Here is a 72,089-nt window from a genome sequence, read left to right on the forward strand (position 1 = left end):
CAACACCAGCTCTGAGCTCGTCGGATGTGGCAGGGCTTGCAAACTCACGGATTACAAAGGGAAACCCAGCCACGAGCTGGCCAGTGACATGAGCTAAATGCCTTCTAGGCTCACTTCGAGGCAAGCAACACTGAACCATGCATGAGAGAACCAGCTGTTCCAAACGACTGTGTGATCACGCTCTCCGTAGCTGATGTGAGGAAGACCTTTAACCAGGTTAACATTCCCAAGGCCCCAGGGCCAGACGGATTAGCAGGACGCGTACTCAGAGTATGCGCTGACTAGTTGGCAAGTGTCTTCACTGACATTTTCAACCTCTCCCTGACCCAGTCTGTAAAACTGTACCTACATGTTTCAAGCAGACCACCATAGTCTCTATGCCCAAGAACGGCAAGGTAAACTGTCTAAATGACTATAGCCATGTAGCACTCACATCTGTAACCATGAAATGCTTTGAAAGTCTTGTCAAGGCTCACATCACCACCATCATCCCAGACACCCTAGACCCAATCCATTTCGCATACGGTCCAACAGATCCACAGATGATGTACTTTCCATTGGACACCCCACTGCTTTTCCCAAAAGGAACACCAATGTGAGAATGCTGTTAATTGACTACAGCTCAGCGGTCAACACCATAGCGCCCTTGAAGCTCATCACTAAGCTAAGGTCCCTGGGACTGAACACCTCCCTCTGCAACTGGATCCTGGACTTCCTGATGCTAGGCAACAACACATCCGCCATGCTGACCCTCAACACGGGGGCCCCTCAGGGGTGCATGCTTAGTCTCCTCCTGTACTTCATGTTCACCCATGACTACGTGGTTACACACGATTCCAACGCCATCATTAAGTTTGCAGACGACTCGCCGATGGTAGGACCTGATCACCGACGAGGATGAGACAGCCTACAAGGAGGAAGTCAGAGACCTGGCAGTGTGGTGCCAGGACAACAGCTTCTCCTTCAACATAAGCAAGACAAAGGAGCTGATCGTGGACTACAGGAAACGGAGGGCCGAGGATGCCCCAATTCACACGAGGGGGCTGTAGTGGAGCGGGTTGAGAGCTTCAAGTTCACATCACTAAGGATCAATCATGGTCCAAACACACAACGCCTCTTCCCCCTCAGGAGGCTGAAAGGATTTGGCATGGGGCATCAGATCCTCAAAAAGTTATACAGCTGCACCATTGAGAGCATCTTGATTGGCTGCATCACCGCTTGGTATGCAACTGCTTGGCATCCGACCGCAAGGCGCTATAGGGTAGTGCGTATGGCCCAGTACATCACTGGGGCCGAGCTCCGGAGCCATCCATGACCTCTATACCAGGCAGTGTCAGAGGAAGGCCCCAAAAATTGTCAGACTCCAGCCACCCAAGCCACAGACTATGCTCTCTGCTGTCACATGGCAAGTGTACCAATGCAGCAAGTCTAGAACCAACAGGACCTTGAACAGCAAGACTGCTAAATAGCTAATTAAATGGATACCCAAACAACCTGCATTGACCCTTTCTTGCACTAACTCTTTTGCAACGACTAATCACACACACACACACACACACACACACACACACACACACACACACACACACACACACACACACACACACACACACACACACACTCACAACAGTACCAGTCAAAAATGTAGACACACCTACTCATTCAAGGGTTTTTATTTCTTTTCACTATTTCCTACATTATAGAAAAACAGTCAAGACAGTATTCTGCAGCAATACGTCATCCCATCTGGTTTGCGCTTAGTGGGACTATCATTTGTTTTTCAACACGTCAATGACCCAACACACCTCCAGGCTGTGTAAAGGATATTTGACCAAGAAGGAGAGTGATGGAGTGCTGCATCAGATGACCTGGCCTCCACAATCACCCGCCCTCAACTCAATTGAGATGGTTTGGGATGAGTTGGACCGCAGAGTGAAGGAAAAGTAGCCAACAAGTGCTCACCATATGTGAGAACTCCTTCAAGTCTGTTGGAAAAGCATTCAAGGTGAAGCTGGTTGAGAGAATTCCAAGAGTGTGCCAAGCTGTCATCAAGGCAAAGGGCGGCAACTCAGTTGCCGGAGATGTGGGAAAATGCTCAGGGATTTCACCATGAGGCCAATGGTGACTGTAAAACAGTTACAGAGTTTAATTGCCATGATATGAGAGAACTGAGGATGGATCAACAACATTGTAGATATTCAACAATACTAACCTAATTAAAAGAGGGAAAAGATGGAAGCCTGTAAAGAATACAAATATTCCAAAACATGCATCCTGTTTGCAACAAGGCATTAAAGTAACAGTGCAAAAGATTTGGCAAAACAATTCACTTTTTGTCCTGAAAACAAAGTGTTATGTTTGGGGCAAATCCAACACAACACATTACTGAGAACCACTCTCCATATTTTCAAGCATAGTGGTGGCTGCATCATGATTTGGGTATACCTGTAATCATTAAGGATTGTTTTTCAGGATAAAAAAACAGAATGGAGCTAAGCACAGGCAAAATCCTAGAGGAAAACCTGGTTCAGTCTGCTTTCCACCAGACACTGGGAGATTATTTCACCTTTTAGCAGGACAATAACCTAAAACATAAGGTCAAATATACACTGGAGTTGCTTACCAAGAAGACAATGAATGTTCCTGAGTGGCCGAGATACAGTTTTGCCTTAAATCTACTTGACCATCTATGGCAAGACCTGATAATGGTTGTCTCACAATGATCAACAACCAATTTGACAGAACTTATAGAATTTTGAAAATAATAAATTGGGAAATGTTGCACAATCCAGGTGTGGAAAGCTCTTAGAGCTTATACTTACATTTTCTAAAATGTCTAAAATCATGTTTTCACTTTGTCATTATGGGGTATTTTTTGTTGATGTGTAAAAAAAACAACAAAGTAATCAATTTTCAATTCAGGCTGTAACACAACAAATGTGGAATAAGTCAAGGGGTATGAATATGTCACGACTTCCGCCAAAGTCGGTCCCTCTCCTTGTTCGGGCGGCGTTCGGCGGTAGACGTCACCGGTCTTCTAGCTATCGCCGAGCCACTTTTCGTTTTCCATTTGTTTTGTCTTTGTTTTCTACACACCTGGTTTCATTCCCCAATTACATGTTCATGTATTTAACCCTCTGTTTCCCCCATGTTTTTGTGCATGATTGTTTCTATGTTCATTCGGTACGCTATGGCTGGTTTTCGACGGGTGCTGTTTTCACCCGTGCGTAATTGATTACCGTTTATTGTTGGTCAAGTGTATTATTACCTTGTGCCTTTATTTTGAGTAAAGTACATTGCTCACTCATTCTGCTCTCCTGAGCCTGACTTCATGCACCAGCTACACCCACCTTCTGACAGAATATTTAGTGAAGGCATTGTAGCTACCTCAATTACCTCATACCCCTGCAAATCAGCTCGGTACTGGTACTGCCTGTATATAGCCATGCTATTATCTACTCCATATATATAGCCATGTTATTATCTACTCCATATATATAGCCATGTTATTTTCTACTCCATATATTTAGCCATGTTATTTTCTACTCCATATATTTAGCCATGTTATTTTCTACTCCATATATATAGCCATGTTATTTTCTACTCCATATATATAGCCATGTTATTTTCTACTCCATATATATAGCCATGTTATTTTCTACTCCATATATATAGCCATGTTATTTTCTACTCCATATATTTAGCCATGTTATTATCTACTCCATATATATAGCCATGTTATTTTCTACTCCATATATATAGCCATGTTATTATCTACTCCATATATTTAGCCATGTTATTATCTACTCCATATATATAGCCATGTTATTTTCTACTCCATATATATAGCCATGTTATTTTCTACTCCATATATATAGCCATGTTATTTTCTACTCCATATATTTAGCCATGTTATTTTTACTCTTTATTTTGATTAGTTATTCACTGTGTTACTATTTCAATTGTATTATATGTTTTTATCTTATCTTTAACTCTGCATTGTTGGAAAAGGAACCGTATGTAGGCATTTCACTGTTGGTCTATACCTGTTGTCTACGAATTATGTGACAAATACCATTTTATTTTATTTGGAAACTGTCCAGAAAAACACTTATTAGCCTACAGTACACACAGAAGCCTGAGAGTGTAGAGAGTTGACTGGTTTATTTCTGATTAAAAGCTTGTTAATATAGATTGCATTCGGAAAGTATTCAGACCCCTTCACTTTATCCACATTTTGCTACTTTACAACCTTATTCTAAAATGGATTAAATTAAACATTTATTTAATCAATCTACACACAATAGCCCATAATGACAAAACAAAAATAGGTTTTTGGATGTTCATAAAAATAAAAAAAATAGAAATACCTTATTTACATAAGGTTTTCAGACCCTTTGTTATGAGACTCAAAATTGAGCTCAGGTGCATCATGTTTCCATTGATCAACCTTGAGATGTTTCTACAACTTGATTGGAGTCTACCTGTGGTAAATTCTATTGATTGGACATGATTTAGAAAGGCACATACCTGTAGATATAAGGTCCCACAGTTGACAGAGCAAAAACCAAGCCATGAGGTCGAAGGAATTGTCCGTAGAGCTCCGAGACAGGATTGTGTCGAGGCACAGATCTGGGGAAGAGTACCAAAAGTCGGCAGCATTGAAGGTCCCAAGAACACAGTGGCCTCCATCATTCTTAAATGGAAGAAGTTTGGAACCACCAAAACTCGTCCTAGAGCTGGCCGCTCGGCCAAACTAAGCAATCAGGGGGAGGTGGGTCAGTGAGGTGACCAAGAAACCGATGATCACTCTGACGAGCTCCGGAGTTCCTCTGTGGAGATGGGAGAACCTTCCAGAAGGACAACCATCTCTGCAGCCCTCCACCAATCAGGCCTTTATGGTAGAGTGGCTAGACGGAAAGCCACTTCTCAGTAAAAGGCACATGACAGCCCGCTTGGAGTTTGCCAAAAGGCACCTAAAGGACTCTCAGACCATGAGAAACAAGATTCTCTGGTCTGACGAAACCAAGCTTGAACTCTTTGGCTTGAATGCCAAGCGTCACGTCTGGAGGAAACCAGGCACCGCTCATCACCTGGCAAATACCATCCCTACGGTGAAGCATGGTGGTGGCAGCATCATGCTGTGGGGATGTTTTCAGCGGCAGGGACTGGGAGAAGTCAGGATCGAGGGAAAGATCAATGGTGCAAAATACAGAGAGATCCTTGATGAAAACCTGCTCCAGAGTGCTCAGGACCTCAGACTGGGGTGAAGGTTCACCTTCCAACAGGACAACAACCCTAAGCACACAGCTAAGACAATGCAGGAGTGGCTTCGGGACAAGTCTCTGAATGTCCTTGAGTGGCCCAGCTAGAGAGCTAGAGCCCGGACTTGAACCCGATCGAACATCTCTGGAGAGACCTGAAAATGGCTGTGCAGCAACGCTCCCCATCCAACCTGAATGGAAAAAAACTCCCCAAATACAGGTGTGCCAAGCTGGTAGTGTCATACCCAAGAAGACTTGAGGCTGTAATCGCTGCTAAAGGTGCTTCAGCAAAGTACTGAGTAAAGGGTCTGAATACTTATGTAAATGTGATATTTCAGTTTTTTAGTTTTTAGTAGATTTGCAAAAATGTTGTCATTATGGGGTATTGTGTGTAGCTTGAGGGAAAAAACAATTCAATCCATTTTAGAATAAGGCTGTAATGTAACAAAATGTGGAAAAAGTGAAGGGGTCTGAATACTTTCCGAATGCACTGTAAAATCTGCCAAACAAATACGGCTCTGTCTGTAGGCTTTCCTGTGATTCTATGAGGGCTCCAGCTAACAGAAGAAGTCTCAGATCCAAGTCTCGGAGCCACTCAGGGCTTCAGGCTGTAAAATACTTACAGTTGCACTACTCTGGGTAATTCATTGTCAATCAGAATGACCTCCACTGTAAACAACTGCTGTGGAACATGACAACACCACTAATACATCCAGTGGTACTAATGAGTCACCATGACAACAGGATGGTTAGAGCAGAGCAGCATCATGGTTTGACTGGGTAGTGTGTGTGTGTGTGTGTGTGTGTGTGTGTGTGTGTGGGGGTACTAAAGGGAAAGTGATGAAGTGTAAAAGGATTAGCAGATCCTTAACATGGTACAGACCTTTTATCACACGAGACCATAATTAAGGGACTCGACCACACCTTAACACTTGACTGAGGAGGACATCAATACCAGAGATATGCATAAAAGGCTATATTGAGAGAAATGATTGTTCTCCTGTTGATTGATCACTGAATTTACATCCCATCTCACCATTGGGTCTCTTGTGTACACATCTAGAACATTGTTCATATCTTTCTCACTAACATGTATTTGTAATTTAACTGCCTTTCATTAAACACTGTGTAGTACCTTATAATTCCATTTTAGCTTGAACAATAAACGTTTTTCACAAGGGTTGAAGTTGTACAAAACTGTGAATCCAGCAGTTGTCAGTGGTCAGGTGTGCCTCTGTCAGAACTGTGTCTGTCAGTAGACCTGATCACATCTCTTTCATTACATCATTATTCATTACATTAGATTAGCCTCTACTAATGATCCTAATGACCTGTTCTCTCCTCCTTCCCCTGTTCTAAATTTAAATCATTTACATGTTCATGGGACAGGAAAAATATCAATTTGGATAGAGTGCTCTAAAAGAGACACGCCAGTCGCTTGGAATAAGTCATAACACACACACACACACACACACACACACACACTGTAACAGTGATAGGGTGGTGTACTCTACTCACATGCTGCTCTTCTTCCTGGGGGAGCCAAAGGAGTTCTTCCTGTGCTGACTGAGGGAGCCCCCCATGGCAACGCAGGGTGTGTGTTGTGTGTGTTGTGTCTTGTTCAAAGCTAGTCTTTTTCAGAGCGCTTTCTCCAGATTCCCACTCTTCCAAAATAGTAGAATCCTGGTGATGAAGGCACAGCCTCTATAGACTCTTCTAATTTAACACACTGCATCTCTCTTCTCTCTCTCTCTCTCTCTCTCTCTCTCTCTCTCTCTCTCTCTCTCTCTCTCTCTCTCTCATCTAGGCTGAACTGTGCTACCAGCTCAGGAGTCCTGATCACGTCAACTACTACACCAGTCCCTGCCCGTCTCCCTCTCTCCCTCTCAGTTCTCTCCCTCTCTCCTTCTAACCCCTCCTCTCTCTCTCTGGCTCTCGGTCCCTCCTGCACAGAGCAAATTACAGTCACTTGTAAAGAATTACAGAGCTTCTCTAGAGAAAGTGAGTGAATAGGGGAGAGAGAGAGAGAGAAAGAGAAAGAGGGAAGGATGGGGGTAGTGTTAAAGGCCACTAAGCTCTGGGAGTGAGGGCGGGGGAGGATAGCTTGGCAGAGGGGAGGGGTTTGGGGAGGTGTAGCTAGCCTGGTATGGGTGAGGGTACTGTCCAGAGGGAGTCTCGCCCCTATTGTTAGTCAGCTGAACAACAGACAGAGAGGGAGGAGGGAGAGGGGGGTAGTGAGATGAGAGAGAGAGCGATTAGGATCTGGCTAAAAATACTTGAAATCAGTTATAGAACTCATTGTCCTCTATAGTTGTGAGGTCTGGGGTAACCAATAATTCACAGAAATGGGACAAACACTATATTGAGACTCTGCATTCAGAATTATGCAAAAAAATATCCTCTGTGTACGACGTAAAACACCAAACGCATGCAGAGCAGAATTAGGACGATACCCGCTAATGATCAAAATCCAGAAAATAGCCATTAAATTCTACAACCACCTAAAAGGAAGCGATTCCCAAACCTTCCATAACGTAGCCATCCTCTACAGAGAGATGAATCTAGAGAAAAGTACCCTCAGCAAGCTGGTCCTGAGGCTCCGTTAACAAATACAAACAGAGCCCCAGGACAGCAACACAATTAGACCCAACCAAATCATGAGAAAACAAAAAGATAATTACTTGACACATTGGAAAGAAATAACCAAAAAACAAAGCAAACTGGAATGCTATTTGGCCCTAAACAAAGAGTACACAGTGGCAGAATACCTGTCCACTGTGAATGAGCCACAATTAAAGAAAGCTTTGACTATGTACAGACTCAGTGAGCATAGCCTTGCTATTGAGAAAGGCCACCCACCGTAAGTAGACCTGGCTCTCAAGAGAAGACAGGCTATGTGCACACTGCCCACAAACTGAGGTGGAAACTAGTTGCACTTCCTAACCTCCTGCCAAATGTATGACCATATTAGAGACACATATTTCCCTCAGATTACACAGACTCACAATTTTTTTTTTAAATAAAATCACATTTTGATAAACTCCCATATCGGTTAGATGAATACAACAGTGTGTCATCACAGCAGCAATATTTGTGACGTGTTGCCACAAGAAAAGGGCAACCAGTGAATAACAAACACCATTGTAAATACAACCCATATTTATTTTCCCTTTTGTACTTTAACTATTTGCACATTGTTATTACACTGTACATAGCCATAATGACATTTGAAATGTCTGTAATTTTTTATGAAATCATTTTTTAAATTATTGATTGTTTATTTCACTTTTGTTTATTATCTATTTCACTTGCTTTGGCAATGTAAACATGTTTCCCATGCCGATAAAGCCCACTGCATTAGGGAAAGAGAGAGAGAAATAAGAGGGGTGAGCTGGTAGATACCTATAGACTTCCAATGCTATTTAGCATTGGCTTGCAAAACTACCTCTAGCCAGTGTTGCCAACTTAGCGACTTTGTCGCTATATTTAGCGAGTATTCAGACCCCTCTAGCGACACATTTTCAAAAACATTGACTAGCGACAAATGTTGATGATTAGTTATTTGAGAAGGAGACAAGTCAAGACGCTGGACCGGGTGATTCAGTTTATAGTAAGGCAGTTTATTATGAGACAAAGATATTTGGCAAAGCGTGCACGGACTCCTTCGTTTAGCTCATAGGGAACTAGCAGAAGAGAGCCCCGAAACATAGTATACATCCAATTTATACAATGAAATAACAGTGTGTTGACGTTGAGTCTAGTAGGTCCGCTCTCCTGACTGGTCGATGAGTGGAGGGACGGTCCACTCTCCAGGTGGTGTCGACTTCCCATTGGCCCTTGGCAGTGTCCTTTGTCCTCGGAGTCCAACACACCTAAGTGTGTGTGTGGGTGTGTGTGTATTTCTGGTAATTCGTGTCTGGGTGCTTGCGATATTCATGGAATGTTGTTCTTTACACCAGTGGTCAGTTCGTGTGGCTAGGGCTTAAGTCAGCCATCTGTCTCTGGGTGTGGTCGTGATTGGTATCAGTTGGTCGCTCAATATGTCTCTGGAATTTTGTTGTGTGCTGTTGTGAAACATGTTGTGCAAATGCCCTCCTTATGTATCATTAGGTAAAACGTTAGATTATCTTTATTACAAATCCCCCTCTTCACGTCTGCAAGACGTGACAAAAAAGAACAATCTGCGGCACAGCGGGAGTGAAAACAAATTTTGAGACAAATTTTGTGAGTCCCCCTCTTCACGTCTCACCTCAGCAGATAGCTTGTCAAGTCTCAATAGGGATTAAAATCATATCATTTCCATTACAATCCACCCGTTTTGCTAGATATTTCACATACATTATAACACATCTATTTTGATTGGATTCAGAAATTTCACACAAATTCAAACTAATTCATGCATCCCAATAGATGGTCTCATCTAACATGTGCTCCTCATATTTGAATGAATCCTCCACCTTGCTCGGCGGTAGGTACTTGTCATCTCATTGATCTGAACTTTGACTCGGTCCGTAGCTCACCATCTGCTCCGTTATCATCTCTCTAGAGTTCTGGTGATTAAACCTCTTGCACACGGGACCAAACAACAACCACACAACCCAAACACACTCATACAGGTGAAAGCAGCCCATAATACAGTTCTTGCAACACTTTTCCATTTCCCAAACATGAGCTGTGTTATCTAAAATTTACGTACAGCAATGAACCTAATCATTCTACCTACACCATCCTCTTTGCCCGTAACCTATTGAGAGTCAGTCTATTTTACCAGGTCATGAGGGAGGTGGCGGATAATTGGTCAGAGAACCTCTTTACTGCATCCCCTGTTTCATTCATGAATCTCTGTTGATTAAAATATGTCATTAATTCAATCCACATTATTATTTATTGTCAACTACCAAAATAATGTAGTGTTAAAGCCTTCACATATTTGATTCATAGCTTTGTATTCATCTGGAACTTCCCTGAGGATGCCAATAGCATCCATCTTGTAAAGCTACTCCCATCCTGGTCAAAACTCCTCCTGTGCCTACTTTAGCCTCCTATAACTGGCCTCTGATGACTAACTCGAACTGGTTAGACCAATAACCCCAGGGTGCAATTCCTAACAACCCTTTGTGGTAATTTCTGTCGTATGCGTCCTTTGCTGGTACTAGCCCACCCTTCATCAGTTATAGGTGCTATGAGGTTACACATTTTCTCCTGTGCTTTCAAACCTAAGTCAGTCATATTAACAATTACCTTTCCAGCCATTAAAATCATCTTAATTCTCGGTGCCATTTTTGTATCTATAACACTGGTATTCATCCGGAATTTAGGTGAACCGAGGTGGGTTGGCTGAGTACTTCAATCTGGCCAACCCATATTCCTGTACAGTTGTCTGCTTCCCCAGGAAATTGTTTAATGTTTACCTTAAATTCTACATCTTGATCTTCTTTGATTCCTTATTCTGTACGTCACTCATCAGTGTATTATATAGTTTATCTTTTACTTCTTCTCCATGACAACGGTAACCTATGTTTAGTACCAGTAGGTGGTGGATCTGAATATATCAGAAAGATTAGACTATGATGCAGCTCAGAGTCTCTACTCTTCCCAAAAACCGTCAACCCTCTCCTGCCCTTAGTCTCTCTGCTTGGTACCACCCCATACTCACACCTCTAGGAGCACACACAGTGATGAACGGTCGGGATAGGGAATCTTCGTTAAGGAGGTAACCCCCGGACCCTGTTGGTATCGGTTCTTCTCCTAACTCTGTGTGTGATCAGCAGTGGTCATATGTGTACATACCTCCTTGCAGTGGGTAACGTGGACCCAAGTGACTCTCTCAGCTTTTCTAATGGCAAAGGCAATGGTTTAACAGAACCTGGTATGGGCCTTCCCCACGGGGCTGCTTCCCGTCTTTTCTCCTCAGGGACTGGATCCACACCCAGTCTCCTGGTTGGATTGAGTGAATCACCTTCTCCTGTAATTCACCTGTTGAACACAAAATCTTGGACATACGGGTTTGGTTAACAAACAGTCTTCTCATGTGCTCTGCTAGTATATCTTTAACTTCTATGTCTACCTGTTCTGGTATCTCTATTCTCCCTAACTCTGGCATTCTATAGGCTCTACCTGATTAGCTAAACTGTCATCCATCATTTAAAGAGATAGATCCCAGTATCAACACTAGGGATTATATCTTGTCCTAATATTCTAGCTACCATAATCATGTCCACCAAGTAAGTTGGGAACACTTCTACCCATTTGCTATACTTATCTGTTATTGTTAAACACCCCTTCTTCCCCTTAATTCTGAATAGTTCAATAAGTCCATTTCCAAATGTTGGAATGGACATTCTACAAAAAATGTTTTTGTTCTAGTAGCATCCTATCCTGTTCTATCGCCTGCTCTACCATACTCCCCCTATTTATACATGGCTCAAGCCATGTATCAATTTTGCTGCATTTCTTAACAATGTCTTTTGTAAGGTTAGTAAATTATCCTTATGTCAGCCCTTCTCTTGTAGGATTGCCCCCTTTCATATACCACATGTCCAATTCTCCCTGGGGCATTCATCCTTAGCTACCCTGTGCATTTCTCTATCAAGTGTCCTATCTTCTTTAAGATTGAACAACTTCTTTCAACTAAATTATCATATCTTTTCCTAGCGAATTTTACCAAACATAACTTAAAATCATAACTATAATACATGCCTATGGAGCCGATAGGATATTAATACATGGAGAGACTAACTAAATGAACCTAACATCTTCTATTCTTATGTCTTTTCTGTCTCTCCAGTGTTATTTCTGTCCTCACCTGTTTATAATTTAACTATGCTGGTCTCCACTCACTAACCGTTATCTAATTCTTCTATGTTACTTTTATCTTCTCTTCCTTGTTTATGCTCTCCTCCTTCTTCTTCCAACCCATCAAGGTCTCAGCAGTGCAGGGGAGTACTAAATGTCTCATGGTCTTATTACATAGCTACTTACATTTATCTCGATACCCTCAATAATCCTGGATTCCCTACAGATGTCATATATTCCTGTCCTGTTGGCTTAAGTCTACCATTATTAACCTGTTTTATCAACAAAATATAATATTACTATTATATTAATTCCACAGTCTTGTTGTGTTAAATCTCTTCCACTAAATACAACCACAGCTGACTTCCTAAGGGAAAATAAACTTATCTAGATAATGTAAAAAGTACCTCTACTTATCAAACGATATTCACGTAACATAATCAGATCAAAATGACTAATCTGAACTACTCCCCAAAGAAAAATTATTGTACCCTTTTCGTCATTTTGTCTTCTCATTGGTTCAAATGATCAATTGTGTCTAAGAACTTTAACTCCATCATAATTATCAGTTCTCCTAGCTTCCTTAAAGTTAGTATCCCAAATGACCTTAAATTCACCATCCAATGGCTTTTCATTGCGGCTGATCAGACCACAAAAGGAAAAGTCACCAGTGGGGTCAAAAAAGTCATAACCCCTTTTCAGAACCGTTTTTTCTTTCTTACTACATTAGACAAATGAAAGCTAATAACCTTATCTACATTTCGTATCTCAAGTTCCTAGAACATTCCCTATCAAAAGAATTTCACGTGTTAAATTAAAACTCAGAAAATAAAACTTTAAAATGCCATGTGTGTCTACCCCTTTAAGATATCCTGTCCCTAGGAATTTTTCCCCAAAGAGCTAAGCGCTCCATATTCCATAAAATAACCACTTGGTCAGCATTTCCTCATACTACACCGATTCAGAAACCCAAAAGTTAACTACAAACAAAACCTAAAAATGCTTATACTTCCATTGTACTCCCCCCAATCATTAGTTTTAAACTTAATTGAACATGCGCTACCCTTGGATACAATACTGTACTTCAATCTATGAAACCCCATATTTTAACGTACTATTTAACCAATTTGACCCAAGATTGCTTAAAACCCTAAAACCCTTTCAGTTTGTCTGCAAACCGGCACATTCTGTTTGCTAGGAATACCCTGCCATTATACACAACTGTGATTAATGTGCACCTTCCCAGTTAATTATAAAATTAACTCCACCTGTAATTCACCTTAATGACTTGATATTTTTCCTTGCAATGTTCAATTCACTGGTGTTACTAAACAATCAATACCACGAATCAATAACCAGAATTTATCACAAAACAAAACGCGTTCTGCCTTTCCTCTATCACAAGATTAAAACCAATATTCCAACTGTATCTCTCTTTCGGCTTCACACTTATGAAATGTCTATGTCCTTATATGTACCATGTAAATCGCCATACTTATAAAAATAACATCATTCAACTCTTTCTCTGTATGCCATTTCCAGCAACAGAGAACGTATTATATCAAAATTCTCTCGCTATTATTTTCTAATTAGTTAGCCTTTCAATTTAAACTAATCAAGCTATCAAAACGTTACATTTATATCTTAAACAAACGCTAGCAACCGTATCTCTCCAGGCAAAACATATCTTCTTACATTTTAGTCCCATGGTGCATGGGCTGGGATCCGAACCCGGGCCTCCCGCGTGGCAGGCGTGAAAACTAAACTATTCGAATGCATACTCGGGTTCAGTGTCTTCCACCTGAAGCAAAGGAAACATTAGGCCCCTATCTACCTGACCAGGGTCAATAGCGGTGGTGATCAGCCTAGTAGTGTACACTCACAAAAATAACAAACGGGAGCTGATATCCCCAGCCTCTCCCAGGGAGGGATGTACCCCGACCCTGGGCGTGGTGCCTTAGGTCGTGGAAACGGAAGCCATTGTCCCATTTTCCCCAACTAAGGTTTCAGTGGTTGGAATCAAATTTATGTAGGGCGCGCAAATCGGCCCTGGTTTCAGTCAAAGTTCTGGAAGGGGTTGGGGCTGGAGTGCAATGTGTAAGGTGGTGCCAAGGTGCTCCTGATTTACCTTTGACCTGGACAGAGTGTGAAGTAACTTCCTTCACTTCGTACAGCCCAGTCCACCTGGGTTCCAGCCACTTTCTCTTGTGGACTTTGACCCTCACCCAGTCCCCAACTTTTACCTTCAGTGGTGGCGAGTCTCCCAACAGCTCCCCCTCTTTGACCTTGCGGATCTGTGTGGAGAGAGCTGCAGAAAGTTCCGTCAGTTTTCTCACATACAGACATTACAATTTGTTGTACATCAAGGGCGGGCATATGACCTCCCTCCCTTGGTGGACCAGGCATATTCAAACCTGCACATACCTTAGCTATTTAGCCTTAAGGGTTTGAGTGGCGCGTTCCACGAGGCCCTGAGATTGGGGCCTGCACACCTACCCAAATTTGTGTACAATCCCGAATCTCTCCTCCACCTGTCTCAGGTGCTTGTTACTGATTTGCAGCCACTTTATGACTGACTTGGCCTCCTCTCGTGCCTTTGGTATTGCTCTGGTACTACTGTTACCCACCCAACAAACCTGTCTTTCACTCCCACCAGGTACCCCCTTTCCACTTGCCACGTTATCTGGGCCCCTGACGGTGTCTTCCTTTTCTCTTTTTTTTTTCTTCCTTCTTAAACATGTGGTTCCTGTTTCTGTCCTTTTCACTTTCTATTCCCTTCTCAACTGCTTCCTTCAACCCTTCCTCCATCACTACTTTATTGCTTTATAATGTTCCTTTCCCCCCGCTCTATCCTGTATCTTCTGATCTAAATATTCGCTAAATTTAAGTTTGGTTGGTGGAATGGTTGCCATTTTATTACCCACACTAATGTCCCTCTATCTTTGTATACTTAGCCCGTCGTTGGTCAAAACCAGCGATGTATTCACGGTGCTGACACAGACTTATCTCTGGTGCCCCACCCTCGTAGACAAAGTTCCGAAAATTATAATTTAATTTAATGAACTGTCTATATTACAGTAGCAGAATAACAACCACTTCAACCTTTATTAAGACAGTTCGTTAATTGTATTGTTGAAATAACCCAGGACAATACCAACAGCACGGCGGCTGACCACAATTCACTCAGTAATTCTTAAAAATTATACAAATGAAATTAAATTGATTAAAAGGAGACCTGTGAAACGCTCAATCAACACTACAATATTCCAAATTATCCGACTGTATATTGGCGCTCCTAACTGATGACTACTTCAGTTGTCCCAATCTCACGGATATTTCCAGGTTAATTTTCTATGCACCCGACTGTGTATTGACGCTCCGGACTGAGAGTCACTTCAGTCCGCCCCAATTTCACGGAATGCACTATTCCAATGTATCTGACTGTATATTAATGTCTCCAACTAAACGCCACTTCAGCCGGACAGAAACTCACAGATACGTTTTACCAATCCCAGTTTACTAACTCTACTTGAGTAGTTATACCGATCCCAGTTTACTGACGCTACTCGGTTCTAATCGTGATCAATCCCAGTTTTACTGATGCGCCTAGTCGAGCGCCATTTCGACTAGTCCCAGTGTACCGATGCAACTTGACCTAACAACTAATTATCCGACTATATATTGGTGCTCCTAACTGATGACCACTTCAGTTAGCCCCAATCTCACGGATATCTCTGGGTTAATTTATATGCACCCGACTATGTATTGATGCTCCGGACTGAGAGTCACTTCAGTCCGTCCCAATCTCACGGAATGCAATATCCCATGTACCCGACTATGTATTAATGTCCAAACCAAACGCCACTTTGGTTGGACAGAAACTCACGGATACATTTTTAGGCCTATAACAGCAAATATCCTTGTACTCAGCCTTAACGTTTGTCTATATCATTTCATGCAATATTAACAGTAATTCATACTCACGCCCAGTACTACTGATCAAATTTTGGATAAAGACTATAATACAATATGCAGATTTTGTTTTAACAGGCTCTGCTTACCTTTTTTTTAATCGAGCTCGTTGATCAGTTTCCCGGGGCAAGCAGAATCGCCGATGACTCCTGCGGACAGGTCACCCGTCCTTACAAGATTGTCCTGGACTTGTCTCTTCTCACATCAACCATTAATGGACCGAATTCAGGAGTTTGAAACCATCCTCTGCTACCAATTCTGTTGATGATTAGTTATTTGAGAAGGAGACAAGTCAAGACGCTGGACCGGGTGATTCAGTTTATAGTAAGGCAGTTTATTATGAGACAAAGATATTTGGCAAAGCGTGCACGGACTCCTTCGTTTAGCTCATAGGGAACTAGCAGAAGAGAGCCCCGAAACATAGTATACATCCAATTTATACAATGAAATAACAGTGTGTTGATGTTGAGTCTAATAGGTCCGCTCTCCTGACTGGTCGATGAGTGGAGGGACGGTCCACTCTCCAGGTGGTGTCGACTTCCCATTGGCCCTTGGCAGTGTCCTTTGTCCTCGGAGTCCAACACACCTAAGTGTGTGTGTGGGTGTGTGTGTATTTCTGGTAATTCGTGTCTGGGTGCTTGCGATATTCATGGAATGTTGTTCTTTACACCAGTGGTCAGTTCGTGTGGCTAGGGCTTAAGTCAGCCATCTGTCTCTGGGTGTGGTCGTGATTGGTATCAGTTGGTCGCTCAATATGTCTCTGGAATTTTGTTGTGTGCTGTTGTGAAACATGTTGTGCAAATGCCCTCCTTATATATCATTAGGTAAAACGTTAGATTATCTTTATTACACAAATCTAGCTACTTTTTCTGGTGTTCTTGGAGACTTTTGGAGACTCTGACGTGAAAGCACGTATCGTTCTTACTCTTCTCAACGAGCAGAGGGTGCTGCCGTGGGCCCCACCCCCGTCCTAAAGCACTCACAGGCGGCCCAGTCCTCGCGCAGCAGTCCCTCCCAGCTGCAGTCAGAGCAGGAGATGTTCACCCCTCCGCGTCCAGACTGCAAATGAATCGCGCATGCGGGAAGCCGCCGCTGGCTGATCCCGCCCTAGCTTACATTCAGGGCGGGATGTAAATGTAAAATGTTCTTTGACTAAAATAAATCACTGCACAAAAATAAATCACTGCATTTGACTTACACAGCCTCAGTCACTTACTCACCTTGTCCACTGTGTGTGTGCCTCTCTGTGACATAAGCTAAACATCTAGCTGGCTAGCTCATCATGTCTCAGTCTAAACGGTACACTCAAAAATACAGAAAGGAGTGGGAATAAAACCCTGAATTCAAAGGCTGGTTGAAGCCGTTTATTGGAGATGATACACGGGCATACTGCCTGTATTTTAAGGCTGATTTCTACGCCAAACTTAGTGATGTAAAAAAAAACATGACAACTCAAAAACATACTCAAAAGGCAAAGCCTTATAACATGCTTTCTCAGACTCCACTGCTGCTACCCACTTCAAAATTCACAGGACAAAGTGCACAGAAATGATTAATGGTGTTCTAGCACCATACTTCCTGAAAAAGTTGGTCGCAGATGTGGGTGACCAGCGTTTCAGCCTCCTCCTCAATGAGTCCACGGATGTAAGTGGGGGTTGTGATAAGGTACTTTAGTGGCACCAAGCAGACAATTGTATCAACATTTCTGGGGCTTGTTGAGTTGAGGGAGGAGATCCCAAATCTATAGCCCGTGCTGTTGTGGCTTTCCTCGAGAAGTGTTGTCTTAAAAAAGAGAAACTCCTGGGGATAGGGACTGACAATGCCTCCGTTATGATGGGGATTAACAATGGGGTCCATAAAGTGCTGAAGGAGGAGTATGGCCTCAAATATCTGGTTCTTATTCGCTGTGTGTGCCACTCTCTGCAGCTTGCTCATTTGTAGTTCTAAACATATTTAGGGTGTTTTTTACTCACGTTTTGTCTCTCCCACAATGTTATTCCTCTCTCCTACAGCGTCCATCACAATTACATGCACATGGCCAATTATGCAAATTAGGTGATGACGTCATTTAGCACCTTTTAGGACAGCCAATAGCTACTTTCCTTACTGAGGAGTTGGCAACACTGCCTCTAGCTTCCTTCATACTGGACAACGAGACATACAAATGGTATCCACACATTCATCTGACTCTGGGGAAGTAGATAAAGTCCTCAATCCTTAAGTATGCTTCCCAGCCGAAACAGTTCGGAAGAGTTTGCGCATATATTATGATGACATTTTGTGATGCTTTTGTTCGTTTTGGACTTCGGTGAGGGTTTTTTCGGCTGTTCAGGCACACACCATATTTTCTGGAGGCAAGCTGAAGTTCGGAGCCGAAGTTTACGCCCCTTCGTCGGTGATTGGTCAACAGTAGGGATTCTTCAATAAAGTCTTTGTTGTCATTCAACGAGAGACGACTCGTTTTCATGCACATGTTTTCATTGAGGAACACTGCACCAAACATCTTACTTAAAATTGTGCGATTAAGATCTCCTAGGCAAAAAGGTATTTTAAGGGAGTATGCGAGCACAGTTGTTCGGTTCGGCTAGGCGCCAGCCGAACTGGAGCATGCTGACGCCTTAACACATCTCCTGTTGTTGTGAGACAAACCTGCTGTGAACCAGTGTCTGTCAGGAAACCTCCCCTGATGAGCGTTAGGATGTGACAGTGTTTGCACGCTTACTGTATCTAAGAAGGTGAATTTAGGTAGGATCATCTGGTTATTCTCTTCAAATCATCATACACTGCTCTCATCACTGCTCTGGAATCATCAACATGGCTGATTAGCTGTCCTCAGAAGACCACTCTTCCAGAATGAGTGCAAGTAAACAGACAACTAAGAAGGACATTGTGACCTCGTGTGGACAATCAGAGACTTACACCTGAGAATGAAGGAGAAGGCTGTCCGAAGGAGAAGGCCCAATCAACCCTCCTCACAAAGCGGAACCCTTTCCACGAAAGGCCTTGGCCCAACAGAGATACCCGACGAACACCTTCAACATGTAAATACATGCCTTACTTCTTACCCAAAAGAGGGGCAGTTCGGGGCAAGGAATTAGGATTAGTGTGAGTGTAGTTCCCAAATGTTTCCAAGTGTTGTCTCTCTTTCTCTCTCACTCTCTTTAACTCTGCATCTTGTGTAACAAGTGTCATATTTTGAGTCCGCTAGGGACCTGTTGTCATCATATTAAGTTTCTAATCAATAACCTATACCGTGTGTGTATCCTATGTTATCATTTAGTTTGTTAGTAAATAAATAATTAAATCAATGTGTGGTACGGAATGATCAGTGAGACTAGGGTTTGTGCAGATTCACGAAGTCTGCGACGTTCAGAATGAGACTGATATGAGGAAATTATTAATTAGTGACTGTTAAATCTATATATTCTTGAGTTAATTCGGGAGACGGTAACTCTTTAACCTGTTAGGGCTAGGGGGCAGTATTGACACGGCTGGATAAAAAAACATACCCGATTTAATCTGGTTACCACTCCTACCCAGTAACTAGAATATGCATATACTTATTACATATGGATAGAAAACACCCTACATTTTCTAAAACTGTTTGAATGGTGTCTGTGAGTATAACAGAACTCATTTGGCAGGCAAAACCCTGAGACATTTTCTGACAGGAAGTGGATACCTGATGTGTTGTATTGCCTTTAAACCTATCCCATTGAAAAACACAGGGGCTGAGGAATATTTTGGCACTTCCTATTGCTTCCACTAGATGTCACCAGCCTTTACAAAGTGTTTTGAGTCTTCTGGAGGGAGATCTGACCGAACAAGAGCCATGGAACGATGATGTCCCATTAGACACCTGGCGCGCGAGTTCATGTTGGGTACCCTCGTTCCAATACGTTATAAAAGAGTATGCATTCGTCCACCTTGAATATTATTCATGTTCTGGTTAAAAAAGGCCCTAATGATTTATGGGAAACGATTTCCTCAACATCAATGCCATAGTAAAACGCTGTTTTTGGATATAAATATGAACTTGATAGAACTAAAAATGCATGCATTGTCTAACATAATGTCCTAGGAGTGTCATCTGATGGAGATTGTAAAAGGTTAGTGCATCATTTTAGCTGGTTTTATGGTTTTGGTGACCCTGTCTTTGAATTGACAAAACATTACACACAACTCTTGTAAATGTACTGTCCTAACATACTCTAAATTTATGCTTTCGCCGTAAAACCTTTTTGAAATCGTAAAACGTGGTTAGATTAAGGAGATGTTTATCTTTCAAAGGGTGTAAAATAGTTGTATGTTTGAAAAATTTGAATTTTGACATTTATTTGGATTCAAATTTGCCGCTCTTGAAATGCACCTGCTGTTGATGGAGTGCACCACGGGTGGCACGCTAGCGTCCCACCTAGCCCATAGAGGTTAAACAACTTCTCCTGCGGTGCCCCAAATTACTAATGAGTTAATTGTTACATGATTAATTTAATCTAATAACAATTAAACATAGTATGTAATTATTTAATGAATAACAGTCATCACATTAATGATAGTCACGTCACGACACTACTCTCCTCATCAATTACTTGAGTAGAGTTGCTGGACTGACTTGGAGGTGGTTGATGCCTTCTGACTGCTAGGCTGGAAGAACTATTACGTAACATTCAGAGGTCAGTAACAGCCCTCAGGGCCAGAGGGCAGAGAGTCATTTAGAGTTGAGGCAGTCATTATTGCACAGGCATAAAACTACACTGAACAAAAATATAAACGCAACATGGAAAGTGTTGGTCCCATGTTTCATGAGCTTAAATAAAACATCCCAGAAATGTTCCATATGCACAAAAAGCGTATTTCTAAAAAATAAAGTGTATACATTTGTTTACGTCCCTGTTAGCGAGCATTCTCAGGGAAGCTCATCTCCATGCACGTCTTCCTTACCAGGGTCTTGACCTGATTGCAGTTTGGCGTTGTAACAGACGTGAAGACCACTGGTGTGCCCTTCACGGATGAATCTCGGTTTCAACTGTACTGGGCAGATGGCAGACAGCATATATGGCGTTGTGTGGGCGAGTGCTTTGCTGATGTCAACGTTGTAAACAGAGTGCCCAATGGTGGCAGTGGGGTTATGGTATGGGCAGGCATAAGCAATGGACAATATACACAATTGCATTATATCAATGCCTATTTGAATGCACAGAAACACCGTAACGAGATCCTGAGGCCCATTGTCGTACTATTCATCCGCCGCAATCACCTTATCACTTCAGCATGATAATGCACGGCCCCATGTTGCGAGGATCTGTACACAATTCCTGGAAGCTGAAAATGTCCCAGTTCTTCCATGGCCTGCATACTCACCAGACATGTAACCCATTGAGCATGTTTGGGATGCTCTGGATTGACATGTACGACAGCGTGTTCCAGTTCCCGCCAATATCCAGCAACTTTGTACATCCAGTGAAGAGGAGTGGGACACCATTCCACAGGCCACAATAAACAGCCTGATCAACTCTATGCCAAGGAGATATGTTGCGCTGCATGAGGCAAATGATGGTCACACCAGATACTGACTGGTTTTCTGATCCATGCTCCTACCTTGTTTTTAACCTCTTGGGGCTAGGTGGGACGTAATAGTTACGTAATAGTTCTTCCAGCCTAGCAGTCAGAAGGCATCAACCACCTCCAAGTCAGTCCAGCAACTCTACTCAAGTAATTGATGAGGAGAGTAGTGTCGTGACGTGACTATCATTAATGTGATGACTGTTATTCATTAAATAATTACATACTATGTTTAATTGTTATTAGATTAAATTAATCATGTAACAATTAACTCATTAGTAATTTGGGGCACCGCAGGAGAAGTTGTTTAACCTCTATGGGCTAGGTGGGACGCTAGCGTGCCACCCGTGGTGCACTCCATCAACAGCAGGTGCATTTCAAGAGCGGCAAATTTGAATCCAAATAAATGTCAAAATCCAAATTTTTCAAAAATACAACTATTTTACACCATTTGAAAGATAAACATCTCCTTAATCTAACCACGTTTTACGATTTCAAAAAGGTTTTACGGCGAAAGCATAAATTTAGAGTATGTTAGGACAGTACATTTACAAGAGTTGTGTGTAATGTTTTGTCAAGTCAAAGACAGGGTCACCAAAACCATAAAACCAGCTAAAATGATGCACTAACCTTTTACAATCTCCATCAGATGACACTCCTAGGACATTATGTTAGACAATGCATGCATTTTTAGTTCTATCAAGTTCATATTTATATCCAAAAACAGCGTTTTACTATGGCATTGATGTTGAGGAAATCGTTTCCCTCCAATAACCGGCAGTCAAGTCAGCGTCACAAATTAAATAATTAAAATTAGAAAACATTGGTAAAATATTATATTGTCATTTAAAGAATTATAGATTTACATCTCTTGAACGCAATCAACTTGCCAGATTTAAAAATAACCTTACTGGGAAATCACACTTTGCAATAATCTGAGCACTGCGCCCAGAAAAATACGCGCGTGCGATACAGACTAGACGTCATGTTGGGGAGATCTAAAATCGAAAATACTATGTAAATAATCCATTACCTTTGATTCTCTTCATCAGATGTCACATCCAGGTATCACAGGTCCATAACGAATGTAGTTTTGTTCAAAAAAGCTCATCATTTATGTCCAAAAATCTCCGTCTTGTTAGCACATGATGTAAGCCAGCCGGACTTCTCGTCATGAACGAGGGGAAAAAATATATTTCCGTTCGTTCAAACATGTCAAACGTTGTATAGCATAAATCATTAGGGCCTTTTTTAACCAGAACATGAATAATATTCAAGGTGGACGAATGCATACTCTTTTATAACGTATTGGAACGAGGGTACCCAACATGAACTCGCGCGCCAGGTGTCTAATGGGACATCATCGTTCCATGGCTCTTGTTCGGTCAGATCTCCCTCCAGAAGACTCAAAACACTTTGTAAAGGCTGGTGACATCTAGTGGAAGCAATAGGAAGTGCCAAAATATTCCTAAGCCCCTGTGTTTTTCAATGGGATAGGTTTAAAGTCAATACAACACATCAGGTATCCACTTCCTGTCAGAAAATGTCTCAGGGTTTTGCCTGCCAAATGAGTTCTGTTATACTCACAGACACCATTCAAACAGTTTTAGAAACTTTAGAGTGTTTTCTATCCATATATAATAAGTATATGCATATTCTAGTTACTGGGTAGGATTAGTAACCAGATTAAATCGGGTACATTTTTTTTATCCAGACGTGCAAATGCTGCCCCCTAGCCCCAACAGGTTAAGGTATCTATGACCAACAGATGCAAATCTGTATTCATAGTCATGTAAAATTCAGAGATTAGGGCCTAATGAATTTAAGTCAATTTTTGATTTCCTTATATGAACTGTAAAATCTTTGAAATTGTTGCATGTTGAGTTTATATTTTTGTTCAGTGTAGATGGTTGAGTACTGGGCCCCCAATATCTCTGTTGTTTAGGAAACACATCCATCTCCCTTTCCTTTAAGTAAAGCATGACCCCCAACTGGAGAGATGAGGAACTGCATCTCTACTCATCCACCCACTCATCATCCAACCTTAATACTGCTTCATGTCAACTGTTGTGTTGTTGAATGAAAGAAGTTGTCCTGGTTCTCGTTTAACTCGCTTTAATAACTCTGAAATCTCCATCCCTAACTACAACATTTTCAGACAAGATAGAACGGCCAAAGGGGGCGGTGTTGCAATCTACTGCAGAGATAGCCTGCAGAGTTCTGTCCTACTATCCAGGTCTGTACCCAAACAATTTGAACTTCTACTTCTAAAAATCCACCTCTCTAAAAACAAGTCTCTCACCGTTGCCGCCTGCTATAGACCACCCTCTGCCCCCAGCTGTGCTCTGGACACCATATGTGAACTGATTGCCCCCCATCTATCTTCAGAGCTCGTGCCGCTAGGTGACCTAAACTGGGACATGCTTAACACACCAGCCATCCTACAATCTAAGCTTGATGGCCACAATCTCACACAAATTATCAATGAACCTACCAGGTACCACCCCAAAGCCGTAAACACGGTCACCCTCATAGATATCATCCTAACCAACTTGCCCTCTAAATACACCTCTACAGCGATCACTGCCTCATTGCCTGCATCCGTAATGGGTCAGCGGTCAAACGACCTCCACTCATCACTGTCAAACGCTCCCTGAAACACTTCAGTGAGCAGGCCTTTCTAATTGACCTGGCCCGGGTATCCTGGAAGGATATTGACCTCATCCCTTCAGTAGAGGATGCCTGGTTATTTTTTTTAAATGCCTTCCTCGCCATCTTAAATACGCGTGCCCCATTCAAGAAATGTAGAACCATGAACAGATATAGCCCTTGGTTCTCTCCAGACCTGACTGCCCTTAACCAACACAAAAAAATCCTGTGGCGTTCTGCATTAGCATTGAACAGCCCCCGTGATATGCAACTTTTCAGGGAAGTTAGAAACCAATATACACAGGCAGTTAGAAAAGCCAAGGCTAGCTTTTTCAAGCAGAAATTTGCTTCCTGCAACACAAACTCAAAAAAGTTCTGGGACACTGTAAAGTCCTTGGAGAAAAAGAGCACCTCCCTGCTGCCCACTGCACTGAGGATAGGAAACTCTGTCACCACCGATAAATCCACTATAATTGAGAATTTCAATAAGCATTTTTCTACGGTTGGCCATGCTTTCCACCTGGCTACCCCTACTCCGGTCAACAGCACTGCACTCCCCACAGCAACTCGCCCAAGCCTTCCCCATTTCTCCTTCTCCTAAATCCAGTCAGCTGATGTTCTGAAAGAGCTGCAAAATCTGGACCCCTACAAATCAGCCGGGCTAGACAATCTGGACCCTTTCTTTCTAAAATTATCTGCCAAAATTGTTGCAACCCCTATTACTAGCCTGTTCAACCTCTCTTTCGTGTCGTCTGAGATTCCCAAAGATTGGAAAGCAGCTGCGGTCATCCCCCTCTTCAAAGGGGGGACACTCTTGACCCAAACTGCTACAGACCTATATCTATCCTACCATGCCTTTCTAAAGTCTTCGAAAGCCAAGTCAACAAACAGATTACCGACCATTTCGAATCCCACCGCACCTTCTCCGCTATGCAATCTGGTTTCAGAGCTGGTCATGGGTGCACCTCAGCCACGCTCAAGGTCCTAAACGATATCTTAACCGCCATCGATAAGAAACAATACTGTGCTGCTGTATTCATTGATCTGGCCAAGGCTTTCTACTCTGTCAATCACCACATCCTCATCGGCAGACTCAATAGCCTTAGTTTCTTAAATGATTGCCTCGCCTGGTTCACCAACTACTTCTCTGATAGAGTTCAGTGTATCAAATCGGAGGGCCTGTTGTCCGGGCCTCTGGCAGTCTCTATGGGGGTGCCACAGGGTTCAATTTGTGGGCGGACTCTTTTCTCTGTATACATCAATGATGTCGCTCTTGCTGCTGGTGAGTCTCTGATCCACCTCTACGCAGACGACACCATTCGGTATACTTCTGGCCCTTCTTTGGACACTGTGTTAACTACCCTCCAGACGAGCTTCAGTGCCATACAACTCTCCTCCCGTGGCCTCCAACTGCTCTTAAATACAAGTAAAACTAAATGCATGCTCTTCAACCGATCGCTGCCCGCACCTGCCCGCCTGTCCAGCATCACTACTCTGGACGGTTCTGACTTAAAAATTGTGGACAACTACAAATACCTAGGTGTCTGGTTAGACTGTAAACTCTCCTTCCAGACTCACGTCAAACATCTCCAATCCAGAGTTACATCTAGAATTGGCTTCCTATTTCACAACAAAGCATCTTTCACTCATGCTGCCAAACATACCCTGGTAAAACTGACCATCCTACCGATCCTCGACTTCGGCGATGTCATTTACAAAATAGCCTCCAATACCCTACTCAATAAATTGGATGCAGTCTATCACAGTGCCATCTGTTTTGTCACCAAAGCCCAATATACTACCCACCACTGCGACCTGTACGCTCTCGTTGGCTGGCCCTCGCTTCATACTCGTCGCCAAACCCATTGGCTCCAGGTCATCTACAAGACCCTGCTAGGTAAAGTTCCCCCTTATCTCAGCTTGCTGGTCACCATAGCAGCACCCACCTGTAGCACGCGCTCCAGCAGGTATATCTCTCTGGTCACCCACAAAGCCAATTCCTTCTTCGGCCGCCTGTCCTTCCAGTTCTCTGCTGCCAATGACTGGAACGAACTACAAAAATCTCTAAAACTGGAAACACATCTCCCTCACTAGCTTTAAGCACCAGCTGTCAGAGCAGCTCACAGATTACTGCACCTGTACATAGCCCATCTATAATTTAGCCCAAACAACTACCTTTTCCCCTACTGTATTTATTTATTTTGCTCCTTTGCACCCCATTATTTCTATTTCGCACTTTCTTCCACTGCAAATCTACCATTCCAGTGTTTTACTTGCTATATTGTATTTACTTCACCACCATGGCCTTTTTTGCCTTTACCTCCTTTATCTCACCTCATTTTCTCACTTTGTATATAGACTTATTTTTCTACTATATTATTGACTGTATGTTTGTTTTACTGTCATAAGGAGAAGCGGACCAAAGTGCAGCGTGTGTCGTTTCACATTTTATTTACACTGTGAACTATGCAATACATACACAATAAACTAAACAAACAAAAACAACAAACCGTGACACAGAGTGAAACATACACTACTCAAAAAACAATCTCCCACAAACCCAGGTAGAAAAAACCCTACTTAAGTATGATCTCCAATTAGAGACAACGAGGACCAGCTGCCTCTAATTGGAGATCATCCCAAACAAAACCAACATAGAAATACAAAACTAGAACATGACAACATAGAAAAACTAAACTGGAAAAAAAAACGTCACGCCCTGACCTACTCTACCATAGAAAATAACATCCTTCTATGGTCAGGGCATGACATTTACTCCATGTGTAACTCTATGTTGTTGTATGTGTCAAACTGCTTGTTTTATCTTGGCCAGGTCACAATTGTAAATGAGAACTTGTTCTCAACTTGCCTACCACAGTCAGACAGGTTTCACAGTTCACCGCCATTCTTATAACATGTAGTTAATCTCTGTGAACCCCGGCTCCCACACACTCCAACACACACACAGATCAGTTCCCACACACAAAGACCAGCAGTAGCATGTGAATGTTGTTGCAGTGGATGAGATGCTGATCAACTAACTCTGAACGTTCCTCTAGACATTGGGCAGCAGTGGGTACATGTTTGCCTCCTGGTAAGGCTCAGATACACATTCCTCTGGTCTCTCTGGCAGGTATTCCCTCAGCTGGTCTCTGGGGTGGAGCATGCAGAGCACCCTGATCTGGCGTGAGAAACTACAATGAACCTAACCAAAGGGTCAGGTGCAGGAAGGACTACAAACCACTGATACATGCTTCATTATCAAAACATGATTCATGAAGTCTCATATTTTTCTAAACACATATATATGGTCTCTGTAGGATTCAATTGTAAACCAGTTTATATGAATAAGTCAATCCGATAGCCTGTCAAACAATGAAATAAAAAACACTTGTGACAAAAATACACTTTTAAAGTTTTATTCTGACATAAACAATATGTAAACACACTGTATAGCCTATGCATGGTACTGTGGGTGAATAAAAAAAAGTAAATTTGGTAATATGACAGGTTTAATGCATTACGATGCTATATGACCTCCTTATAAACATCTTATCTCAAAATAATCCTTACTAAAGTACAACCATTGAGTCAGTAAAACTATTATAATAAGACATAATAAGGGCTCATACATGCCTACAGTGAGGGAAAAAAGTATTTGATCCCCTGCTGATTTTGTACGTTTGCCCACTGACAAAGAAATGATCAGTCTATACATTTTAATAGTAGGTTTATTTGAACAGTGAGAGACAGAATAACAACAAAAAAATCCAGAAAAACACATGTCAAAAATGTTATAAATTGATTTGCATTTTAATGAGGGAAATAAGTATTTGACCCCTCTGCAAAACATGACTTAGTATTTGGTGGCAAAACCCTTGTTGGCAATCACAGAGGTCAGACGTTTCTTGTAGTTGGCCACCAGGTTTGCACACATCTCAGGAGGGATTTTGTTCCACTCCTCTTTGCAGATCTTCTCCAAGTCATTAAGGTTTCGAGGCTGACGTTTGGCAACTCGAACCTTCAGCTCCCTCCACAGATTTTATATGGGATTAAGGTCTGGAGACTGGCTAGGCCACTCCAGGACCTTAATGTGCTTCTTCTTGAGCCACTCCTTTGTTGCCTTGGCTGTGTGTTTTGGGTCATTGTCATGCTGGAATACCCATTTTCAATGCCCTGGCTGAGGGAAGGAGGTTCTCACCCAAGATTTGACGGTACATGGCCCCGTCCATCGTCCCTTTAATGCGGTGAAGTTGTCCTGTCCCCTTAGCAGAAAAACACCCCCAAAGCATAATGTTTCCACCTCCATGTTTGACGGTGGGGATGGTGTTCTTGGGATCATAGGCAGCATTCCTCCTCCTCCAAACACGGTGAGTTGAGTTGATGCCAAAGAGATCCATTTTGGTCTCATCCGATCACAACACTTTCACCCAGTTGTCCTCTGAATCATTCAGATGTTCATTAGCAAACTTCAGACGGGCATGTATATGTGCTTTCTTGAGCAGGGGGACCTTGCGGGCGCTGCAGGATTTCAGTCCTTCATGACTATGGTCCCAGCTGCCTTGAGATTATTGACAAGATCCTCCCGTGTAGTTCTGAGCTGATTCCTCACCGTTCTCATGATCATTGCAACTCCAGGAGGTGAGATCTTGCAGGGAGCCCCAGGCCGAGGGAGATTGACAGTTCTTTTGTGTTTCTTCCATTTGCGAATAATCGCTCCAACTGTTGTCACCTTCTCACCAAGCTGCTTGACGATGGTCTTGTAGCCCATTCCAGCCTTGTGTAGGTCTACAATCTTGTCCCTGACATCCTTGGAGAGCTCTTTGGTCTTGGCCATGGTGGAGAGTTTGGAATCTGATTGATTGATTGCTTCTGTGGACAGGTGTCTTTTATACAGGTAACAAGCTGAGATTAGGAGCACTCCCTTTAACCTGTTAGGGCTAGGGGGCAGTATTGACACGGCCGGATAAAAAACCTACCCGATTTAATCTGGTTACTACTCCTGCCCAGTAACTAGAATATGCATATAATTATTGGCTTTGGATAGAAAACACCCTAAAGTTTCTAAAACTGTTTGAATGGTGTCTGTGAGTATAACATAACTCAAATGGCAGGCCAAAACCTGAGAAGATTCCATGCAGGAAGTGGCCTGTCTTCAATAAAAAGAGCCAAGATGAAACACAACTTCTCAGTTGTGTTTCATCTTGGCTCTTTTTATTGAAGACTGAGGATCTTTGCTCTAACGTGACACTTCCTACGGCTCCCATAGGCTCTCAGAGCCCGGGAAAAAGCTGAACGATATCGAGGCAGCCTCTGGCTGACACACATTATCGCTTTTGGCAAGTGGCCGATCAGAGTACTATGGGCTTAGGCGCGTGCCCGAGTCGACCGAATGCTTTATTTTCTTTCGTCTGTTTACCTAAACGCAGATTCCCGGTCGGAATATTATCGCTTTTTTATGAGAAAAATGGCATAAAATTGATTTTAAACAGCGGTTGACATGCTTCGAAGTACGGTAATGGAATATTTACAATTTTTTTGTCACGAATTGCGCCATGCTCGTCACCCTTATTTACCCTTTCGGATAGTGTCTTGAACGCACGAACAAAACGCCGCTGTTTGGATATAACTATGGATTATTTTGAACCAAACCAACATTTGTTATTGAAGTAGAAGTCCTGGGAGTGCATTCTGACGAAGACAGCAAAGGTAATAACATTTTTCTTATAGTAAATCTGACTTTGGTGAGTGCTAAATTTGCTGGGTGTCTAAATAGCTAGCCCTGTGATGCCGGCTATCTACTGAGAAAATTGCAAAATGTGCTTTCACCGAAAAGCTATTTTAAAATCGGACATATCGAGTGCATAGAGGAGTTCTGTATCTATAATTCTTAAAATAATTGTTATGCTTTTTGTGAACGTTTATCGTGAGTAATTTAGTAAATTCACCGGCAGTGTTCGGTGGGAATGCTAGTCACATGCTAGTCACATGCTAATGTAAAAAGCTGGTTTTTGATATAAATATGATTGAACAAAACATGCATGTATTGTATAACATAATGTCCTAGGGTTGTCATCTGATGAAGATCATCAAAGGTTAGTGCTGCATTTAGCTGTGGTTTGGGTTTATGTGACATTATATGCTAGCTTGAAAAATGGGATTCTGATTATTTCTGGCTGGGTACTCTGCTGACATAATCTAATGTTTTGCTTTCGTTGTAAAGCCTTTTTGAAATCGGACAGTGTGGTTAGATTAACGAGAGTCTTGTCTTTAAAATGGTGTAAAATAGTCATATGTTTGAAAAATTGAAGTTTTTGCATTTTTGAGGTTTTTGAATAACGCGCCACGGGATTACACTGGCTGTTACGTAGGTGGGACGATTTGGTGCCACCTACCCTAGAGAGGTTAAGAGTGTGCTCCTAATCTCAGCTCGTTACCTGTATAAAAGACACCTGGGAGCCAGAAATCTTTCTGATTGAGAGGGGGTCAAATACTTATTTCCCTCATTAAAATGCAAATCAATTTATAACATTTTTGACATGCGTTTTTCTGGATTTTTTTGTTGTTATTCTGTCTCTCACTGTTCAAATAAACCTACCATTAAAATTATAGACTGATCATTTCTTTGTCAGTGAGCAAACGTACAAAATCAGCAGGGGATCAAATACTTTTTTCCCTCACTGTATATCAAGTATTAAAGTATACCTGTCAGCTTAAATTAAATGTTATTAATATTATATTTTTGGGGCGGTTTGAATACACAATGTCACCAAGTGCAAAACTTTAGGTTAACAGAACAAAATACATAATTTGGGAGTGAAGCAGAGAGGATGAGTGCTCACAAAGCAGGGGTTAGGGGTCAGAGGGATATCTCACACAGCACATTTTAAGCAGGGAGTCAAGCTGCCTAATCAGAACATCAAAGCCTCTTCTGTGGTTGTAGAATGATTAGAAAACCAAGATCTATTGTTCAGCTAGGTCCTGTCCAGGGCGTTACATGTGGCTTGCTGACGCAGTAAGCCACACCTAACACCCTGGACCAAAGCTATTGTTCTCCCCTCTGCTGACAGAGCTAGCTGGAGTGAGGAGGTCTATGGTCTGATTGGACCACAGTGATGATTCATGCCATGTTAAAGGACTGCAGGGTTGTTGCTGGTTGACTGACAGTGAAACCAGTGTCAGTGATACAATAGGGACAGAAATGATTGGCACCCTTGATGAAGATGAGCAAAAATTACTATTAAATAATTAAAATACTGAGCTATATTGTATGATCAAAAAAAGGGGAAATTATATTATAATAATAATTAGGTGGGTGCTTATATTTGTCATATTTCACACATGTACAAGTGTAATAATAATATATATGTTTTTATCTAAAAAAGATAGGGGTCAAAAGCATTGACACCGGTTTTCAACACCTTACCTTGAGAGTATTAAGGCGTTGAGACTTTTTCTAAAATGTTTTATCTGATTGGAGACTACATGGGGAGGGATCTTAGGCCATTCCTCCATACATAATCTTTAGAGATCCTGCTTATCCTTCATCTGCTCTTATGGACTGCTCCCTTCAAATCAAACCACAGGTTATCAATGAGATTTAAATCCGGAGACTGAGATGGCCATTGCAAAATGTTGATTTTGTGTTCAATTAACCATTTTGTTAATCTCATAAAGCCTTTTAGAAAAAGGCTCAGTGCCATTATCCTCGCAAGGTGAGGTATTGAAAACAGGGGTATCCCAAGCATCGGCTAGAGTGGTGTAAAGCTCGCCGCCATTGGACTCAGTGGAAACGTTCTCTGGAGTGATGAATCACGCTTCACCATCTGGCAGTCCGACTGGTGAATCTAGGTTTGGCGGATGACAGGAGAACGCTACCTGCCCCAATGCATAGTGCCAACTGTAAAGTTTGGTGAAGGAGGAATAATGGTCTGGGGCTGTTTTTCCATAGTTCAGGCGAGTACCACTGAAGCGAAACGTTATAGCTACAGCATAAAATGACCCTCTAGACGATTCTGTGCTTCCAACTTGTGGCAACAGTTTGGGGAAGGCCCTTTCCTGTTTCAGCATGACAATGTCCCCGTGCACAAAGCGAGGTCCATGCAGAAATGGTTTGTCGAGATCGGTGTGGAAGAACTTAACTGGCCTGCACAGAGCCCTGCCCTCAACTCCAACAAACACATTTGGGATGAATTGGAATGCCGCCTGCTAGCCAGGCCTAATCGCCCAACATCAGTGCCCGACCTCACTAATGCTCGTGAATGAATGGCAGCAAGTCCCCGCAGCAATGTTCCAACATCTAGTGGAAAGCCTTCCCAAAAGAGTGGAGGCTGTTATAGCAGCAAAGGGGGGAACCAACTCAACTCCATATTAACGCCCATGATTTTGGAATGAGATGTTCGACGAACAAAATTGGCTCTAACCACAGTTTAAAGAGGTTGGTTGGCACACACCAAAGGGGGAATGATTTTTACACACACTCACAGAACGAAAACAACCCTGTCCGTTTTCTCCCCTCATACATACCTGCCTCTAAGATAAGTACTTGGAGGAAAAATGTCTCGTCAGTTCCATTAAAGATATATCATGTTATTTTTTACAATCATTTTAATAATTAGCTTTTACATGATACAAATAAATCCAAAAACGTAATTATCTATAGTCAGTCAGTTAATCTAGAGAGGAGTGAGATTATCAGAACATCACATTGCACTGGAATTATGGGTGGAGTACTTTTTATGGTAACACTTTACTTAAGAGTGACATGCAGCCTTCATATGCATGACGTAAAGAGTTGTAATGCCCTACATGTTTATATACCCTTTATAAAATGCTTTTCTAAGCCTTAATTTTAAGCAGCATCTAAGTAAAGTGTTACCTTTTTGGTAGTCAAGCACGTACTGATACGAACTGGTATACAACCTTCTGGAGACATGCACTAAACACACAGGAGAGGAATTATCATCCTGCATGATCTGTTGTTGTAAATGTATTATAGGACATGTCAAGTCTAAGGCAAAGTAAAAAGAAATGACCTGAAAATAACGTATATAAAGGTTATGATCCAGACATGATCAAACAGGATCTGATTCTTTAGTAAAACACATGTTAAATGCAGTCTACCCCTGCAACAGGAGGATCCAGCGGCTCAAACCCAGGTCCTTCAGTGTGGTTTTAGGAAAATGGAAAACCAGTCTTAACTATGGTTCTCCCATAGAGTTGGGTAGAGGGCTCACGTGGATAGTCTTCAATGTTGCTGCCCATGTGGTCACAGGATGAGAAATTTCAGAGATAAAAATGTACTAGAGAGCTCATCTCCAATGGGTTCTCCAGTCCTCTTCATGTCAGCTGGGACAGGTTTGGTTCTTCAAGGAGCAATTCTCTGTCACACCCTTGACACACACACACCCAGAGGCAGACGCCATCTGTCCGAGGAGGTGACTCAACGGTTTTGTGAGGCTCAGACACAAGGCATTCTGGGAGAGAGCAGTGGCTGCATGTCCTTTTTCATGTTGCTTTCATTACATTTTAGTAACTTATAAATAACGCTCTGTGTATGTATAAAGACTTTATAGCCCTCTCTGTGTGTTTATAAAGCCTTTAAAACTCTGTGGTTATTCAATATTTATATCTCTGTGTTTTTACTGACTTACTTGCCTTACTGCTTTCAGCTCCTAATAAAGCATAGTGCCTCATCGGTGCATCTCCATGGAATTCATGTGTTGTTATTAAGCCTTTATACCGGTCTCTGTGTTTATAAAGCCTTTGTTATTGCTGTGGCTGCTCAAAGGCCACACCCAGTTTGTCGTAGATCTCCTTTAGCAGCAGCAGAGCAGTGTCCTCAGACTCCCTATACACACAGGAGAGACAAAAGAGTGACTTACTTGTGTGTATGTACTGACATGAATAGTGCATTCGGAAAGTATTCAGACCCCTTCCCTTTTTACACATTTTGTTACGTTACAGCCTTATTCTAAAATGGATTAAATAAATAAAACATCTCATCAATCTGCACACAATACCCCATAATGACAATTATAATTTTTTCAAATGTATTAAAAAATATTTTATGTACATAAGTATTCAGACCCTTTGCTATGAGACTCGAAATTGAGCTCAGGTGCATCCTGTTTCGATTGATCATCCTTGAGATGTTTCTACAACTTGATTGGAAGACACCTGTGGTCAATTCAATTGTTTGGACATGATTTGGAAAGGTACACACCTGTCTAAATAAGGTCCCACTGTTGACAGTGCATGTCAGAGCAAAAACCAAGCCATGAGGTTGAAGGAATTGTCCGTAGAGCTCCGAGGCAGGATTGGGTCGAGGCACAGATCTGGGGAAGGGTACCAAACTATTTCTGCAGCATTGAAGGTCCCCAAGAACACAGTGGCCTCCATCATTCTTCCTAGAGCTGGCCTCCAGGCCAAACTGAGCAATCGGGGGAGAAGGGCCTTGGTCAGGGAGGTGACAACCCTCTCTGCAGCACTCCACCAATCAGGCCTTTATGGTAGAGTGGCCAGACGGAAGCCACTCCTCAGTAAAAGGCACATGACAGCCCGCTTGGAGTTTGCCAAAATGCACGTAAAGACTCAGACAATGAGAAACAAGATTATCTGGTGAAACCAAGACTGTACTATTTGGCCTGAATGCCAAGCATCACGTCTGGAGGAAACCTGGCACCATCCCTACGGTGGTGGTGGCAGCATCATGCTGTGCGGATATTTTTCAGCGGCAGGGACTAGGAGACTAGTCAGGATCGAGGGAAAGATGAACGGAGCATAGTACAGAGAGATCCTTGATGAAAACCTGCTCCAGAGTATTCAGGACCTCAGACTGGGGCGAAGGTTCATCTTCCAACAGGACAACGACCTTAAGTACACGCCCAATACAATGCAGGAGTGGCCCAGTCAGAGCCCAGACTTGAACCCGATCTAACATCTCTGGAGAGACCTGAAAACAGCTGTGCAGCGACACTCCCCACCCAACCTGACAGAGCTTGAGAGGATCTGCAGAGAAGAATGGGAGAAACTCCCCAAATACAGGTGTGCCAAGCTTGTAGCGTCATACCCAAGAAGACTCAAGGCTGTAATCGCTGCCAAAGGTGCTTCAACATAGTACTGAGTAAAGGGTCTGAATACTTATGTAAATGTAATATTTCAGTTTTATTTTTTTATAAATTAGCAAAAATGTCAATAATTTTTTTTTTGCTTTGTCAATATGAGGTATTGTGCATAGATTGTTAAGGAACAATATGTATACACATTTTAGAATAAGGCTATTACGTAACAAAATGTGGAACATGTCAAGGGGTCATTGGCGTCGGCTAATGGGGATCCTAATAAACACACACACAGGTACTGACCAGTAGCAGAGGTGGGACTGGATGGCAAACAGATATTCGTTGAAACTCTCAATGGGTGCCTCCTGCAGTACATAGTCTATCCTCCGCCCTCCATTCAGCATTCCCACCTTCACCTGACGCCCCTCCTCCTCCCCCGACCCTGGAGACTCTGCCTCTTCATGCACACCTGCAGGGTCAGAGATGGACCAATCACACGCAGGCAGACGGACTCCTATGTCCAGTCCAGAAACAACTCCTAGCCCTTCTTGCCATTTGCAGATATGAAAGGACTGGAAAATAAAATCCTAAATGATGCCGGCTCCACCTAGACTTCCAATAAATAGGATTAGTGAAGTTTGTGCCATTTTGCACACACAGATCTGCAGATGATGAAGCTACCTGGGAATGACAAGTGTTTCTGGGCCAGGTAAGTAACTCCTGTTTGAAGGGAAGATAACGAAGGGGAGGGGAGATTGCTAGAAATTGTGGAGAGAGAAAGGTAGCGAGTGGAGTGAGAGTTCAGTGGGCGAGGGGAGTTAGAGAGTTGAGTGTGCATAGGGAGTGAACGAGTAGAGTTTGTGAGAGGAGTAAGTGAGTGGGGTTAGAGAAAAATAAAGCTGAGCTTCAGGAAACAGCAGCCACTTGGAAAAGTCAGGCAGTCTATCAAGGCTCTGGGAGGGGCCAGGTGCATGGCGGAGGGGCCAGGTGCATGGCGGAGGGGCCAGGTGCATGGGGGAGGGGCCAAGTGCATGGGGGAAGAGGCTCAGAGATAACAGGGCAACAGCTGAGATATGCTAAGAAGAGAGTGTTTAAAAGGCTTGATACGCTGAGAGAAGAGGGAGGATAATAACACACTACTGAAAAGCGTGAGCTGTGAGACACTGCATCAACAGAACACATCCAAGGTAAGATGAATACTTTCCTGAACACAGTTAATGCTATTGATTTAACCACACTATGTCTACAGTTTCATTATCTACAGTTTTAAAATCAGTCCATAGATGTCACTGAAATACTCTTGTAACTAGTCTATCAGAAAATACTGCTTTAGCTAGTAGTAGCCTTAAACTAAATGCTTCGAGGCCCATATCAGGCTTCAATTTCCAGGTAGCTAGGGAACTCTATGCCTAGAGGACAATTTCAACTCTAAATATTAGGCTATTTTATCCAGTTCAAGACAAAAATATGAGGCCAAATATCAGGCCATTGTTGCTACAAAAAGTTATATTACCATGTCTGTGAGTGCACACAGGCTGCTATGTCTCTCTCTCTGACAGAGGGGGGCGCTGTAAGGAGTATTCTCTGTGTACAGAGTTCTGGGCTGCAGCTGACAGTCAGACCACCCATACAGTAGATCATTCTAGCCTCCTGGCTATCTCCTGGCTTCTTACCTTGGAAGTAATGTAAGTGAAGGGCTTTGGGCCACTCCAGAATTTTTGTCCACAAATCAGCCTTACTCTTTTCCCTCACAGCAGCGCAGGCTGCCGCAGGGGCTAGGGTCAGGGGTTAGGGGTCAGGGTAAAGGAAAGAACACCAGAACAGCAGAGAGGAGAGGAGAGGGAACATGCAGGAGGAGACAAGGTTAGACATGTCAGCAAGAACACTCTCACACGCTTCAAACATGCTGGGGACTGGAAGTTAAAGGTTATGTTAAAAGCCTTAAAACTTGTGGTATTAGCCTACGCAGAGCAGTAGTGCACTGACACTGTGTGTGTGCATATGTGTTACTCTCTGTCTCCTGCAGGGATCTCTCTGCTGTAGTTTCTCCATCCTCCACCGGGGGCAGTGCAGCGACAGGCATTCGGACCAGAGACTGCCAGGCAGTACGAAACGAGCCGAGAACGTTATTCTTCAGATCAGTACTCATCCGCGTCAGACTCTCTTTCAACTCTAGAGAACACACACACTCCAAATGTTATTATATTTCATGTCATAAGGCTTTTCAACACCACAACACTTTGCAGACACAAAGATGAATTCTTTAACAGACGTATTGATAGAAAAATAGGTTGATATCCGTACCCAGGTGCATCCTCTTGCGGCCCTTGTGATGTGGGATCAGCATGGGCTCTAGGTCTGACTCAGACACAATCATGGGCTCGATCCGATAGGCCACAGGGTCAAACTTTAGAGGGAGAGAGAGAACAAGCCATGTCCCAATAAATTGTATGTGTGCACGTGTGTGGGTGTTATATTATACAAATCTCAGGCAGGCAGGGATGGTGTGTATGTGTGTGCTTACAGGGTGGTATATGTTATAGAAGTTCTTGCAGGTGGGAAAGGTGTAGTTTGGGTCGATGCGTTTGAGTCCACGGACGGTCAGGAACATTCCGATGGGAGAACCGAACGCAAAGAAGGTCTGAGGATGGAATGCCAGCTGGGGGTAGTTAATGGACACCTGGAGAGAAACAGGGAGGGAGGGAGAGTGAGCGAGAGAGAGAGAGAGAGAGAGAGAGAGAGAGAGAGAGAGATAAATCACGTGTATATTCAGCCCAGAGAAAACCAAGACAATAGGCTTGAATAGCCCAATAGAAATCGATCCCATGCAAAATGTCAACATTAAGTGATAATACATGGGTCAATACAATGAAAAATAATGACCCAGTAACATTCACATACATACATTCAACATGGGTGCAAAATGTTCATGCATCACAACAAGCCAGCAAACATTGACGGCAACACAAGGTCTGGGAACCCTCACAGCAGCTAGCAGGAAACCATGGAGATGAGGACTCACACAGGTATGAACAGTGGATGTGTTCATGTACATACAGTATGTATCCTGGTAACAGTGAGAGTCCTATATGGAAGGAAGGGTGAAGGTGGAATGAGAGATTTGTCTGATTCATATGAGGACAGTAGAATAGATCTTTGAGAGGGTACTGACAGACTAGATGACCTGTCACATTGGTGTTGAGGTTAGGGGGGAGGTTAAGGATACATTCTAATGCTTTCTATGAGGATAGGAGCATAAGAGGAATTGGAAGAGGAAAGAGAAGAGAACTGGTGTTGGGAACCACAACCAACAGCATGTCCTGTATAGAGAGACAGTGTGACAGACCTGTCCCTTGGCTATGCCCCCGTTGGTCTGTCCAGGCAGGCAGAGGGAGACAAGCAGGAGGGCTAGTTAGACCTCACAGTCACTTTTACTACTACTTCTACTACTACTACTGCTGCTACAGCTAATACTACAACTACTACGACTGCTGCTGTACTACGACTACTACTAATACTTCTACTGCTGCAACTATTACTACTGCTGCTACTGCTGATGCTGCTGCTACAACTACTACTGCAACTACTACTGCTACAGCTGCTGCTACAACTACTACTGCTGCTGCTACTACAACTACTACTGCTGATACCACTACAACTACTACTACTGCTGCTGCTACAACTACTGCTGCTGCTACAACTAATGCTGCTACAACTATTACAACTAATGCTGCTACAACTACTACTACTGCTGCTGCTACAACTACTGCTGCTGCTACAACTAATGCTGCTGCTACAACTAATGCTGCTACAACTACTGCTGCTGCTACAACTACTACAACTACCGCTGCTCCTGCTACAACTACTACAACTACTGCTGCTGCTGCTACAACTACTGCTGCTACAACTGCTGCTGCTACAACTACTGCTGCTACAACTGCAACTACTGCTGCTACAACTACTACTGCTGCTGCTACAACTACTACTGCTGCTGCTACAACTACTGCTGCTGCTGCTACAACTGCTGCTACAACTACTGCTGCTGCTACAACTACTGCTGCAACAACTACTGCTGCTGCTACAACTACTACTACTGCTGCTACTACTGCTGCTACAACTACTGCTGCTGCTGCTACAACTACCGCTGCTGCTGCTACAACTACCGCTGCTACAACTACTGCTGCTGCTGCTACAACTACTGCTGCTGCTACAACAACTACTGCTGCTGCTACAACTACTGCTGCTGCTACAACTACTACTGCTGCTGCTACAACTACTGCTACAACTACTGCTGCTACAACAACTACTGCTGCTACAACAACTACTGCTGCTGCTACAACTACTACTGCTGCTGCTACAACAACTACTGCTGCTACAACAACTACTGCTGCTGCTGCTACAACAACTACTGCTGCTACAACAACTACTGCTGCTACAACAACTACTGCTGCTACAACAACTACTGCTGCTGCTACAACTACTGCTGCTACAACTACTGCTGCTACAACTAGTGCTGCTGCTACAACAACTACTGCTGCTACAACAACTAATGCTGCTGCTACAACTAATGCTGCTGCTACAACTACTGCTACAACTGCTGCTGCTACAACAACTACTGCTGCTACAACAACTACTGCTGCTGCTGCTACAACAACTACTGCTGCTACAACAACTACTGCTGCTGCTACAACTACTGCTGCTGCTACAACTACTGCTGCTGCTACAACTACTGCTGCTGCTACAACTACTGCTGCTGCTACAACTACTGCTGCTGCTACAACTGCTGCTACAACAACTACTGCTGCTACAACTGCTGCTACTACAACTGCTGCTACAACAACTACTGCTGCTACAACAACTACTGCTGCTACAACAACTACTGCTGCTACAACAACTACTGCTGCTACAACAACTACTGCTGTTACAACAACTACTGCTGCTACAACAACTACTGCTGCTACAACAACTACTGCTGCTGCTACAACTACTGCTGCTGCTACAACTACTGCTGCTACAACTACTACTACTACTGCTGCTGCTACAACTACAACTGCTGCTACTACAACTACTGCTGCTACAACTACTGCTGCAACTACTGCTGCTGCTACAACTACTACTGCTGCTGCTACAACTGCTGCTGCTACAACTACTGCTGCTACAACTACTACTGCTGCTGCTACAACTACTACTGCTGCTGCTACAACTACTGCTGCTGCTGCTACAACTACTGCTGCTGCTGCTACTGCTGCTACAACTACTGCTGCTACAACAACTACTGCTGCTACAACTACTGCTGCTGCTACAACTACTGCTGCTGCTACAACTACTGCTGCTACTGCTACAACTACTGCTGCTACTGCAACAACTACTGCTGCTACTGCTAAAACTACTGCTGCTACTGCTACAACTACTGCTGCAACTGCTGCTGCTAATACATGCTACTGCTGCTGTTACTATTGCTGCTACTGCTACTACAGTCCACTGCTACTACTGCTGCTGCTGCAACTGCTACTGCATTCTACTGCTGCTGCTACAACTGCTGCTACAACTACTGCTGCTACAACAACTACTGCTGCTACAACTACTGCTGCTGCTGCTACAACTACTGCTGCTGCTGCTACAACTACTGCTGCTGTTACTGCTACAACTACTGCTGCTACTGCTACAACTACTGCTGCTACAACTACTGCTGCTACAACTACTGCTGCTACAACTACTACTGCTTACTACTGCTGCAACTGCTGCTGCTAATACAGTCTACTGCTGTTGTTACTATTGCTGCTACTGCTACTACAGTCCACTGCTACTCTTGCTGCTGCTGCAACTGCTGCTGCTACTACAGTCTACTGCTGCTGCTGCTACTGCTGCTGCGGCAACTGCTGCTACTACAGTCTATTGCTGCTGCTACTACTGCTGCTGCTACTACAGTCTACTGCTGCAACTGCTGCTGCTACCACAGTCTACTGCTGCTACTACTGCTGTTACTACTGCTGCTACAACTGCTGCTACTGCTGCTACAACTACTGCTGCTACTGCTGCTACAACTACTGCTGCTGCTGCTACAACTACTGCTGCTGCTACAACTACTGCTGCTACAACTACTGCTGCTACAACTACCACTGCTGCTACTACTGCTGCTACAACTACCGCTGCTACAACTACCACTGCTGCTACAACTGCTGCTACAACTACTGCTGCTGCTACAAATACTGCTGCTACAACTACCACTGCTGCTACAACTGCTGCTACAACTACTGCTGCTGCTACAACTGCTGCTACAACTACTGCTGCTGCTACAACTGCTGCTACAACTGCTGCTGCTGCTACAACTACCACTGCTGCTACAACTGCTGCTACAACTACTGCTGCTGCTACAACTGCTGCTACAACTACTGCTGCTACAACAACTACTGCTGCTACAACTACTGCTGCTGCTGCTACAACTACTGCTGCTGTTACTGCTACAACTACTGCTGCTACTGCTACAACTACTGCTGCTACAACTACTGCTGCTACAACTACTACTGCTTACTACTGCTGCAACTGCTGCTGCTAATACAGTCTACTGCTGTTGTTACTATTGCTGCTACTGCTACTACAGTCCACTGCTACTACTGCTGCTGCTGCTACTACAGTCTACTGCTGCTGCTGCTACTGCTGCTGCGGCAACTGCTGCTACTACAGTCTATTGCTGCTGCTACTACTGCTGCTGCTACTACAGTCTACTGCTGCAACTGCTGCTGCTACCACAGTCTACTGCTGCTACTACTGCTGTTACTACAACTACTGCTGCTACTGCTGCTACAACTACTGCTGCTACTGCTGCTACAACTACTGCTGCTGCTGCTACAACTACTGCTGCTGCTACAACTGCTGCTACAACTACTGCTGCTACAACTACCACTGCTGCTACAACTGCTGCTACAACTACTGCTGCTACAACTACCACTGCTACAACTACCACTGCTGCTACAACTGCTGCTACAACTACTGCTGCTGCTACAAATACTGCTGCTACAACTACCACTGCTGCTACAACTGCTGCTACAACTACTGCTGCTGCTACAACTGCTGCTACAACTGCTGCTACAACTGCTGCTGCTGCTACAACTGCTACAACTACTGCTGCTGCTACAACTACCACTGCTGCTACAACTGCTGCTACAACTACTGCTGCTGCTACAACTGCCGCTACAACTACTGCTGCCGCTACAACTACTGCTGCCGCTACAACTACTGCTGCTGCTACAACTACTGCTGCTGCTACAACTACTGCTGCTGCTACAACTACCACTGCTGCTACAACTACCACTGCTGCTACAACTGCTGCTACAACTACTGCTGCTGCTACAACTGCTGCTACAACTACTGCTGCTGCTACAACTACTGCTGCTGCTGCTGCTGCTACTACAACTACTACTGCTTACTACTACTGCAACTGCTGCTGCTAATACAGTCTACTGCTGCTGTTACTATTGCTGCTACTGCTACTACAGTCCACTGCTACTACTGCTGCTGCTGCAACTGCTGCTGTTACTACAGTCACTGCTGCTGCTACTACTGCTGCTACAACTACTGCTGCCTCTACAACTACTGCTGCTGCTACTACTGCTGCTACAACTACTACTGCCTCTACAACTACTGCTGCTGCTACAACTACTGCTACAACTACTGCTACTACTGCTACTACTGCTACAACTGCTGCAACTACAACTACTGCTGCTGCTACAACTACTGCTGCTGCTACAACTACCACTGCTGCTACAACTGCTGCTACAACTACTGCTGCTGCTACAACTACTGCTGCTGCTACAACTACTGCTGCTGCTACAACTACTGCTGCTGCTGCTACAACTACTGCTGCTGCTACAACTACTGCTGCTACAACTACTGCTGCTACAACTACTGCTGCTGCTGCAACTACTGCTGCTGCTGCTACAACTACTGCTGCTACAACTACTGCTGCTACAACTACTGCTGCTGCTGCTACAACTACTACAACTGCTGCTGCTAATACAGTCTACTGCTGCTGTTGCTACTGCGGCAACTGCTGCTGCTACCACAGTCTACTGCTGCTGCTGCTACTACTGCTGCTACTACAGTCTACTGCTGCTGCTACTGCTGCTGCTGCTACTGCTGCTGCTACTACTGCTGCTGCTACTACTGCTGCTACTGCTGCTACTACTGCTGCTACTGCTGCAACTGCTACTATTACAACTACTGCGGCAACTACTACTACGGCGGCGACTACTACTACTACTACGGCGGCGACTGCTGCTACGACTACTACTAGTGGTGTTACGACTATTACTACTACTAGTACTACTGCGACGACTGCTGCTGATCCGACGATGACGACTGCTGCTGCGACGACGACTGCTGCTGCGACGACGACTGCTGCTGCGACGACGACTGCTGCTGCGACGACGACTGCTGCTGCTGCGACGACGACTGCTGCTGCGACGACGACTGCTGCTATGACGACTGCTGCTGCGATGACGACTGCTGCTGCGATGACGACTGCTGCTGCGATGACGACTGCTGCTGCGATGACGACTGCTGCTGCGATGACGACTGCTGCTGCGATGACGACTACTACTACTGCTGCTATGAGTACTACTATGACTACTACTAATGCTGCTACTACTACTACTACTGCTGCTATGACTACTGCTATGACTACTACTATGACTACTACTAATGCTGCTACTACTACTACTACAGCTCACACCAATCAGACAGGGCAGCAGAGGTGATGATACCTTGAGAGCAGTGTTCAAGAGTAGAAAGTTAGTTGTCACCGAGTTAGTTGTCTCCGAGTTACCACTGATTTAGTTACCACTGAGTAAGTTACTGCCAAATTATGACTGTGTTAGTTACCAATTAAGTCACCACAGAGTTAGTCACCACAGAGTTAGTTACCACAAAGTACCACACGCACGCAACCCCAGGTAGCGTGTGTCTTTGTGTGTGTGTGTTACCTGTCCAATGCCCACGTCGAAGTATTCGTAGTCAACGGCGCTGGTTATGGACTGGGCTCTGAGAAACTGCTGTTGGCGTGCTGACGCCCCTGGAGACTGGTTGCCAAAGCTAACCGTGGGAGAGGGGGAATCTTCGGAGGGGTCTGGAGGTGCCTGCAGCCCGGGGGCCAAAAGCACCGTTCCCTGCCGACCCTCCTACACACACAAATATGTGACAGAAAGAACAATAAATGAGAATGATAAATATCTGACGTTTGCAGCTGAGACTCCACTGCACGAAAGCGCACACACACACATACAGTACTTTGTGATCTTATGAACCCTGACCTGTGGGAAGTGTCTCTTCCGTATGAAGCTGAGGATCTTCTTCCTCGGTCCCAGAGGGATTCCGAGCTCTGTCAGGTCAGTTTCGTCACACATAGCCTGAGGGAAGACTGGGAGATTAGCGCACGCAGACAGAAAGACAAGCAGGCAGGCACGCACGCACACAGTCTCACCAGTGAGTCAAGGTCTAGGTCCACGCTCTGTAGTGTACCCAGGTGCTCCTGGAGGCCCATTCTGCATAGAACCTGCTCCAACGCATCACAGGTCAGAGGGCAGGGGTCACGGTTACGACCCTACAGGCCAGACGATGGATGTTATCATGTTATAGAACATAAATATAATGGGATAGTCATTACATTCATACACTGTGATGTCTATAGCATTAACAAAGTGGCATCTAGACCTTAATCTGCACTGTACAGCAGGATGTCTATCACTAAGAGGCCTACAGTTCCCCCTAATATAGAGAAGACATGAGCTATGTAGTACATTTACCGCAACAGAACCGCACTGCTGTGAGATTATAAAAGATCTCTGGTACCTGAAGCTTAGCTTGAGGTGTGTGTCAGTCAGGTATGTAATAATACTGAGTCTCTGTCATGGTAAAGACCTGGTTACCTCATCTCTGTCTGCCTCTCCTGATCCTGTCTTCTGATTGGTCAGCAGATCAAACAGGATCAGCGAGCCTGTAGGGGAATCCGAGGTCATTCAATAAAAGGTCAAGATAGGCCAATCCTGTTTAAGATGTAGGATTCCTACAGGTGGTGTTTCTAGACATTTGCATCATTTTAATGAACTGTAATTAATGGTTGTAAAATCATATTTTGAGGAGGACGGTTGACAAACTGTATCTATAAAGCCACACAAATGAAACCCTTGCCAACAACGCATGTGGGTGTGTGTGTTTGGTCGCACCAATTTTTTTTTTTTTTACAAAAATGTATATAATTGATAATGACCTTGCAGAATGTGACTGCATTCCATATAGAACCAGGCTAATGACTAGCCATCTTTAAAATTAGTAGGCCCTTGTGTTCTTACAGCAAAGAAAAGAGACTTCAAATAATGTGCAAAATGTATTTACTGCAGATTTCTAAGTGCCATGTGTTATTTTCTGCTAAATCCTTTGGAGGGCAGAATTTGAAGAAAAAAAAGAAAGCGGGGAGAAAGACTGATTTCCCAAAATGTTGGAGGGGTTTCGCTCTCAAAATAACAATGTTTTACAGAAAAACAACAAAATTGGATGTTCCAAGTCCACAACAATGCTTAAAACCACATCAAGGGACAATTTGAGCTCTGTGAAAAATCTGAGGAATGTATATCTTTTTTGTGTAGACAACCTTTATTTCAGATGTGCACCAGCCAGACAGTTGGCTTGCGGTGTTTCTGCAGCACACATGCGATGGGAGTTTTCAAAACAAATGGCCACTTGATTTATGCAAATAATCATGATTCTGCCAAGTAGGCATAGGCTACTTTGTAGTTACCCTTTAATTGCCTTTCTATCTACCCGAAAAAAGGTTAGGCTATCATTACGGCTACACAAAGTGGTAGACATTTACAGTATATAGGCCCTACAGGCACCACACACAGCAGGGCTCGACATTCAGGTAAATCTGCCAGTGGCACACCAGGCCAGTGCCAACTGAAAGCTACTGGCCGAATGAAAAAATCTATACTGGCCAGGGTCAGTATGATGCGTGCATCATTTTAATAGCAGGGGATTTTATCTTTCATTTGCGTGGTGAACAAGTAGCCTATACAGGGTTCATAAATACATTGGCAGGTCAAATTCAAGGACTTTTTCAAGCACTTAATTATCATTTTCAAGGACCTACATTTGATATTTAACTGTTTTCACACATTTTGTTACGTTACTGCTTTATTGCAAAATTGATTGAATACATTTTTCTCCACATCAATCTACACACACAATACCCCATAATGACTAAATGAAAACAGGTTTTTAGAAATACCTTATTTACATAAGTATTCAGACTCTTTGCTATGAGTTTCAGAATTTAGCTCAGGTGCATCCTGTTTCCATTGATCTTCCTTGAGATGTTTCAACAACTTGATTGGAGTCCACCTGTGGTCAATTTAATTGATTGGACATGATTTGGAAAGGCACACACCTGTCTATATAAGGTCCCACAGTTGACAGTGCATGTCAGAGCAAAAACCAAGCCATGAGGTTGAAGGAATTGTTCGTAGAGCTCCGAGACAGAATTGTCAATGCACAGATCTGGAGAAGGGTACCAAAACATTTCTGCAGCATTGAAGGTCCCTAAAAACACATTGGCCCCCATCATTCTTAAATGGAAGAAGTTTAAAACCACCAAAACTCTTCCTAGAGCTGACTGCTCGGCCAAACTGAGCAAATCGGGGGGGGGGGGAGATGGGCCTCGGTCAGGGAGGTGACCAAGAACCCGATGATCACCCTGACAGAGCTCCAGAGTTCCTCTTTGGATATGGGAGAACCTTCCAAAAGGACAACCATCTCTGCAGCACTCCACCAATCAGACCTTTATGGTAGAGTGGCCAGACGTAAGCCACTCCTCTGTAAAATGCACGACAGCCTGCTTGAGGTTTTCAACCAAGACTGAACCTTTTAAATACCTGGCTTGCATACCCATTCTTGCCTTAGCATGTATTGGTAGATGCTATATCACATTTTGCTGACATGGGCAACCAAATTGCACCTTCTGTATTTTATTATTCTAACTTTCAATAGTAAGTTGAGACCACGACTGAGTTCCTAAATATATTTAAAAAAAAGAACCTAATAATAATAAAAAAGTATACTATTATATTGGACAATTTAGCCACTACAATATATACAGGGCCAGTCAAAAGTGTGGACACACTCATTAAAGGGTTTTTCTTTATTTTTACTATTTTCTACATTGTAGAATAATAGTGAAGACATAAACTACGAAATAACACATATGGAATCATGTGGTAACCAGAAAAGTGTTAAACAAATCAAAATATATTTTATATTTGAGATTCTTCAAAGTAGCCACCCTTTTCCTTGATGACAGCTTTGCACACTCTTGGCATTCTCTCAACCAGCTTTACCTGGAACGCTTTTCCAACAGTTTTGAAGGAGTTCCCACATATAATGAGCACTTGTTGGCTGCTTTTCCTTCACTTTGCGGTCCAACTCAGCCCAAACCATCTCAATTGAGTTGAGGTCGGGTGATTGTGGAGCCCAGGTCATCTGATGCAGCACTCAATCACTCTCCTTCTTGGTCACATAGCCCTTACACAGCCTGGAGGTGTGTTCGGTCATTGTCCTGTTGAAAAACAAATTTATAGTCCCACTAATCCCAAACCAGATATGATGGCGTATCGCTGCTGAATGCTGTGGTAGCCATGCTGGTTAAGTGTGCCTTGAATTCTAAATAAATCACTGACAGTGTCACCAGCAAAGCACCCCCACACCATCACACCTCCTCCTCCATGCTTCACGGTGGGAACCACACATCTGAAGATCATCCGTTCACCTACTCTGCATCTCACAAAGACATTGCGGTTGGAACAAAAAATCTCGAAATTGGACTCATCAGACCAAAGGACAGATTTCCACCGGTCTAATGTCCATTGCTTGTGTTTCTTGGCCCAAGCAAGTCTCTTCTTCTTATTGGTGTCCTTTAGTAGTGGTTTCTTTGCAGAAATTCAACCATGAAGGCCTGATTCACGCAGTCTCCTCTTAACAGTTGATGTTGAGCTGTCTGTTACTTGAACTCTGTGAAGCATTTATTTGGGCTGCAATTTCTGAGGCTGGTAATTCTACTGAACTTATCCTCTGCACCCAACTTTCCTTTCCTGTGGCGGTCCTCACGAGAGCCAGTTTCATCATAGCGCTTGATGGTTTTTGTGACCAGCACTTGAAGAAACTTTCAAAAGTTGTTGAAATGTTCAGAAACAGGATGCACCTGAGCTCAATTTCGAGTCTCATATCAAAGGGTCTGAATACTTATTATAATAAGGCTGTAACGTAACAAAATGTGGAAAATGGGAAGGCGTCTGAATATTTTCCGAATGCACTTTGTGTGTGTGTGTGTATATACTTATTTATTTGATAAAAAATATATATATTGGTACGCAGGCCTACAAAAGAGGGGCCAAGGGCCGCATGCAGCCTGTGGGCCGCCAAATGCCCATCCCTGATCTATAGGCTGTGTGTGTGCATGTGATAAATACAATAGACTAGGTTAAAAATAGCAATATTACAATAGTTTTTACACTTGCCCAAGCAGCCCCTTAGAGGGATGATCTACTGGCCCGGAGGGTTTCTAAAACCTCCCCTGTACATCGAGTCCTGACTGACACACACACACACACACACACACACACACACACACAGTTGCTGCCTCTTCAGAAAGTTGGTTTATTTTTGGTCAATTGCACATTACTGTTTAAATAAATCATGATGTTAAAACAAATTATAATGTGACCAGGTTAAACAATTTCACTGGCACCCTTGCAAAAAAAAAACATTGTGTGTTGCAAGTCAAATGGTCGCAAATGCTGTTTTGATCGCAGTATCGAACCCTAGTGTGTGTGCATGGCTGTGTGCGTGTGTCTTACCCAGGCTGTGTCCAACCACAGACACTGCTCCAGTGAACTCTGGGTGTCTGTGTTTGAACAGTGAGTGGAGCTTGTTAACCTCGGAGGCCACAGTGTCCACTATGGTCTGGCAGTAGGTAGGACTGTTGTAGAAGAACAGGTCGAGCAGAGTGTCATTGGTGAAATGTCTCAGACGACTGATACTGGGGAGAGTGATCCTCTGAATGTCCCTGAGAGATAGGGGAAAGAGAGAAGGGAAGGAGAGGGAAGAGAGAAAAAGAAGGGGGGAGAGGGGAGAGAGAAAGGGAGGTTGGGGAGAGAGCAGGGTGAGGGGGAAAGAGAGAAGGGGATGAGAGGGAATGGGATGAGAGAGGAGAGAGAGAAGGGGATGAGAGGGGACAGAGAGAAGGGGATGAGAGGGGACAGAGAGAAGGGGATGAGAGGGGACAGAGGGAATGGGATGAGAGGAGAGAGAGGGAATGGGATGAGAGGAGAGAGAGAGAAGGGGATGAGAGGAGAGAGAGAAGGGGATGACAGGAGAGAGAGAGAAGGGGATGAGAGGGGACAGAGAGAAGGGGATGAGAGGGGAGAGAGAGAGAAGGGGATGAGAGGGGACAGAGAGAAGGGGATGAGAGGGGAGAGAGGGAATGGGATGAGAGAGGAGATGGGATGAGAGAGGAGAGAGAGAGAGAGAAGGGGATGAGAGGGGATAGAGGAATCAGGGGAAGAGAGGGAATGGGATGAGAGGAGAGAGAGAGAGAGGGAATGGGATGAGAGGAGAGAGAGAGAGAAGGGGATGAGAGGGGACAGAGAGAAGGGGATGAAAGAGGAGAGAGAGAGAAGGGGATGAGAGGTGAGAGAAGGGGATGAGAGGTGAGAGAGAGAGAAGGGGATGAGAGGTGAGAGGTGAGAGAGAGAGAAGGGGATGAGAGGTGAGAGAGAGAAGGGGATGAGAGGGGACAGAGAGAAGGGGATGAGAGGTGAGAGAGAGAAGGGGATGAGAGGGGAGAGAGAAGGGGATGAGAGGGGACAGAGAGAAGGGGATGAGAGGGGACAGAGAGAAGGGGATGAGAGGGGACAGAGAGAAGGGGATGAGAGGGGACAGAGAGAAGGGGATGAGAGGGGACCGAGAGAAGGGGATGAGAGGTGAGAGAGGGAATGGGATGAGAGGGGACAGAGAGAAGGGGATGAGAGGGGAGGATAGGGGAGAGAGATGGGTAGAGAGGGGCGAGAGATGGTAGAGAGGGGGGGTGAGAGGAGGAGAGAGAGGAGGGGGTGAGATGAGATAAGGAGAGTGGAGAGAGGAGGGTGGTAGGCAGAGATAGAGAAAGAGATTAGTAAAAAATGCAGTACTAGATACTGGTTGACTAGACTGAGGATGCTTATCTCTGTGTGTGTGTGTGTGTGTGTGTGTGTGTGTGTGTGTGTGTGTGTGTGTGTGTGTGTGTGTGTGTGTGTGTGTGTGTGTGTGTGTGTGCATGTTCTTACTCGTCTACTCCAGTGGCGTCTCCGTGTAGTGCGCTGTGCCAGTTGACAGGTAGGAACTCCACTCTGCCCACCCTGCCCTCCTCCTGGCCTCTCCTGTAATGGCTCCCCAGTAGGGATAGGGACGCACTCCTGAAGTCATTCACTATACACAGAGAGAGACCGTTAACACAGACACACACACACAGAGAGACCGTTAACACAGACACACACACACAGAGAGACCGTTAATACAGACACACACACAGAGAGACACCGTTAATACAGACACACACAGAGAGAGACCGTTAACACAGACACACACAGAGAGAGACCGTTAATACAGACACACACACAGAGAGACCGTTAACACAGACACACACACACAGAGAGAGACCGTTAATACAGACACACACACAGAGAGAGACCGTTAATACAGACACACACACAGAAAGAGACCGTTAATACAGACACACACACAGAGAGACACCGTTAACACAGACACACACAGAGAGAGACCGTTAATACAGACACACACACAGAGAGAGACCGTTAATACAGACACACACAGAGAGAGACCGTTAATACAGACACACACAGAGAGAGACCGTTAACACAGACACACACACAGAGAGACCGTTAACACAGACACACACACAGAGAGAGACCGTTAACACAGACACACACACAGAGAGAGACCGTTAACACAGACACACACACACAGAGAGAGCACGTTAATACAGACACACAGAGAGAGAGACCGTTAACACTAGAGGTCGACCAATTATGATTTTTCAACGCCGATACCGATACCGATTATTGGAGGACCGAAAGAAGCCGATACCGATTAAACAGCAGATTTTTTCTACTTATTTATTTGTAATAATGACAATTACAACAATACTGAATGAACACTTATTTTAGCTTAATATAATACTTATTTTAGCTTAATATAATACATCAATAAAATCAATTTAGCCTCAAATAAATAATGAAACATGTTCAATTTGGTTTAAATAATGCAAAAACAAAGTGTTGGAGAACAAAGTAAAAGTGCATTATGTGCCATGTAAGAAAGCTAACGTTTAAGTTCCTTGCTCAGAACATGAGAACATATGAAAGCTGGTGGTTCCTTTTAACATGAGTCTTCAATATTCCCAGGTAAGAAGTTTTAGGTTGTAGTTATTATAGGAATTACAGGACTATTTCTCTCTATACGATTTGTATTTCATATACCTTTGATTATTGGATGTTCTTATAGGCACTTTAGTCTTGCCAGTGTAACAGTATAGCTTCCGTCCCTCTCCTCGCTCCTACCTGGGCTCGAACCAGGAACACATCGACAACAGCCACCCTCGAAGCAGCGTTACCCACGTAGAGGAAGGGAAACAACTACTCCAAGTCTCAGAGCGAGTGACGTTTGAAACGCTATTAGCGCGCACCCGGCTAACTAGCTAGCCATTTCACATCGGTTACACCAGCCTAATCTCAGGAGTAGATAGGCTTGAAGTCATAAACAGCGCAATGCATTGCGAAGAGCTGCTGGCAAAACGCACGAAAGTGCTATTTTGAATGAATGCTTACGAGCCTGCTGCTGCCTACCATCGCTCAGTCAGACTGCTCTATCAAATCATAGACTTAATTATAACATAATAACACACAGAAACACAAGCCTTAGGTCATTAATATGGTCAAATCCGGAAACTATCACGTTTATTCTTTCAGTGAAATACGGAACCGTTCCGTATTTTATCTAACGGGTGGCATCTATAAGTCTAAATATTCCTGTTACATTGCACAACCTTCAATGTTATGTCATAATTACGTAAAAGTCTGGCAAATTAGTTCGCAACGAGCCAGGCGGCCCAAACTGTTGCATATACCCTGACTGCGTGCAATGGACGGAAGAGAAGTGACAATTTCACCTGGTTAATATTGCCTGCTAACCTGGATTTCTTTTAGCTAAATATGCAGGTTTAAAAATATATACTTCTGTGTATTGATTTTAAGAAAGGCATTGATGTTTATGGTTGGGTACATTCATGCAACGATTGTGCTTTTTTCGCAAATGCGCTTTTGTTAAATCATCCCCCGTTTGGCGAAGACGACTGTCTTTGTTAGGAAGAAATAGTCTTCACAGTTCGCAACAAGTCAGGCGGCCCAAACTGCTGCATATACCCTGACTCTGTTGCAGAGGTGACACATTTTCCCTAGTTAAAATAAATTAATGTTAGCAGGCAATATTAACTAAAGATGCAGGTTTAAAAAGATATACTTGTGTATTGATTTTAAGAAAGACATTGATGTTTATGGTTAGGTACAAGTTGGAGCAACGACAGACCTTTTTCGCGAATGCGCACCGCATTGATTATATGCAACGCAGGACAGGCTAGATAAACTAGTAATATCATCATCCATGTGTAGTTAACTAGTGATTATGATTGATTGATTTTATAAGATAAGTTTAATGCTAGCTAGCAACTTACCTTGGCTACTTACTGCATTCGCGTAACAGGCAGGCTCCTCGTGGAGTGCAATGTAAAGCAGGTGGTTAGAGCGTTGGACTAGTTAACCTTAAGTTTGCATCCCCAAGCTGACAAGGTAAAAATCTGTCGTTCTGCCCCTGAACAAGGCAGTTAACCCACCGTTCCTAGACCGTCATTGAAAATAAGAATGTGTTCTTAACTGACTTGCCTAGTTAAAAAATATTTATATAAAAATATATATATATGTATATATATATAAAAAATGACCAAAAAAAAAATTCTAAATGTTTAAAAATTCGGCAAATCGGTGGCCAAAAATACCGATTACCGATTGTTATGAAAACTTGAAATCGGCCATTCCGATTAATCGGTCGACCTCTAGTTAACACAGACACACACACAGAGAGAAGCCGTTAACACAGACACACACAGAGAGAGAGAGACTGTTAAAACACACACAGAGAGACAGTTCACACACACACACACACACACACACACACACACACACACATACAAGCAAATGCATTGACACACACACACACTCACCACACTGTATGATAGATCTGAAGCGGATGTCACAGGCGGGGCCGATGCCGTGAACCATGAATACCAGGTGATCTATTGTCTCTGGTTCACCTGGATAACACACACAGACAGGCCTTCAGTAGAGCAAGACGCATGTCTCTCACACACACGGAGATTAGAAACTCGCACACACATACCTTAAAAGGTGTTTAGTAATGTAGGACAGATATACTGAAAGTAATCCATTATACTAAACGGTTTTGAGACTGACCAGAGGTCAAACAGTAAATATATCTCACACACACACACACACACACACACACACACCGTCAGGTATCTCTGCTGTGATGTTGTCGACACCCCTCTTGACAGTACGTGGGCGAGTCTGCTCCGAGGGAGAGGAGACCCACTCGTCCTGCAACGCGATTGGCTGGTACTGCATGATCAGCTGACCATGGAAGGGGGGTTAGAGGTGGAGAGAAAAAGAGAGAGAGTAAATACAGATGGAAAAGATACTAAAAACATGACACGCCATAACTAATGCATCCAAACTTAGCATAGCATGGGTTAGTCCCAATGGTGTAGTAAAGACATGAGGAGCGGTCAGCGTTCTTACTTTAGGGTTGTGCAGGATGACTGTCTCTCCTGAAGGAAAATCCAGCTTCCTCTTCCACTCATCTAGAGTCACTGCTATCATATAGGCCTCCTGACAGACAGACAGACAGACAGACAGACAGACAGACAGACAGACAGACAGACAGACAGACAGACAGACAGACAGACAGACAGACAGACAGACAGACAGACAGACAGACAGACAGGGGGGGAGGGTGGATTACAAGCCAGAATTAAGTGTTTTTTTTTTTAGTAGTACAACTTAGTAATGCTGTAATATTGTAGTTATGTACTATTGTTGTTGTAATGGTGTATTAGTGTTGTAATGTTGATTATGTTGTAGTAATGTTGTACCGATGGTGTAATAATGGGGGTACTGATGTTGACATGATGCTGTAATAACATTGTAGTGATGTTACAGCACTGCCAGGGTAACGTTAGAGTGTCATACCTCCAGGTTGGTGCTGAACTCCTCAGGGTAGGGCATGTATCTGGTATCTTTATCTCCTTTATAGAACCAGGTACAGCGTCGCACCTCTGACGGGCCCTGCTCCCAGTACACCGCATACCTCTGCCGCTCCCGAACACGCACGTCATACCTCTCCCCTTCTACTGCCACCACCACCTCTCCTCCTAAACACACAAATATATATTATTTTCACTCACGCACGCACTCACTCATCACTCACTCACTCACTCACTCACTCACTCACTCACTCACTCACTCACTCACTCACTCACTCACCGGTAGACAAGGCCTGTTCCAGTCTCTCCGAGTCCTCTCTGCTGAAAGGGAGCCACACATCCTTGGAGTCGGCACGGCGACAGTAGAACCAATGGGGTTGCACGGGCTGGTACAGGGGCGGGGCTGGCTCCATGTCAACCAACTCGAAGGAGGAAGTGGAGGAAGGGGAGGTCTCCTCCACCACCACGCCAGACACCTGCAGGGGTGAAATCATCATCATACTGATACCTGGGGTGTAATGGTGCTTTCAAGACAACTCAGAAACTCGGAACCTCCAAGTGAAAATGTGCATACCTTTCCGAATTGCCTTGAACGCGGCATAATTAACTGACTAGAATTCTGTATTTACACATGCACATACAGTAAGAATCAACACTGGATAAACAAATAGTATAAATAACCATCTGTGTGTGTATAAACATAAATAACACTAAGCTCTGTAAACCCCTGCAGCTACAGTAGCACCCACCTGATCATTTAGTCCTCATTCACCTTCACTGAGAAAGTCTACTTTAAGACCCCTATAACCAGGAGGTCTCTGTAGAGATCCATCATTTCTATTCTAGGGAGGTAGTATCGTCACAACCCCTGACGTAGTTCGACCTACCTTCCCCTCCACACAGCACAGTCTCTCCACAATCACACCATTCTACAGTTACAGCCAGGAGCTTCAATAATTAAACAGCAGCCAAGCAGGGCGTCGGTTGTCCCTTTTTCCTGTAGCTCCCACTGATCACTGATCCTCAGTAGACGAGCAGAGACGAGACCAGGACAGAGCACAGTGTAACGGACCTCTCCCGGGCTAAACAAAGCCCTGCTTTATTCTCTCTACCGCAGCAAGCATCTCCTCTCTCCTTTGCCTTTCCTCTCCACTCTTCCCCTCTATTTTCCTATTTTCTCCTCTACTCACAGCTAACATGGGTCCTAGCTCAGCACCAGTGTGTGAAAGAACTGCACAAAGGCTGGATCTCTCTGTACCTCTGGAAGGGAGATTGACATCCTCACATCACGTGCTGTGCTAGAATTCTGTACGCAAAAGGAGATTCTGCAACAGTACTTTCCACCGCCAAACCTTTAAACTCTGGGTTGCGAAATAAAATCTGATTTGTGCTGGTTAAATCTTCCGTTGCCTGGGCAATAATTTTATTATTGTGACACCAATGCAGATTTTACACAACTTCACCAAGACATTGTTCTTCTAAATCAGATTCCGTGATGTGGCTTCAGGAATGAACCAGGAATGTTTATGGAAGGCTCTTCCTGTTAGCTGCCCAAACAGGAAGTCTCCTTCGCCTCGCAACTGAGTTTTTAACCAAACTAATAAATGACCTGTACCCGCTCACACAAATTGGCTTTTGCCAATCATGACAATGCTTCTGAATAGACCTACACTATAAAAGTGTCAACTGTATGACTACCCCTCCCTTCCTAATCTCTGTTGTGTGTTGGCAGTTGGCACAGGCCCTAAGGTGCAGGACATACCATTCTTATTTTAACATTAGCTCTGTGGGGCAGGAGAATGTAACAGTTGACTTTGAGCAAGGGGACCAGAGCACACACACACACACACACACACACACACTAGAGCAGGGGGACTAGTGGAGGGGGCATAGTTGTAAGAGGCTGGGGAGGAGCCTAGTAGTGACTGACATTAGTCAAGTGTTTACTGACAGGACAAGCTGCCTTATAGGGCCTCTGCTATAGAAGTGTTATGGGAGGAATAAATACCACCAGTACACGCTCTATTCCCATTGCCTATAGTGTGATAACATTACTGTTCACTCATGACATTTGGGGATTTTTTTTGCCTTTCAGAATCTGTTTTACATCAGCCAGGTCTGGAAAGCTCCTGGCAAAGTCTCAAGCCTGTATTTGTGGTTATAGACTATCAGGGGATTTCTACTGGGTTATTGGAGAGTGACAGGGAAGCCTGTTAACAACGGACATTGGACCCTCTCCACACACATACACACACGTAATTGATCATGACTTCACACTCCCAGTGCAGTTGAGACACACCAGGGCTGGGCTAAATTCATACTTTTGGAATTGACTCCCCAAATTACTTTGAATTGAATTGGCCAGACCCCACAGGATGTAGAATTTGAGCGTTTCATTGAACTTGACAGGTCACACTTACAGATACCAAAGAAACAATGGAAACAATGTTCATATACTCTTAACCATAGTGCTTAGAATAGCCAATTATATTTCCACCAACCATTTCATTTGTTTGGCTTCTTTTTGAAGGCCTCAGGGTCAACTTGAGGGTTAAACTAATGCATTCTGGGAAATGTAGTACTTTCCCCCATATTGAACAAAATGTAAGTGATTAATTAAATATAAGTACAGAATATTCACATACAGGTTTTGTTTTCCTTGATCATTCATTTCAAATGTTTGTCCTGAAAATCAACTGCTTCAACAAATATTTAATATGCAGTATATAACAACATGTTTGATGTTTTATTTACAAGATGTATATTTGTATAGACTACACTTAACATAGAATAGAAGAGGAATTTGAATTTCATTGAATTTAACTGAATTCAATTCTATTTCCTTGAATTCCAATTAAATTCTATTTCCTTCTAATTCAAATTGCAATTCTATATTCTGTTTACTACATCAATTAAAAGATAATTAAAATTCAATAATTAAATTGGAATTCATGAAGCATTCTCAATTCAAACCTGAATTGAGCCCAACCCTGACACATACTTTACTGATCATGCCGTCACAGAACAGTACACAGTTGCACAGTACAGTTACACAGTACACAGAACAGTTACACAAACAAACTCACCTGCGCCACAGGCGTGTTCCCATCCAGAAGTGTGTGCGCAGGTGTGATCCTGTCCAGAGGTGTATGTGCAGGTCTGTCTGACAGGTCCTGAACAGTGATGGTGGGGGCAGGCTGTGAGTGCCCCCCCTCTGGCCCCAGGCCCTCTGACATCACCCTTACCCCTCAGCCCTACAGAGAGAGAGAGTTGGGCACTGAGGCACCTGTCCCAGACGTATTGTCTATGTGATGCTCTGTGGCAGGCTAGGAGCCAGATCAGTGGTACTGTAGCTAACTGAGGACCTGAAAGAGAAATAATAACAACAAAACCACCATGTTAGCTCATCTGTGAGCAGTTATTTTTTTATATATTTTTTTACCTTTATTTCTTTAGCACTAGCTAGAGATACACAAGAAAGTAACGGAACCCATAGATCCGCAATAGTCCAAATGATGACGGAATAGTGCTGGCTCTTTATTTACTAGTTCTTTATTATTATGGCAGCGCGTTAACGTTATAGGTTTCTCTTGTAGGACGGAAAGAAGAGCTGTCAGGAGTACAGATCAAATTATTGTCTTGACCTAGAGGCTCATGACGGTGATAGCGAGCTAGCTAACTAGCTAGCTAACGTTAATTAATAAAGACCATCTGGCATACGACAGTCAGCCACCCATCTGGGATAGCTTTCTTAGCCTGGCTGCATGTTAAGTTATTATCGCTGGAATAGATATTCTTGGTTATTAGCTAACTAGTACCTACAAGAACACTACACTCCTTGTTAGCTAGCTATAACGGATTCGCCTCAGTCAATGCAGCGCCAGTAGTAGCTAGCTAGCCAGGACGGAGAAGGTAGTCAGAAAACAACATTAACTGACCTGCTGCTGCTGGACTAGGTGGTCGGGCAGTCGGTCGGGGCACTCATATAGCTCTTCTACTGTTATTACATTACAGACGTAGCAACCTATCACTCAACTAAGTACGGTTGCCAAATCAATAAAACTATGTAGAAACAGTCAAAACAATCAAAAGCTAGCTAGTTAGATAGCTATCACATTACCTAATGTGTGCTGTCATCTCTCGGTTGTGTAGTTGTACAGAGCCTGTCCTGTCACTACTGGCGATGGTTTTTATTTTTAAATTTTTATTGACAACAACTCAATACAGGAAGTACATGTGGGAACGCAAGTATATATAAATAATATACAAAGGACAATTGGGCTAGGGGTGTACAATATCACATTACACAAGGACCTTAAGGGACATACATACACTTATAATTCTAACATCTTTTTTGTTAGTATAGTATTTAATTGTCTTAAAATACAGTTCAATTTCTTTTTGTACGTTAAGAAAATATGGTCTTTTGTTTGTAAATGTACATTTGTGAATATGAAATGTGGCCAAAAGAATAATGAAATGAATTACATAAAAATGTTTCAGCTTATTTCTATCGTAGGTAAAGAATCCAAGCAGTACATCTCTCCACAATAGTGTAAAATCTTCATAAATGTGTTCAATTATAAATCTACTGATGTCTTGCCACAGTTTTCTTACATGAATACAATGCCAAAAAGATGCAACACTGTTTCTGGGTGGTCATTACAAAAGGAACAATTTGAGTTGATGTTTTCCTTAAACTTCTTCATATAATGGTTGGCAGGATAATATTTATGAATAATTTTAAAGGAAAGGTCCTTAATTTTGTTAACAAGTAGATATGTGTGTGGCAACATCCAAACTTATTTCCAACAGATATTATCAATAAATCCATTCCAATAAGGCATGACATAAAGTATAGATACAACATCCTATATAGATACAAAAAGTATTAAACCCAAATTCTGATTGGTTGTCCTACCTGGGGGCCATCTATCAGTTGAATTATCTATAGTAATGTTAAAGTCCCCTCCTATCAATAATAACGAATTCGGAAATTTAGATAACCAATGAAGTATATGTTTCTCTATAGATTCAAGCAACTCATCATTCTCATGTTTGGTGTTGTACCCGTAGAAGTTTACAGTAATGAGAGTAATGAGATGTGACTATTGGCGATGTCCCCACCCCCAAACATCAACCTCGCGTCATCAGTCAAGAGGTGAGAGGTCACTTGTGTGAGAGTATGGAATTAAAATAGTTTAATGAAATTTACTCAATCAGCCTAAAACATGAACGAAAACGTAACCAAAGACAGTACAGTAGGAAGACAAACTGCTTATCCATACGTTTTGTGTTGATTTGTTGTTAATAAATACAATTTAAAAAAGAATAATAATAAAAAAATATATAAAAATATGGCCTTCTAGGCAGAGTTGCAAAAAAAAGCCACATCTCAGACTGGCCAATAAAAAGAAAAGATTAAGATGGGAAAAAGAACACAGACACTGGACAGAGGAACTCTGCCTAGAAGGCCAGTATCCCGGTGTCGCCTCTTCACTGTTGATGATTAGAATGGTGTCTTGTGGGTACTATTTAATGAAGCTGCCAGTTGAGGACTTGTGAGGTGTCTGTTTCTCATACTAGACACTCTAATGTACTTGTCCTCTTGCTCAGTTGTGCACCGGGGCCTCCCACTCCTCTTTATATTCTGGTTAGAGCCCGTTTCCGCTGTTCTGTGAAGGGAATAGTACACAGCGTTGTACGAGATCTTCAGTTTCTTGGCAATTTCTCGCATGGAATAGCCTTCATTTCTTCATTTTGAGCCTGTAATCAAACCCACAAATGCTGATGCTCCAGATACTCAACTAGTCTAAAGAAGGCCAGTTTTATTGCTTCTTTAAAATCAGAACAACAGTTTTCAGCTGGGCTAACATAATTGCAAAAAGGTTTTCTAATGATCAATTAGCCTTTTAAAATGATAAACTTGGATTAGCTAACACAACGTGCCATTGAAACACAGGAGTGATGGTTGCTGATAATGGGCCTCTGTACCCCTATGTAGATATTCCATTTAAAATCAGCCGTTTCCAGCTACAATAGTAATTTACAACATTAACAATGTCTACACTGTATTTCTGATCAATTTTACGTTATTTTAATGGACAAAAAAAATGCGCTTTTCTTTCAAAAACAAAGACATTTCTAAGTAACCCCAAACTTTTGAACGATAGTGTACGTAGCTTAACATCCCGTTGGGGTGGCAGGTAGCCTAGTGGTTAGAGCTTTGGACTAGTAACCGAAAGGTTGCACGATCAAATTGCTGAGCTGACAAGGTAAAAATCTGTCATTCTGCCCCTGAACAAGACAGTTCCTAGGCTGTCATTGAAAATAAGAATTTGTTCTTAACTGACTTGCCTAGTTAAATAAAGGTCAAATAAAATCTTTACTCTTCCGATTCTCTTCTTTACGCACCTCCTCTTGACGAGCCTCCTCTCTACTTGGCTCCTGAATTGCTTCATAGAGAGAGACATATTATTACGTACAAATGTAATTGATCAGACACATCATGCAACATATATACAATTTAAAATGTCACGTTTTAATAGTCATTAATGCTACCACACACATGAGGAATCAGTCTTATCTTACGATGACATTGAAGTGCAGATATTGCCCTTCCCTTAATGCCAAAGTAACTTATGACCTGTGGTCACCATCCAACCCTGCCTACAATAAGTAGCCTTATACCTGTAACTATGTTGTATATTCATTATACAGTTGAAGTCGGAAGTTTACATACACTTAGGTTGGAGTCATTAAAACTCGTTTTTCAACCACTCCACAAATATCTTGTTAACAAACTATAGTTTTGGCAAGTCGGTTAGGACATCTACTTTTTGCATGACACAAGGACTTTTTTCCCAACAATCGTTTACAGACAGATTATTTCACTTATAATTCACTGTATCACAATTCCAGTGGGTCAGAAGTTTACATACACTAAGTTGAATGTGCCTTTAAACAGCTTGGAAAATTCCAGAAAATGATGTCATGGCTTTAGAAGCTTCTGATAAGCTAATTTACATCATTTGAGTCAATTGGAGGTGTCCCCGTGGATGTATTTCACGGCCTACTTTCAAACTCAGTGCCTCTTTGCCTGACCATGCTTGATCATGGGAAAATTAAAAGAAATCAGCCAAGACCTCAGAAACAAAATTGTAGACCTCTACAAGTCTGGTTCATCCTTGGGAGCAATTTCCAAATGCCTGAAGGTACCACGTTCATCTGTACAAACAATAGTACGCCAGTAGAGACACCATGGGACCACGGAGCCGTCATACCGCTCAGGAAGGAGACGCGTTCTGTCTCCTAGAGATTAACGTACTTTGGAGTGAAAAGTGCAAATCAATCCCAGAACAACAACAAAGGACCTTGTGAAGATGCTGGAGGAAACAGGTACAAAAGTATCTATATCTGTCACGGTTGTCGTAGGGTTGAGACCAAGACGCAGCGGGAAAATGTACACTCATCTTCTTTTATTAAAGTGAAGAAGGAAAAACCCCCAAAACGTATACAAAACACAAAACGAACTTGACAGTTTTGTCAGGCACACATAGCTAAACAAGAACAATCTCCCACAAAATACTAACACAAACACATACCTATTTATAGGACCCCCAATCAGAGGCAACTAGAAAACACCTGCCTCCAATTGAGAGTCCAACCCCCAATTAACTAAACATAGAAATACAAATGACTAGACTAAACATAGAAATACATAAACATAGAACAGTGCCCAAAACCCGGAATAATAAATCAAACACCCAACTACTAACATAACCAGCCCGAACCACATAAAACAAATACCCCCTGCCACGTCCTGACCAAACTACAATAACAAATAACCCCTTTTACTGGTCAGGACGTGACAATATCCACAGTAAAACGAGTCCTATATCGACATAACCTGAAAGGCCGCTCAGCAAGGAGAAGCCACTGCTCCAAAACCGCCACAAAAAAGCCAGACTACGGTTTGCAACTGCACATGGGGACAAAGTGTCACGACTTCTACCGAAGTTGATGCCCCTCCTTGTTCGGGTGGTGTTCGGCAATTGACGTCACCGGTCTTCTAGCCACCATGGATCAGTTTTTCATTTTCCATTGCTTTTGTCTGGTCTCTTTACACACCTGTTTCATATCCCAGTAATTATATTTTGTGTATTTAACCCTCTGCTTCCCCTCATTTCTCTGTCGGTGATTGTTGTTTTGTTATGTACGTGTTGTTTAGGATTCGGTGTGCGACGGGTTATTGTTTACCCAGATTATTTTTCTACGTGGATTTTGGAGTTCATTTTGGAAATAAATACTCCATTTTTTTTAAACCACTCTGTTTTCTCCTGCGCCTGACTTCCCTGCCAACTACATACACGGACTATGACACAAAGATCGTACTATTTGGAGAAATGTCCTCTGGTCTGATGAAACAAAAATAGAAACTGTTTGGCCATAATGACCATCGTTATGTTAGGAGGAAAAAGTGTGAGGCTTGCAAGCCGAAGAACAACATCCCAACCGTGAAGCACGGGGGTGGCAGCATCATGTTGTGGGGGTGCTTTGCTGCAGGAGGGACTGGTGCACTTCACAAAATAGATGGCATCATGAGGAAAGAAAATTATGTGGATATATTGAAGCAACATCTCAAGACAGTCAGGAAGTTAAAGCTTGGTCGCAAATGGGTCTTCCAAATGGGCAATGACCCCAAGCATACTTCCAAAGTTGTGGCAAAATGGCTTAAGGACAACAAAGTCAAGGTATTGGAGTGGCCATCACCGTGCCCTGACCTCAATCCTATAGAACATTTGTGGGCAGAACTGAAAAAGCGTGTGTGAGCAAGGAGGCCTACAAACCTGACTCAGTTACACCAGCTCTGTCATGAGGAATAGGCCAAAATTCACCCAACTTATTGTGGGAAGCTACCCAAAACGTTTGACCCAATTTACAATCAATTTAGTCATTTAGCAGACGCTCTTATCCAGAGCAACTTACAGTAGAGTGCATACATTTTTATTACATTTTAAATACTGGCCCCCCATGGGAATCAAACCCACAATCCTGGCGTTGCAAGCGCCATGCTCTACCAACTGAGCTACAGTGGGACCCAAGTTGAACAATTTAAAGGCAATGCTACCAAATGCTAATTGAGTGTATGTAAACTTCTGACCCACTGGGATTGTGATGAAAGAAATAAAAGCTTAAATAAATCCTTCTCTCCACTATTATTCTGACATTTCACATTCTTAAAATAAAGTGGTGATCCTAACTGACCTAAAACAGGGAATTTTTACTTGGATTAAATGTCAGGAATTGTGAAAAACTGAGTTGAAATGTATTTGGCTAAGGTGTATGTAAACTTCCGACTTCAACTGTGTATATATATATAATAATGCTTGTAAGTAATCATTATTTTTATATATATATATATATATATATATATAATTTTTTTCAGTGTTCTTTATTAAAAGTTAAAATGAGCACTCAACCCGCTGCGCCTTGGTCCACTTTCTACGACGACCGTTACAGGAGGCAAACTTCGGAACAATCTTTTGAAAGTTATTTCAACAATGCATTCCTTTTTTTTGCTCACACATATATATATATATGTGAGCAACAAAAAAAAAAGATTACTTACAACACTTTTAATAAAGAACACTGAAAATACAAAACAAGAGAACGCACCAACGCACAGTAATGCAGGCTACACACAGCAATGCACAAACAACCTCCCACAATTCCCATAACAAACACACTCCTAATTATAGGACCTTCAATCAGAGGCAACGATAAACAACTGCCTCCAATTGAAGGCCCCAATCCCAATTACCTAAACATAGAAATGGAATGACTAGACGGAACATAGAAATACACTAACATAGAACATAGACCAAAACCCCAGAATACATAAATCAAACACCCCTCTACATAAACACACACCCCGAACCATATAAAACAAATACCCCCCTGCCACGTCCTGACTAAACTACAATAACAGATAACCCCTTTACTGGTCAGAACGTGACAGCCCCCCCCCCCCCCCAGAGGTGCAGACCCTGGATGCACCTCACACAAAACAAAAAAAATAAACACAAAAAGAAATCCCCTAAAACTAAAGGGAGGGAAGGGAGGGTGGCTGCCGTCACCGACGGTTCCCGTGCTACACCCCCCCTCCCCAAACCTCCTACTGTGGAGGTGGCTCAGGCCTTAGTCCACCACCTGACCAGTCCACCCCTACTGAATACCTCGGCCTTAAGCGTGTCACTGTAGACCCTGGACTGTACTCTGGGAGCTCCGGACTGTAGGGCAACTCTGAGAGCGCCGGACTGTAGGCCATCTCACTCGGTTCCGGACAGTGGGCCGTCTCACTCGGTTCCGGACAGTGGGCCGTCTCACTTGGTTCCGGACAGTGGGCCGTCTCTCTACGGGGCACTGTCGCCGGAAGCTCTGGACGAGGCACTGTTGCCGGACACTCTGGACGAGGCACTGTTGCTGGAAGTTCTGGACGAGGCACTGTTGCCGGAAGTTCTGGACGAGGCACTGTTGCCGGAAGGCCTGGTGCGTGGGGCTGGCCTAGGAGGAGTAGGGACAGGACGAGCTGGACTGGGCTGACGCACTGGAGGCCTGGTGCGTGGGGTGGTAGTGGAGGTACCAGACTGGAGACACACACCCCAAGGCTAGTGCGAGGAGCAGGAACAGGACGAGCTGGACTGGGCTGACGCACAGGAAGCCTGGTGCGTGGTGCTGGCTTAGGATACGCCAGACTGGAAACACGCACCTCAGGGCTAGTGCGAGGAGCGGGAACAGGATACACTGGGCCGTGAAGCATTGCTGGAGGTCTGGAGCACACAACCCCTATGGGCTGAGTGCTCACTCGAGCATGGCACTTGCGAGGGGCTGGAATCATTCTCACCGGACTGTTCGTGCGCATAGGCGAGATCGTGCGCACTTCCGCATAGTACGGTGCTCCTTTGATCCTCTGTTCCCCATAATAAGCACGGATAGTTGGCTCAGGTCTACTGCCTGCCCTAGCCAAACTACCCGTGTGCCCCCCCAAAAAATAATTATTGGGGCTGCCTCTCCGGGCTTCCTTGCCAGCCGTGTTCCCCAGTAGCGTTCCCGGTCTTCTTTAGCCTTCCTCCATGGGCCCTCTCTGGCAAGAATCTCCTCCATGAGGGAGGGAGAGAGGGAGGGAGAGAGAGAAGGAGAGAGGGAGGGAGGGAGGGAGGGAGGGAGAAAGAGGGAGGGAGAAAGAGAGGGAGGGAGGGAGAGAGAAAGAAGGAGGGAGAGGGAGAGAGAGAGAGAGGGAGGGAACAGGACAGCGGAGTAGAGCAAAAAAAGAAAGCAGACATGAAGGTCAAAGTGAAGAGCGGAGATCGGCGAACTTCAGGTGAGAATGAACAACTGCTCAGCCTCGCTCTGTTTTTCCATACTGTCTACCGCTCTCTGCTGTTCCAGACTGCCCTGCAGAGGGCTGTTGTAGCTCTGCTGTAGCCTGGTGCCAGTCTGGTCATCATTCAGTCAAACTGTTGTCTTGCCAAATGGGCTGTTCTACCAAAGTAACAAATAACAGCCCAGCTAGTACGTCTGGTTCCTTGGAAGTTGTGGGAATGTACATTTTGGGTTTCCTATTGGTTCTGGGAACGAAGCCATAAGTTCCCTGACCGTTAAAACAGTATGTTCTGAGAACGGAAGGGAACATTTAGGCTGTTCTGGGACCATACATTTTAAGTTGCAGGGAGATTCTGAGAACATTTTCAAAAGAAACCAGCACTCATTAAGATCAGGTGTGGCCAATTAGTGGGTGTGGCCAACATCTGAATAAACTTAAGATAGAGGATAGTTTTGTTGATGCTGAGAACTGAATGCATGTTTATGTAACATTCTTAGAAAGTTCTCTGAATATTAAAGCTTTGTTTTTATGGAAAGTTAATGTTCTTTGAACAATGAGCACATTCTCAATGTCAAACCAGTTGGAGAATGTTCCTAAAACATTACCAAAATTGAAATGAAACATAACCATGTTTCAACTTTTATGAAATGTTCTGTTACAGTAATGAAAAACCACACTACGATGTCTCTTACTCAAAACCAATCCTTCCTCCATTCATGTGTTTCCAAACCCTAGTCCTCGAGTACCTCCAACAGTACTCATTTTTATTGTAACCCTGGACAAGCACAGCTGATTCAACTTGTCAACTAATCATCAAGCATCAATGATTTGAATGAGGTGTGTTTGTCAAAGGCTACCAAGACTCCAGCCACCCTAGTGGCTGTTCTCTCTGCTATCGCACTGCAAGTGATACCGGAGCGCCAAGTCTAGGTCCAAATGGCTTCTTAACATCTTCTACCCCCAAGCCATAAGACTCCTGAACAGCTAATCAAATGGCTACCCAGACTATTTGCATTGTCCCCACTCCCCCATTTTTACACTGCTGCTACTCTGTTTATTATCCATGCAGTCACTTTACCGCTACCTACATGTACATATTACCTCGACTAACCGGTACCCCTGCAAATTTACATAGAAATATTTTTTTCTTTAGTTTATTTTTGTAAATACTTTCTTAACATTTCTTATAACTGCACTGCTGGTTAAGGGCTTATAAGTAAGCATTTCACTGTACGGTCTACACCTGTTGTATTCGGTGTGTGTGACAAAATAAAATGTGACTTGAAACTGTGCCGTTGGGGGTACTCAAGGATCAGGGTTGGAAACACTGATGTATACTAGAGCTCAGAATCTCTAGAACACCTCCATAGACTCATCACACTCCAGCCTGGTAGGTGGCGGTAATGCACCTAATACTGGTATGCATACTGCCATAAAACAATGAAGTAGACTAAAATGAACAGCTACTAAGCCATGTTGATGAAACACTTAAGAAAATGTATTTCGTGTTCACCTCTATGATAAAAAAATCATGTCATGACATTCCTAGGCGATGCAGTGATTTGGTATGAAAGAAAGGGAGACTCTCGCCCTATACATAATGCTCTGTGTTGTTTCTCTCTGCATGCGCCACTTAATTGTGCCCTTATTCCAATGGGGGCTTTTCTCTCTCTCTCTCTTCCTTCCTTGCTTGCTTGCTTGTGCACACACACACACACACACACACACACACACACACACACACACACACACACACACACACACACACACACACACACACACACACACACACACACACACACACACACACACACACACACCTGGCTGTACTCCAGCTAAGCTGATCTCAAGGTGTTGCTCCCCTGTGAGTATCACCAGGGGCAACCAGATGATTGACATATTATTATCTCAAAAGTCAACTGTAAAGGTTACCAGTAATGTTGGAAGCTGTTGTACCACTCATATAGGTACAACCAGAGCTGTAGAGTCAGGCACCAAAAGGTCAAAAGTAATATATTCTAGTGCAGGGCTCTCCAACCCTGTTCCTGGAGAGCTACCATCCTCTAGGTTTTCACTCCAACCCTAATCTAGCTCACCTGACTCTAATAATTCGATGGCTGATAAACTGAATAAGGTTAGTTACATCTGGGGTTGGAGCGAAAACCTACAGGAGGGTAGCTCTCCAGAAACAGGGTTGGAGACCCCTGTTCTTGTGAGTTCAATCTGGAATGTGATGGGAATGTGAAGCCCAGGGTTCAGTATGTAAACACAAGTCAGGCTTATAGTCGAGTGTGTCAAAAGTTAAGCCAGACCAGTTATGCTGCAATGTTATCAAGTGTAGGCTCACACTCTCTCTTTCTCGCTCACGCACACACACACACTCATTCATTGTTAACTACTTTACGTACTTTCACACACTCGCTTTTACTGTAGGGCAATTCCACAGTAAGCAAATGATGCTGAGACTCAGATTTTTCACTTAAAAATGTATATCAAACAAAAACCAATGATTGGAAAGTTAAACAAACCATACAACTCTATGCACAAAAAATACATAGCATTTTCCACAGAATTTTTTTTTCTTCTTTTTTTACAAAAACACATTTACTAGAACAGTGCAGATGCAAAGTTTGGTTACAGAATGACGGTTTGTGCTGTTTGTCATTCTGTTACCAAACTTCTGCACTGTTCAAGTAAATGTGTTTTTGTAAATTTAAGTGGACATTGTTGAAAGTAGTCCTTGTGCATAGTAGTATGGTTTGTTTAACTTTGCAACTTAGCATCATTCTTTTTACTGTGGAATTGCCCTGTACACAATTTACACATTGGCCTGAAATCCAGCCTTTCACATAAACCTTCATCGGGTAGAAATGTTACTCTGGGTGTTAATGGTGAGGGAGGAAGGGTTGTACTGTGCTGAAGTGTGAGAGAGTGCACATTGCTAAAACCCTTTACATAGCTGATTTAATATAACACTATACATGTCTTAAACCTTTAAGTGCAATGTTAATTTCAAATAGTTTTTCTGGATGTAAAATTTGTTTCTTCTCACTTTGTTTATTTCACTTGCGTTGGCAATGGAAACATATGTTGAATTGGGGGTATGTTATTGGCTCCAGGTCTGGTGGTGCTTGGCCTGTGGAGGGTTGTAACTCCATTGGCTGTCACTGCAGCTAATCACAATGGAGGGTGTTGCTGGCTGCAGATAGCTAATATTTTAGCCTAATTATTATGGAGGCAGGGTTGTGTATGTTTGTGTAGGCGTGCTGTGCATGCTGCTGTACTTGTACGTGTGTGTTTTGTGTAGGCATTCACATGCCAGTGTAGTGTGGCAGTCCCATACCCCTGAGGTGACATCTCTGCTTCCAGGCAAATATTGCCAGTTCAGACAGACACCACTCACACATGCTGGGTCCTTCTCGTGTGTGTGTGTGTGTGTGTGTGTGTGTGTGTGTGTGTGTGTGTGTGTGTGTGTGTGTGTGTGTGTGTGTGTGTGTGTGTGTGTGTGTGTGTGTGTGTGTGTGTGTGTGTTGGGCAGGGGCACTCTCCCTGGTACACTACACACTTTCTCACACGGTGACATTATGGCTGGCTACTGTGTCATCTTAAACCATTTCAGTCCCAATACAACACAATGGTCTGATATATAACATTTGTGTAACCATAATTCACCTGAACATGTCCAGCGGTTAGGGTTTGTTCTAAATTATCTGATTGGCTTGTTCATTCCCTCCCTTAATCTGATGCACTCACGCTGACCAATGAGAGAACAGCTGCTGGTATGAAGCGGGAAGACGATGCATCTTTTCCTGTGAAGATCCAGGGGGCGGGAGTAGAACCATTTGAGCTGCAGGTAAAACACAAACACCAACACACCGAAAACAACCCAGAGCCCTTTGTCCTCTTTAGGGTATGCAGATCCTGAAGGAACTGGACAAGTGCAGTGGTAGGTCCTAGAGCCCTCCAGTAGGCTTAAAGGAGATTCCATCATTTCTTCCGCCTCTTGTTTCCACTAAGATCCAACAGGACTGTAGGTTGTGACATTGAATAGTACCAGCGCTGGGTATAGACCTGCAGTGAGGGTGGAATAGGAGATGAAAGGGACCAGAAATGACTCACCGTTCATAACGTCACACTAGTGAATACATACCGCTAGGGCATATTCAATCTCATTCTACACTGAACCAAAATATAAACACAACATGCAAAGTGTTGGTCCCATGTCTCACGAGCTGAAATTTTCCATATGCACAAAATGCTTTCTAGAATTTCGTACACACATTTGTTTACATTCCTGTTAGTGATCATTTCTCCTTTACCAAGATAATCCATCCACCTGACAGGTGTGGCATATCAAGAAGCTGATTAAACAGCATAATCATTACACAGGTGCACCTTTGTAATGGGACAGTAAAAGGCCACTCTAAAATGTGCAGTTTTGTCACACAACACAGTGCCACAGATGTTTTGAGGGAGTGTGCAATTGGCATGCTGACTGCAGGAATGTCCACCAGAGCTGTTGCCAGAGAATTTAATTTAAATGATTTACCATAAGCCGCCTCCGTCGTTTTTGAGAATTTGGCAAACCAGTCTCACAACCGCAGACCACTTCTATTACGTTGTGTGGGCGAGTGGTTTCCTGATGTCAACATTGTGAAGAGTGCCCCATGGTGGGGTTATGGTATGGGCAGGCAGGCATAAGCTACTGACAACAAACACAATTGCATTTTATCGATGGCAATTTGAATGCACAGACACCGTGACGAGATCCAGAGGCCCATTGTTGTACCATTCATCTGCCGCCATCACCTCATGTTTCACCATGATCTGTACACAATTCCTGGAAGCTGAAATGTCCCAATTCTTCCATGGCCTGTATACTTACCAGACATGTCACACATTGAGCATGTTTGTGATGCTCTGGATCGACGTGTATGACAGTGTGTTCCAGCAACTTCTCACAGCCATTGAAGAAGAGTGGGACAACATTCCACAGGCTGTAATCAAGACTGATCAACTCTATGCGATGGAGATATGTCGCGCTGCTTGAGGCAAATGGTGGCCCGTATTCCCAGTCATCTGAAATCCATAGATTAGGGCCTAATGAATTTATTTCAAATTACGGATTTCCTTATCAACTGTAACTCAGTAAAATCTTTGAAATTGTCGCGTTTTTATATTTTTGTTAAGTATAATAAGGCCAATAAAAATTCACCCACCAACTATTCTAAATGACCACTATCTTGTGTAATTAACAGTCATTTGCATGTATGGCCAAGCCTGGAAAAGGTTTTTTTCCAGGGCTTGTGTGTATCTCTGTAGGTCCATGGCATCTGGCTGGTTCAGGAGGCTATGATGGCGGTGTTTGGGAGAGAGGAGGTGTGTCCTCGCTCCAGCCTCTCATTGGCCCTCTCTGGGATGACTCTTGACCCCCTGACAGAGCTGCAGAGCTTGAAGAACCTCAGACCAGGAGCCACACTACGCCTGGTGGAGGGTAGGATAAGAACTACACACACCACTACTGTTTCTATGGCTACATCTCAAATGGCAACCTATTCCCTTTATAGTGCATTACTTTTGACCAGGGCCTACTATATACAGTATACGGATGCCATTTGGGACACAGACCCTCTTTCTTTCTCCATTCCCATTTTCGCTCTGTACCACTTGCTGACTCAGTTGACATCAGAGTTGGATGGGTTGAGAACATCGAAGCAGCAGGACTTTCTGCCAACGAGTTACTGCTTTTCTGTCTGAATACGAAACAACCATGGGAAAGCCCAGCAGTGTGTGTACACTGTGTGTATATATACACAGTACCAGTCAACCATGGGAAAGCCCAGCAGTGTGTGTACACTGTGTGTATATATACACAGTACCAGTCAACCATGGGAAAGCCCAGCAGTGTGTGTACACTGTGTGTATATATACACAGTACCAGTCAACCATGGGAAAGCCCAGCA

At 43.4% G+C, this 72,089-nt stretch overlaps 1 protein-coding gene across 7 annotated transcripts; it reads right to left on the reverse strand.

Annotated features, from left to right (window-relative positions):
• Positions 1-32,831: 32,831 nt before the first annotated feature.
• LOC106580292 (phospholipase DDHD2) lies at positions 32,832-58,997 on the reverse strand. 7 transcript variants are annotated; one of them, XM_014161136.2, is made up of 20 exons: positions 58,861-58,997; positions 57,827-58,105; positions 55,021-55,216; positions 54,727-54,908; positions 54,277-54,366; positions 53,988-54,108; positions 53,682-53,771; positions 50,674-50,815; positions 49,207-49,415; positions 45,229-45,296; positions 44,784-44,903; positions 44,614-44,709; positions 44,287-44,481; positions 38,652-38,678; positions 37,830-37,985; positions 37,610-37,712; positions 37,316-37,477; positions 36,979-37,080; positions 35,609-35,774; positions 32,832-34,092 (listed from the first exon to the last, which is right to left on the reverse strand). In XM_014161136.2, the coding sequence occupies exons 2-20, from the start codon at positions 57,974-57,976 to the stop codon at positions 34,011-34,013; spliced, it is 2,457 nt and encodes an 818-aa protein (XP_014016611.1). In that variant the 5' UTR covers positions 57,977-58,105; positions 58,861-58,997; the 3' UTR covers positions 32,832-34,010. The 7 variants fall into 7 exon arrangements, with proteins under 7 accessions (XP_014016611.1, XP_014016610.1, XP_014016613.1 ...); XM_014161135.2 differs by having other exon boundaries at positions 58,679-58,941; XM_014161138.2 differs by lacking the exon at positions 38,652-38,678 and having other exon boundaries at positions 58,679-58,941.
• Between the last annotated feature and the right edge of the window lie 13,092 nt (positions 58,998-72,089).

The sequence above is a fragment of the Salmo salar genome, chromosome ssa20 (assembly GCF_905237065.1).
Source record: "Salmo salar chromosome ssa20, Ssal_v3.1, whole genome shotgun sequence".
NCBI lineage: Eukaryota > Metazoa > Chordata > Actinopteri > Salmoniformes > Salmonidae > Salmo > Salmo salar.

Excerpts from the sequence above, each read along its gene's own strand:
- LOC106580292 (XM_014161136.2), bottom strand. The coding sequence starts at position 57,976 with ATGTCAGAGGGCCTGGGGCCAGAGGGGGGGCACTCACAGCCTGCCCCC. Across the intron at positions 37,986-38,651 it reads GGGGCATAGCCAAGGGACAG|GTGTCCATTAACTACCCCCA; the intron begins GTCTGTCACACT and ends GTTTCTCTCCAG. Across the intron at positions 34,093-35,608 it reads CAGTCCCACCTCTGCTACTG|GGAGTCTGAGGACACTGCTC; the intron begins GTCAGTACCTGT and ends CTGTGTGTATAG.